This window comes from Manis javanica, chromosome 4 (genome assembly GCF_040802235.1).
Source record: "Manis javanica isolate MJ-LG chromosome 4, MJ_LKY, whole genome shotgun sequence".
Lineage (NCBI taxonomy): Eukaryota > Metazoa > Chordata > Mammalia > Pholidota > Manidae > Manis > Manis javanica.
The window spans coordinates 162,649,176-162,721,264 of NC_133159.1; the positions used below are offsets into that span (position 1 = coordinate 162,649,176).

At 44.2% G+C, this 72,089-nt stretch overlaps 1 protein-coding gene, 1 long non-coding RNA gene and 1 other non-coding gene across 3 annotated transcripts; 2 read left to right on the forward strand and 1 right to left on the reverse strand.

Annotated features, from left to right (window-relative positions):
• Nucleotides 1-30,583: 30,583 nt before the first annotated feature.
• Nucleotides 30,584-30,774, reverse strand: LOC118968198 (U2 spliceosomal RNA). Its single transcript, XR_005055727.1, has one exon. It is a non-coding gene; the product is annotated as a U2 spliceosomal RNA (small nuclear RNA).
• On the forward strand, nt 30,611-34,350 carry LOC118968099 (uncharacterized). Its single transcript, XR_005055449.2, has 5 exons — nt 30,611-30,725; nt 31,419-31,594; nt 32,022-32,143; nt 32,826-32,983; nt 34,057-34,350. It is a non-coding gene; the product is annotated as an uncharacterized lncRNA (long non-coding RNA).
• A 1,308-nt stretch (nt 34,351-35,658) lies between these two features.
• ARL4D (ARF like GTPase 4D) lies at nt 35,659-37,612 on the forward strand. The gene is made up of 2 exons (XM_017645437.3): nt 35,659-35,795; nt 36,359-37,612. Exon 2 carries the CDS (start codon nt 36,446-36,448, stop codon nt 37,049-37,051), a length of 606 nt encoding a protein of 201 aa, XP_017500926.1. The 5' UTR covers nt 35,659-35,795; nt 36,359-36,445; the 3' UTR covers nt 37,052-37,612.
• Nucleotides 37,613-72,089: the final 34,477 nt, after the last annotated feature.

The window sequence follows — 72,089 nt, forward strand, 5'->3', positions numbered from 1 at the left end:
AATTCTTTTTCTGAATGCTGCAAGCTTGTCAGGGATTTTTTTTTTTTTTTTGGTCCATTCAATTGTGCCTTCTTTGTGGTATGGTGAGATTGAGGTGCTTCAGGAGATCCCAAGTTTTGTGGAAATTACATTGTCAAACTTGTAAGCCTCCAAAGGGGAAGACAAAAAGGGTGAGAGGGGCCCCTGAAAGTTCATATGACGGGTATGTTCAGTAGCAGAGTGAGGAGATGAAGCCTATGTATATCCTGACGTTTTGTTGCTTATGCTGTGATACGTCATCCTAGCTGAGCTAAGCTCTGTTAACTTCCAAGACCCCAAACAGTACTTTTACTTTGTTTATACAAAAACAAAGACATGTAGCCAATACAAATCAAAGGCCAGAGGTATTTGAATGATGCCGTATTTACAGACCACCATCTCCTGGAATTCTCATCACACTACTTAGACATAAATCGATTACCCCCTTTTGGTTTATGGGGTTTCCTGTTTACAAGTAGAATAGCCCGTTATTTAAGTGCTTAGTTGCCGAGTGAGCCAGGAGTCACTGAGCCTGTGACTTTACCAGGGCTGACTAACCCTCAGCACCACTGTAGGTTTTGCTGCATGTGCAGGTCCTCTTCCTTTTTTTTTTTTTTTTTTTTCTGTTGTTGATTGCTGTTTTTGTTGCTGCAATACTTTACAAACTTGTAGTTTCTTGAGACTTAGTGATTGCTTGGCATCATGTTAACATCACACGACAGAAAATACCACTTGCAGAAGTCTAAAGCCTCGGTGCTAACGTACTACTGAAAAGGAACCAGCAAGTTTGGCAAATAAAAAAAAAAACACTACAGTGAGTTATGGTGGTCAGGAAATCTCTTGACGAAAGCTAACTTCTTTTTTCCAGAGAGGGGTGTGTTTTGTTTTATTTTGTTTTCTTTTGTAATGAAGGATCCACCTGATGCTGACAGTCAGATGTGACTTGGGGGCCCACCGCCAGTGTGGAGACTGAGCTGCAGGTGGGTGGGGAGCCATGAATATGACTTGAAGGGAAAAAATGTCCTTCCCCGTGAGCGCTCCAAGTTCCTTTAGGTTGCTGTCCTGCCCTCTCCCCAGTTGTCTTGAAGAACCAGGAGCCCTGCTGCTGACAGACTCCTGCTTTTCACAGAGGGCTCCAAGGTAGCATTCTCCACGGCCTCTCAGTGATGCTCTCCGCCTAGACCAGACCAATCACCATTGAAATCTTGGTTTTCTCAACCAATTTAAGTCTTCTCCAGGTACGTCAGCCCAGTCTGCCTGAATCCACCCCTTTAGGACTTTCTAGCATCCATTTAATGGGAACTGGGAGAAAAATTAATATTTCAGTGTAAATATTGTTAAAACCAAGATTGCAGTGGAATTCACACACAGTCATAGGCAGTGTTTCATGTAGCGCTCTGGTCCGTCGTCCTCCTGGCCACGGTTGAGATCACCAGTTTTTAGGTGGACATAACATGTACTTGATTCTGCTGAAAGGGACTTAATTATTTCAATAGCTCTTCTGCATTCAAATATTGTACAGTATCTCAGACAAATTGAGATATCTACATGTTTAGAGGAAAGTGATAGGACCAACCTTTAGAATTTATAAAATGTCCAAAAATATAATGGAATTTGATACCTTTTAAAAAATTCTTACTAGATCTGGCTCCTTTACTGAAGCAGATCAGTTTTGCATATAAAACTCTAAAATCGAAATGGACTTAAATTAATCAAACTGAATTACTGAGTTCATGCAGACTACATGTACTTGTAAAATCGTGATTGAACACTGACTCCAAATGTCTGTCCACTAGGGCTTCGTTTTTGCCACAGGACCCGAGCCAGTTTTACATCACTATACTTGAATTATTCCATTAAGTTAATTTGAATTAAAATATATATGGTTTGAAAAAAAATAAAATGAATAAAATATATATAGTTTGCAAAAAGATTCAAATTAATTCAGATTAATCATTCAGATTGGTTTGTGTGTGTTTGTAAGATTAACTTCTGAGGAATCTCAATCATGGTAGGAATCATCAAAGAGTAAAAGCAGGAAAATCTGAAGGATTTTGAAAGATCCTAAAGAAAGAAGCAGGCACTTTCTCAATCAGTGTACAAATGTCAACCTTCGATTAAACTAATACTACCTCCTCCCCAGTGCTGGTGTTCACTTAATATGTATGTGTTTAAGAAAATAAAAAATATGGGAAATTTGTCCAGCATATCAGAAATTTGTAAATGCTATATCTGGTATCCAGAACTTGGCAGTAAAAAGTTTCCTGTGTTCACTATCTCTCCCTTCTTTTAAGTTAACATTTTGAAAATGTAAAACCTCATACCTTGAGATAATCCTTAATTGGGTTCCCTTCCTTTCATACATATTTTTTTCTGTTTATTAAAATCAGCTGTATCCCCAAATTACAGTATCTACAGGTATTTTCACTGATATATAAGGTTAGCTGGAAAATGTATTTATACTATTTTTATTCAGAACTGCCATTCTTTTCAGTGATCTCTATACCTGGAGATGACTAGTCCTGCATTTAAAGCCACACCCACAGGTATAATACGCTTAGTTCTCTAAGCCAAGGATTTACCAGTAAATTGAACTTTTTAGCATAACCATCATGATGTTCAGCTGCCTAGACATCAGATAAACACCACTCAGCAAACTAAGAAACTGTCCTTGACACTCCTTCCCACTCCCGCCTCTTTCCTCACCCCCTTTTCAAAAACCAAAACCTCTGTTATGAGTGTCTTTTTCAGACCATAAGGCAGACTTTAGTAACTTTCTACTTTAAGTACTAAATATCTGGCATTTTAAACTTTCATAGAGTACATTGTGTTGGACACTGGAATAATACTCTTCATTTTCACCTGTGAAATATGACTTTATTGTACTTGAAACACCTCTTTTGCATTTCTCCATTTGTGCCATTCACTAGTGGAGATGAATTGTATTATACCATGATCTACTGGCTTTTTAAAAAGCTGTTAAGTATGCACATTTTTGGTATAGCTATTATCATTTGTATGTATATATTGTATATACACATGAGTGCCCATATGTGTGTATAGATAGGTGGATGTATCTCATACTGTACATTTCCATCAGGGCACTTAAGGTTCTGTTACTTGGTTATTTCAGTCCTCAGTTAAGGCAAGAATGCATGTGTTTCTTAAGAGTGAGTACTCTGGGTTGATATTTATGAAAAGATGGTCATTAGATGCTATCTTTTCTTTTTTAATACCCTCTTAGCACTTGTGTGGGTGGGAAGAAAACTGGGTAAAATGTGGATCCATAAGATGCAATGCAGTAAAAAGTACTGGGGATGGAGCCACTTAGTGTTTCCATGGGTCTGTGTCGTGATACAGTAAAAAATAAGTGATGCGGAGAGAAACGAACCATGGAGATTGAAAAACACTGGTGGTGATTCCTCTGCAAAGATGATAGCCAATCACATAATCTTCATGTGCGCTATCTCTACATTTTTCTTAGTGATGCCGTTGATCCTTGTACTTTCTGTACTCCATTAATACTAATAACTATTAATTTTGCTAAGGACCAAAATAGCCAAGAAAGGAGTTGCGGTTATGGCATCTAAGGTTCTCCTAAACTAAAGTCAACAGGCCATGGCCACTGGGGGAGGGATATGGGGTTGGCAGGGGGCTTTCTCTCTCCAGCTGCCTCTTCCTGCTTGCTAATAGTTCTTCCCGCACCTTCTGCCCCTTCTGAGCCACTACTATATAAGCACAGATTTGGCCCAACACAGCAGCCCTTTCCGACGAATTTTATATGGTCCTGCATATTTTTGTCCCATTCTCCCACTGTAAAGTGTCTAGTGTGTATTCAATTCAGGAAATAATATGTTTAAGTATATAAGTATGAATCGCTATTAGTGATATAAGGAGGTTTCTGTTTTTTAGATAAACTTCTTCCTCTAAGGGGAAAAGTCACATCTTGGGCTGCCATCTTGGAGCTGCTTACCAAAATACAGATCATTATTAAAGAAAAACAAATTCGCTATTCTGTTTTTCCTCATCTAACGTGATAGGGCTCCCACCAGTTTGTAGCATTGCCTTTGAAAAGGCCCTCTAAGTTGGTAAGAACTGGAAGTTTCCCATGCTCAGATTCCTTAAAAGGATGAAGAGTGTGCTGTACATGTAGCAGACTTGCCTCTAGTGCACAAGGACTCTGACTGAAGTGTATTTTGCTGTGTCTCTGGTTATGTTGTCTGAACTTTTATGAAATCATTACAATAGGTCTGCATTGGAAATGCTTCTTTGTGAAAAACTAATTTTATTGAACACTGTCTAGAAAAAGAAATTGAAGCTGTGAACTCTTCCTTTATTGTGCATTTATAATTTCTACTGAATTCTGGTAGCCCTCTTTATAGTCACATGGACTAATTTTTCCCTCATTTATATTCAAATTTACAAAATCTCACTCATACAAGGGAAGACAAACCATTTGGCCTAATGGTAGTCTTCAGATCACAAGTTACCAAGAAGGGACTAACAGTTACCAAAGGGAAAGGGAGTGGGGAGGATGGGTGGAAAGGGAGGGATAGGGGGGAAAAGGAGCATTATGATTACCACACATAATGTGGTGGGTGGGGGCCACGGGGAAGGCAGTATAGCAACTGCAATGTTGTTCATTGTAAGTGTATATTAATGATACCAAAAAATAATAAAAATAAAATAGAAAAAAAAATGATAAATGTGCCAGGTGGGGAACTGAAACTCATTACATTGCTGATGGGAGTGTAAAATGGTGCAACTATTTTGGAAAACTCTTTAACAGATGCTTATCAAGTTAAATAAACATTTACTAGGATAGAGTAAGTCCTTAACTAGTTATCATTTACTCAAAAGAAATTATAACACTGGCACACAGGAACTAGTACACAGCAGCTTTATTCATAATGACCAAAAACTGCAAATAATACAAATATCTATCAATAAATTAATGTATTATAGAATTATGGTATATTCACACAATGAAATACTATGCATCATAATAACAAGGAGTAGAGTACTGATACGTGGCAGTAACACAGGTGACTATGGAAAGCATTATGTTCGGCCAAATCCAGAAACAAAATAGCACATACTATACAATTTCCCTAAATTCTCTAACAGGCAAAATTTGTCTAAAGTAATAGATCTACAGTTGTCTGCGGTTGTCTGGGGCTAGTAGGGGGCAGAAAAGGGGATGTGAGAAGTGCAAACTTATGAACAACGTATGGAAGGATCTGTATGAAATGCTAATATTTCTCTCTTAAAGTAAGTAGGGCTGTGAAGAGCATTGCCTGTTAGCCTAGACATCTGTATTACCTAAATTTTTGTAGCAATCGCTCATAATTTTAAGAAATTTTGTTCTAAATTTGAGAAAAATAAAACAATATTTTAAAAACCACAACACATACTCTAATTAGGGAGACTACCCAAATGGCTATTAGCAAATTTTTTAATCCACAAAAGACTAACGCATTTTTAAAAATTACTTATGTGACAATTCCAACATTGATGTCAAAACATTTGAATCGAACACAAGAACAGAAACATCCAGATTAAGGGTTAATGTTCCTTAAATATATACATATCATTCAAATCACTCAGAAAGTACCTAATCTGCCAATATATAAATGGCCAAAGGATTTCAACATTCCATAAACAGGTAATAGAGATAATTGGGAGAAGTCAAAACCTGAAGCATAATGGGTGTAGTCATGAGTTTTCTGATTCCGTTTTCCTCTATCTCCTGGCTTTGACCTAAGAGTTGCCTGAGTAACTATTTTGATAGTGGTGATGACAAGAAAACCCTTAAAAGGAGTCCCCTTCTTCTATCCCCAAGGGGACCCTGTGACCTGGAGATGGTGAGGAAATATGCTGGGGTTTTTTCCTACTCTTTTTCCTCTTCGCCCTAGACTTGCAGTGCCAGAGGAACAGAAAAACCCTGTGAGAAAAACCTTTCTCTCAGGCCAGAAAAGCTAGAAACAGGGCCTCTGTTGCCCAAACAGTATGAGGAGAATTGCCATTATGTTTTTTTTCCTTTTCTCTCCTTTCTGCACTGTATGCAAGGACAGCCCCAGTTACGGGGAACTGTACAATGCAGAAGTCTAAGGGCGTCTGTGTCTTTCTGACCAAAGTAACTGGGAAAAGGCCACTGGAAACTGAAGAGAATGGGGGAAATCATGGAGAGGAAACAACTGGAAAAGACATGCCTATCCTGGGTATAAAGTAATACAAGTAACTTGTGTTTGTATAAAATAGACTCAGAAAGTATAGCAAAGGCTATGAGAAAGAGAACTAATAATGTATGATATATACTATTGCCTAAGTCCTAGACTATCACTGAGAGACATAGCACAGGCCAAATGTAAAGAGCACAGGGAAAGTTTTGAAAGTAGAACTGGTATTAGAACCGCCACCCACAGAAAGTGAGACAGAACGTGTCATCTACACTGGTTGCTGTCTGCTAAAACAAACAAATCAACCTCCAGAAGATGCAAACATGACTCAGAAATGACAATATCATATTCAAAATGACCAGAATAAAATCCAAAATTTACTGCACATGCTAAAACAAACAACACACACACACACCACTGGAGAATGTGACAAATTATCAAGGGAAAGAAAGGACAGATGCCTATTTTGAGAAGCCTAATGTTGGAATTGTCACATAAGACTTTAAAGCAGCTATTATAACCATAGTAAATGCAGTAATGGTTAACACTCTCAAAATAGTTGGAAAGACTGAAGTTCTTAGCAGAAAAATAAGAACTATAAAAGAAGATCCACATCGAGAAATTTAGAACTGAAAAATATAATTACCAGAAATTACAAAAGAAATTGCATGGGCTCAACCGCTGAACAGAGATGATAGAAGGGTCTGTAAACTTGAAGATAACAGAGCAGCAGAAATTATCTACACTGAAGAAAGACAGGAAAAAACACTGGAAAAAATGAATACATCCTTAGAAACTTGTGGGACAGTATCAAACTGTCTAAACTTCACATTATAGGTGTTATATAAAGGAAAAGAGAATTTTATTTTTTTAGAGAAAATAATTCTTACTCAAAGCAGGAAAGAGCCCAGATTTGACAAAAACATAAATTTAGAGATTCAAGATGCTCAGCAAGCCCCAAACAGAGCAAATTCAAAAGAGTTTAGGCCTGATAAGGCCTAAAATTAAAATCAGTAACAAACAGGCCTGATAAGGCCTAGACATGTCATAATGCTAAAAAGCAAAGATAAACTAAAATTTGAATGATCACAGATTTCTCATAAAATACAGTGGAGGCCACAGAATGTCGAATGATTAAGGTGAGGAAAGGAAAGAACTGCCAACCCAGAAGAGAATCCTTTATCTAAGCAAAAGTCTTGTAGAATGAATGCAAAAAGCAGAGAGAGAGAGAGAGAGAAAGACTTAGATGAAGGAAAGCTAAGAGAATCTGACCTCCATTAAGGGAAATGTAAAATATCAAACAAAAGACAGCTGAAGGCTGTATTAATACTACATGAAATATTCAGAGCTTCAGAGCTAGGAAAATTACAAGGAGTAGAGAGAGACATTACATAATGTCATGATTCCATTCATCAAATTATTTAGGCCTGCTCTAATCTTTTTTATGTCCCTCCTACTGACTTTGGGCATCATTTGTTCTACTTTCTCTAGTTTTGTTAATTGTGAGTTTAGACTGTTCATATTGGATTTTTCTTCTTTCCTGAGGCAGGCCCGTATCGCAATATACTTCCCTCTTAGCACGGCCTTCGCTGCATCCCACAGATTTTGCAGTGTTGAATTAGTGTTGTCATTTGTCTCCATATATTGCTTGATCTGTTTTTATTTGGTCTTTGATCCATTGATTATTTAGGAGCATGTTGTTAAGCCTCCATGGGTTTGTAGGCTTTTTCATTTTCTTTGAGTAATTTATTTCTAGTTTCATACTATGGTGGTCTGAGAAGGTGGTTCAATTTCAATATTTTTGAATTTACTGAGGCTCTTTTTTGTGGCCTAGTATATGGTCTATTCTTGAAAACGTTCCCTGTGCACCTGAGAAGAATGTGTATCCTGTGGCTTTTGGGTGGAGTGTTCTGTAGATATCTGTTAGGTCCATCTGTTCTAATGTGTTGTTCAGTACCTCTGTCTCCTTACTTATTTTCTGTCTGGTTGATCTGTACTTTGGAGTGAGCGGTGTGTTGAAGTCTCCTAAAATGAATGCATTGCTTTCTATTTCCTCTTTTAATTCTGTTAGTATTTGTTTCACATATGTAGGTGCTCCTGTGTTGGGTACATAGATATTTATAATGGTTATATCCTCTTGTTGGACTGATCCCTTTATCATTATGTAATGTCCTTCTTTGTTTCTTGTGACTTTCTTTGTTTTGAAGTCTACTTTGTCTGATACAAGTACTGCAATTCCTGCTTTTTTCTCCCTATTAGATGCATGAAATATCGTTTTCCACCCCTTTACTTTCAGTCTGTGTATGTCTTTGGGTTTGAAGTGAGTCTCTTGTAGGCAGCATATAGACAGGTCTTGTTTTGTTATCCATTCGGTGACTCTATGTCCTTGGATTAGTATATTCAAACCATTTACATTTAGGGTGATTATCGATAAGTATGTACTTATTGCCATTGCAGGCTTTAGATTCATGGTTACCAAAGGTTCAAGGGTAACTTCCTTACTATCTAAGAGTCTAACTAAACTCAGTTAGTATGCTATTACAAACACAATCTTAAGGTTGTTATTTTTTTCTCTTTGCCTTTTTTCCTCCTCCATTCTTTATATATTAGGTATCATATTCTGTACTCTTTTTCTATCCCTTAACCTACATTGGGGTAGTTCATTTAATTTTACATTTGCTTAGTAATTAATTATTCTGCTTTCTTTACTGTGGTTTTATCACCTCTGGTGACAGTTATTTAGCTTTAGGAACACTTCCATCTATAGGAGTCCCTCCAAAATACACTGCAGAGACAGTTTGTGGGAGGTAAATTCTCTCAGCTTTTGCTGATCTGGAAATTATTTGATCTCTACTTCAACATTAAATGATTATCTTGCTGGGTAGAGTATCTTGGTTCCAGGCCCTTCTGCTTCATTGCATTAAATACATCATGCCACTTCCTTCTGGCCTGTAAGGTTTCTGCTGAGAAGTCTGATGATAGCCTGATGGGTTTTCCTTGTATGTGATCTTTTTTCTGTCTCTGGCTTCTTTTAATACTCTGTCCTTACCCTTGATCTTTGCCATTTTAATTATTATATGTTTTGGTGTTGTCTGTCTTGGCTCCCTTCTGTTGAGAGATTTGTGCACCTCCACGGCCTGAGAGACTATCTCCTTCTGCAGATTGGGGAAGTTTTCAGCAATTACCCCCTCAAAGACACTTTGCCTTTTTCTCTCTCTTCTTCTGGTACCCCTCTAATATGAATATTGTTCCATTTGGATTGGTCACACAGTTCTCTCAATATTCTTTCATTCCTAAAGATCCTTTTTTCTGTGCCTCAGCTTCTTTGTTTCCTCTTCTCCACTTTCTTTTTCATTTATCCTCTCCCCCACCATATCTAATCCACTTTTAAATACCCCTTTTGTACTCTGTAATGAATGGATCTCTGTGATGATTTATTTCCTGAGTTCTTGAATGTTTTTCTGTACCTCCATGGTCATGTTTATGATCTTTTTGGAATATATTTCAGGAAGGTTGATGAGTTCATTTCATTTTCACTTGACCCTTTTTAATGTGTTTTGGGGATTTTGGTTTGAACCAGGCTCCTTTGACATTTCATATTTGTATGTGGCACCCTCTAGTACCCAGACATTTGTTCTCTGAGCTGAGTTTCCTGCTCATGTTCTGGCATTTGGCTTGTAACCTACAACACTGGAGAGGAAAGAATGAAACAAAGCAAAACCTTTTTCTTTCAAAACCATCTTAGACCAGTCTACTATCAACTAAGTAGGTAATTCATGTAGGAGATCCCAGTCAACAGCTTCTAATAAAATTTCATCTGAAAAAGCATACAAGCTAGATGGTTCTAAAATTTAAATGGGAATGTAAAGGACCTAGAATAGCCAAAATTTTGAAGGGGCATAAAAAGTTGGTAAATGTCCATCAGCATAGCAAAATGATGTAGAATCACTACTTGTCCTCTCTGTTGTACAGCCCTCCCTCCCCTTTCTCCCTCCCCCCATGCATGCTAATCTTAATACCCCCTTTCTTCTTCCCCCGCCCTCCTTATCCCTCCCTGCACACCCATCCTCCCCAGTTCCTTTCCCTTTGGTACCTGTTAGTCCATTTTTGGATTCTGTAATTCTGCTGCTGCTTTGTTCCTTCAGTTTTTCCTTTGTTCTTATACTCCTCAGATGAATGAAATCATTTGGTATTTCTCTTTCTCCACTTGGCTTATTTCACTGAGCATAATACTCTCCAGCTCCATCCATGTTGCTGCACACGGTAGGATTTTCCCTCTTCTTATGGCTGAGTACTATTCCATTGTGTATATGTACCACATCTTCTTTATCCATTTATCTACCGATGGACATTTAGGTTCCTTCCAATTTTTGGCTATTGTAAATAGTGCTGTGATAAACATGGGGTGCATCTGTCTTTCTCAAACTTGATTGCTGTGTTCTTAGGGTAAATTCCTAGGAGTGGAATTCCTGGGTCAAATGGTAGGTCTGTTTTGAGCATTTTGAGGAACCTCCATACTGCTTTCCACAATGATTGAACTAATTTACATTCCCACCAGCAGTGTAGGAGGGTTCCTAGGAAAGGAAAGTTTTTAACAAATTCTGCTGTAACAACTGGTTCTCTGTATTCAAAGTAAATAAATGCTTAATCATGCTATATATAGAAATTAATTTGAAAAGTCACTTGACCTAAACCTAAAATCCAGAGTCATACAGCAGAATAAAACACAGAATATTGTCATGACCTTGGGGTCAGCAAATATTTCTTGGTAGGACACAAAAACACTGACTATAATGAAAAAAATGTACAAACTGGATTGTTAGAGACAAAATTCACATAATGTATGATTAATCATTTAAAGTAAACAATTCAGTAGTGTTTAGTATATTCATGATGTTTTGCAAGACTGCCCGTATCTAGTTACAAAACATATATAATATTTCAGAAGAAAACCCTGTGTGTTTTAAGCAGTTGCTCCCCCATCTCTCCTTCTGGTAACCACCAAAATATTTTCTGTCTATGGCTTATGTATTTTGAATGTTTCATATAATATGTGACCTGTTGTATCTGGCTTCTTTCACCTAGCATGCTTCCAAGATTCATCCATATTGTATAGGATGTATCAGTACTAAATTCCTTTTTATGGCTGAATAATATTCCACTGTATGCTCATACTCTCATTTGTTTATCCATTTATTTGTTGCTGGACCTCTGTGTTGTTTCCACCTTTTGGCTATTGTGAAACTGCTGTTACTTTATAGATCCTGAAAAAGGAGCCAGGTGTTGAGACTTTGATTATTGCTTTTTCTCTCCCCATACATTTACCTCTCCATGTGATTTTCTCCTATACTTTCTTCTGCGAATTCCCCACTCCAACTATGTGGACATTTTGCCACCATACCCCTCCCTTTTTTTTTTTTTTTTTTTTTTTGAGAGGGCATCTCTCATATTTATTGATCAAATGGTTAACAACAATAAAATTCAGTATAGGGGGGTCAACGCTCAATGTACAATCATTAATCCATCTCAAGCCTAATTCTCGTCAGTCTCCAATCTTCTGAAGCATAACGAACAAGTTCTTACATGGTGAGTGAATTCTTACATAGTGAATAAATTCTTACATGGTGAACAGTACAAGGGCAGTCATCACAGAAACTTTCGGTTTTGATCATGCAATATGACCTATAAACCATCAGGTCAAATATGAATATTCGTTTGATTTTTGTACTTGATTTATATGTTGATCCCACATTTCTCCTATTATTAATATTATTTTTATTTTTAATAAAATGCTGAAGTGGTAGGTAGATGCAAGATAAAGGTAGAAAACATAGTTTAGTGCTGTAAGAAGGCAAATGTAGATGATCAGATGATCAGGTGTGTGCCTATGGACTAAGTATTAATCCAGGCTAGACGAGGGCAGCAAGACATCCACGGATGCAGAAGATTTCTCTCACAGCAGGGGGGGTGAGGTTCTGAGCCTCACCTCTGTTGATCCCCAAATTCTCACCTGATGGCCCCCCTGCGACTGTGACTGTCTTAGGTTGTTCCTCCCTTGAGGAATCTTACCCGTCTCTGGCTAACCAGTCATCTTCCGGGGCCATACAGGGAGATGTAAAGTTGCATGCCCCTCCCTTTTTATATGCCTAAGAAAAGTTAGTACACACACACAAAATTATAAACCAATCTCTTTGGAGAGCAAGAGTTAGATGAAATAATAACAGCTCCAATCAGTCAATATATAATAAGAATAACATAAATTATGAAGAAGGATGATTAGAAAACTGGTTAATATTAATGAAGTATATTTCATGGATCAGAGGAGAAAAATAGGACCATCCTAGTTTTTAAGGTCTTAGTAAACTAAATCTTGAGGAGTACTTCCTTTGCATGATAAAAATTTATATTTAATTAACACTTATTGAGAAACAGCATATGCAAGGCATCGTGTTATGTTTTAGTGATTCAAACATTAAATAAAGCAAATTCCTGCTCTGAAGAACCTAAAACATGTGATATTACTCACAAAACATTAACAGTCTTTTCTGCAGCAGACTATCTCACACCTGGGAGTTAATCCGAAGGAAGTAATTCAAATTAAGATACTTTCATAATGTACATTGCAGTGTTATTTTTAGGAGCAAAATCTCTTAACCTTAATGTCCCACAATAGGGGAATACTTGTGGAAATTTCTTCACATTAACTCAATGGACTATGATGCATCCATTATTAAGTTTCCCTCAGTAACCACAATGTGCCAACAAGCTAGCACATAGACTAAATTAGTTCAAAGACCCTGCAGTAATATTGAACTCTATATGTGAAGTAAAATAAGTTGCAAAAAGTATAACAGAGTTTTTCAACTGCTGCCATCACTGACATTTTGGATCAGGCAATGCTTCCATGGGGGCCAGGGGTTTGTCCTACACACTGCAGGATATTTCACAGCCTCCTTGACCTTCACCAGTGGGCCAGCACACCCTCCTGCTTGGTTTTGGTAACTGAAACCATCCCCACATGTTGCCACATGTCCCCTGCGGGGCAGGCTTGCTTTGGTCAAGTATATTGTGTATTTGACATATAACACAATATTCTATATATAGTTTGACTACAATTATGTAAAAACCAATATTGAAAAGAATAAAAATGGGGAGAAACAATGAGGAAGTATTACTTGCTATAATTATTTGAGGTAGGGCAGGGAAGTGGCACAAGCATCATGATTAACTTTCCTAAAAATGTTGAGATAGAAATAGTATAGTAAGAACAGGAGGAACTGTGTGTTAAGGCTAAGATCCCATTTTTTTTTTAACGTGGGAGTTAGGAGGTGAGATTTCTAACATTTTATGGTAATCAGCCAATAACCGACCCTATCTTAAGGCAGGGCAAGTAGTCCTAAATGATGTGTCCCCATTGCTTGAGGGTAACCACTACCTTGGAGAAGAACAGGATTAAGAAATTCCCTGTGTTAAGTTTATCTTACAGAATATCGAGAAGATAGACTATAGATGAGGATACTCACCAGAGATAGACATCATGAGACCACATGTCAAGCCTGCACCACCTCCCCCCACCTCCCTTTGCCCCCGTCTTGAAAGCCTTAAAAGACAGAATCCTAAGCCTTTAAGTCTGCCTCCTCTCTCAGGTTGCCCACACTCTCCTTTCTTCAAGTGTGTACTTTTTGCCTTAAATAAAGACATCTCACTGCTCAACTTACTGTGTCTTGTCTTCATGCTCTTCCAGTAGTAAGTGTTTTTGTTACTTGGCTATTTCATTCTATTTTCCAGACTGAAGTACATGTCTTCATTCTGTCTCTGTTCTACTCCAGACAAGAAAGGAAAGGCTACTGAGATTTCTGATTTGGGCTTACAAGTTACCATCACCTGGGTGACCGGGACAGGACTGCAGCTGTATGATCATGCTCTTGAGTAGCCTGCCTGAAAATCTTTGACTTTTGGAAGCTCTTAGAACATAATCTCAGTCCATCCAATGCTCTGTGGCTCCCCCAAAACCTGGGGTGGTAGGGCCTTTGTTCCCACACTGTGCAGATTCAAGTAGACACTGGACGCCAGGAGAGTCTGGCTTCACGAGTTAGCAAGGGAATTTCCTTATGCCGAGCAGGAGTTCAGTGAGTATCCCTTTCCTCCCTCTGCTCTTCCTTGATCTCTGTTGCCTGCAGGGCGGCTGCATTCACTATTACTCTCACTTTAATGAGTTCTTTCCTTACCTACACTCCTTCGACCTCTTTGAGAATTCTTTCTTGTTCAGAGTCAAGAGCCCTCCCCACCCAACACCCCTAACCTCCTTTCCCTCCAAAACCCCCCTGTCCAGGTTGAGGTTTCACCTAGTACTCAGGGAGAAACCTCACCAGAAGCAGCTTCCAGACACCATATTAATAGAATTCTGATTACAATTCCTTTTCTCAATTTTCTCATCATTTTATCAGTAAACACAGTGCATTTTTAAGATGTGCATTCTAAACAGTCCAGTTTAGGAAGAGCTCTCAGCCCAAGGATACTAGCAATATTCTCTGGCAGTACCACTTCTCCCTGGTGGGCTGATGTGTGGTTCTTCATTTCCTTTATACCTTCCCTGAGTTCTAGCACTCTGCAGGGGCCTTGGCTAGCTGCACATCTCCCTGGGTGTGTGTATCAAGATCATCCACTTCTGCTTATAGCCGTTTCCAAATGACTGTAATTTCTGCTGCACCTTTGATATCGACCGTGATGATTAATTCTATGTGCCAACTTGACTGTGCAATGGAGAGCCCAAATGTTTGGGCAAACCTTATTCTGGGTGTTTCTCTGAGGGTGTTTGGGGATGAAATTAACATTTACATCAGTAGATTGAATAAAGCAGACTGTGTAATGTGTGTGAGCCTCAAACAATCAGTTGAAGGTCTACTTAGAACAAAAAGTCTGACCGCCACCTGAGTAAGAGAGGATTTTCCTGTTTGACAATCTTGAACTAGGACATCAGTGCTGTTTCTGTCTTGGACTCAAACAGAAACATTGGCTTTTCCTAGGTTTCAGGTATTTGAACTCAGACTGAAAACTAAACCATCAGCTTTTCTGGATCCCCAGCCTGCAAAATCACTCTGCAGATCTCGGGGCTTGTCAGTCTCTGTAACTGCATGAGCAAATTCCTCATAAGAACTTATATATATGTTTGTTCTTCTCTGCAGAACACTAGCTTATACACCAATAAAGGTTTACCTCCAGGCCCAAGGACTGGGCCTTTCCAGAAAAACTCCATGAGAAGATGTCACCAGCCTTGTAAATTCATCAGAATCAAACACAAGACTCACTACTCTGGTTTCCACATCTAGTTCTCAAAAGGCTTTGACCCTGGGCTGGCTACCATGTTGCTTAGCCCTACTCAGATCTGACCTTTCTCAGTGGGCAAACCCACAGTGACCTTCCCCTTTGATTCTTCTTTTACTCTAAAGACATGGTTTTGGCAAACTCTCCATATATACCCTAGAAACAACTACAACTTGCCTGTGTACTGTTTTCACTTCACCTTCAGCGCTGGAAGCTGATAGAGATTGACAATGCCCTTGTCCTGCTATGTGACTGAGAGAGGACAACTCTGTCTAGCTCATTGAGCATTTTTGGAAATGCAGCAAAAATGTATTCTGACTGATGCCTTTGCTCAAAACGTGGCCCCTGTGACTAGATGTTGCTTTACCACCCGGTGATGGAGAAGGCATTAGACAGGGCACAGCGTATACCAACACAGCCAATCACCCAGGGGCACTGGAGCCTCAGGGTGCCCAGGAGCTTTGGGGGGCAGGAGAACTTGCTTCAAGGTTCCAAATATCCAAGTGTTCCTGGAATATGTTACCTTGTGACATGGACCAGGAAGGAGTCTGGATTTAAATGATGAAATTATGGGATCATGGGACTGAAGATATTGCTCTTAGCAGAACCAAAAGAACTCTGACCAGGGTCATGTTGCTGAAACAGACAGACTGAGTAATGAAGGAAAACTAACTTAGTCAGTCATGCACAGTTTTCTCCTTGTCTCACCTATTCAAACTATTTTGTAGGGTGTTTGTAAGAATCAAATGAAATAATAACTAATAGAAAATACTTACATAGAACTTAATACATGCTAGGCATTGTTTTAAGCACTTTACATGCATAAACTTGTAACAGTGGTAAAACATTAAAACTTATAAAAAACATTCTGTGAAGGTAATATGCGATTATTAGAAATAAAATTACTAATTATTGTTCTCATGCCCTTTTGCATGGGAAATTATATCCAGAGCAGGTTCTTGCTATAACAAGATATTGCAGTGACCACTGAGGTAGTAATGGTGACCAGGAAACAAATGATCTAGCCAGGCAGATGGGACAAGCTGTACTAACTCTAGGAAGCCTCGTGGCCTTCCCCACATGATAGAATCTGCCTTCCCCAGCAGAAGCACACGACACTGACAAGCTGCTTAATGCACAGCTGTCAGACCTTAAATTGCCCAGGTTGTCATTTCTGACTATTCTCATCAGCCCATTACTCTCTGTCCTACGGAAGCCACATGGCTTTATCTTTCCTTCCTTTATTCTTGATTGCATCTCCCAAGTACTGACCATATTTCCCAAGCTTTGGTCTCCAAACTGATCAGACACAGTGGCACCAAACAAAAGAGAACTGGCTCCTCATTACTTGACTCAATCAAGTCTGTTTATTGAACTGCATGGCTCAAGACTGAAAAGTCACTCACTTTCAAAAGGAGAGCTGAAGATTTATGTCTGTTGCCAAAGAAAAGAGATGAGCAGAGCAGGGTGCAGACTCGCCTGTCCCCCAGGCTTCTGCCCTGTGATTAAGGTGATTATTCATCAGTCCTGGGGTCCAGTTATTGTCTCAAGATAATTATCCACAGAGCATTTCCCACTCTCCAAAGTGTTGTGGTTTGGGTGATAAATCATGTGGTCAGTCCATTTATGATCCTCTCTGGGATGCTGCATCTGGGGGTGGTGCAGACACACTGAGAGTGGGGGCTGGAGGAGCAGGGCACTAAACCCGGTTCCACCACTGGCTCCAGGGGCTTAGGCAACTCCTTTCCCCTCTTGGATCCTCAGCTTTCCTGTCTGCAAAATGGACACGTTTCCTGCTGATGTCTTCACAGATTTGTGGTGAGAAATAAGTGGCATATTGGTGTGAAAGCACTTGATCAGCTTTGGACCACTAAATTTAGATGAAAGATCTTTTTAGGATGACACTATAGATCGGGAGCCCATAATTTCGTTCTATTATCCAATAATTTACTTGGAGGTTTTTCTGTTATGCAGTTGAGAAGAATCCATTTTAGAACACAGACTACCATTGGGAACAAATGACTTGTCTACACCTGACATTGTGCAGATCTCATACTGTAAGGTTTCCCACCTTTTGCAAATTCTGTCTCCTTCCCATTCCCACCCTAATAAAGGGTCACCATGGAATTCATCCCAAAACAACATGGCTGATATTTTTGCATACTATCAAAGAACTTGATGGTCCAAATGCTTTGTGAAGATGTACATTCTTGGTCACTGAGCCTGAAGTTTTCTAGGACCTTTATTCTTCTGTGGCTAAGAAAAGTCTGAACATTGGTTGCTAAAACTCAGGGATCTGACTGCACAAATTTCCTAATAGAATTGTCTTCTAATGCCAAATCCTGTGTTCACCTTTTCACCATATAGGAAAGGAGTTCTGACTTCCTGTAATGATGTGATGTGCTTCTCTGGGCAGGTCTGCAAAGATCTAGTACCCATTAGGTTCCACTACTGAGAAGGGGTCAGCATCCATGGCAAAAATTCGTAGGTTTGTTTGCCAGAAACAGGCAAGGACCCAGAGCATTGGCTCTATTTTATCTGGGCATTTTCTGAAGAATTAGTGGCTCAGTGTCTTGAGAGATGTCATTTGCCACCCTACAAACTTTGCAGAGGAAGTAAACTTGGAGTGCAGAACAACGAGGAATAAGTCAGAGATGAGCCTGTCCTTAGACCTTTCAGGATGTGATTCTAAGGAACCAGTTTTTGGGAATTCCTCTGCTAGCAGGGGAAATCCAGTGAATGAGCGCACAAGCTTTAAAGATAGCCTCTCCAATTAAATTACTTCTTGCTCTCCTTCTTCTGACGTGGAAGAGAATGAAGAAAAAAGAAAACTCATTCATTGATTCAATACATATTTATTGAGCTGCCGGGTACTGTTGTAGAGACTGAAACACAGCAGTAATTAAATAGATAAAGAACGTCATGGAGTTGACAATCTGGTCACAGAAGAAAACAATAAACAAAGAAACAAAGACATATAAAATGGAATGTCAGGTAATCATATGAGACTAGGTGGCCAGAGAAGGGATGAGGGGGTAATAGTACCTCCCCTCCGCCCCTAGGGTCACTTTTTAAATCTAAAACTCTTCACTTTCAGACAGAGGGCTTCATCTTTCTGGAACTCCCATAACAAGAACTCTAAACACCAAACGAGGCCATCGATATGATAAGAAAATAAATTTAAATAATTGTTTCTCAGGACAAGAGCCTGGCGAAGAATGTCAGCATTGTCTTGCAGCAAAACCTTATTTTTGAATGACAAAAGCTAAATATCACCCTAGTCTGTCACTTTGCAGTCCTTCAGTAAGGAGTCTTGATATCCCCCCAAGGAGATGACTGGCTCTTGTGAACTGAGCCAAAAGGTAAAATGCCTAAGCACATGAATTGTTTTAAAGATATCACACCTCACAATTACTAAGCTTCTTTTGAGTGCCAGACGCTGTGATGGTTCCTGGCAGAACAAAGTTGAATATGTGGCACCTTCCCTGAAAGGCAAGTCTAATGGGGTCATCTGTAAGATGAAGAGTCGGGACCAGATCGGTGTTTCTCCAGAAAACGCTGTTTGCATTTGGGGCAGGACAATTTTTTAGTCTGCAGAATTGCTACCCTGTATTTTGCAGGGCATTTAGCATTCCTGTTCCTTGATATCTTTGTTCATTTGCTAAGGCTGTTCTACAGATTCATTAATTTCCACACAAACCCCTGCCTGCCTGCCAATTTTGGCCATTATTTTCTGATGACAGGTGTGATGATTCTCTGAGAAAAGTGCTTCCTTTACTGACTTCAGTGGAAATCCAATGCATTACTTGTCCCATTAGGTAAAGCTGATAATATCATCTCTCTTTCAGAGTTTGCTTGCCCTAAAGCAATATACTGTGAAACTCAGGCCGACAGACTTAAAAATATTATTTATACAATTGCCTACCTAGATTGAATACCTTTTTTGACAACTGAATATCATAAAAATCAATAACATTTTGTGCTGAGATCTAAACTAAAAAATATTGAATGAGAAATTTAGAGTCTTGGGGAAGAGGAGTCTGGGGGAACTAAAGGTGTGTTCTGGATAGAAGTAAAGTATGACTCTCCAGCCAAGCTGCCATTATGATATGGAACACGTTATTAACCAGGAAGTATTTTGCATGTAATTTCCTTGTTAATACTAGTCCATGTTACTACCAAGCACAGTCATATGAATATTCCATATATGCTATAATTTAATTGAATATTGTTCAAAGGCAATTAAAATATCAGTATATTTCTGCAGCTCTTCATCTTCACGCAGACACGTACCTCTTGAGCCAACCTGGAGACAGAGATCCACCTAAATGAGAAATGCTCGTGGACTAACCTAGGAGCGTGACAGTGGGAGTGAGGAGTAATGGACATATTCGAGACTTATTTAGGAGGTGGGTCAAAATTTGGTGACTGGTTGGTTACGGGGTAAGGGAATAGTCAAAGATGGTGTCCAGGGTGTGACTTGGGTAACTTGTCCCCTGGGCTGGCATCCACTGCAGTAGGAAATACAGGAGAAGGAATGGGTTCATGAATTCAAAAGAGAGCTACAGGGCATGAAAAGATTTTATTGAGGGCCTTCAATCCCTCTACCTCCTAGAGGCTTTGTAATTATCCTCAAATTCTTTGTGTCCTCAAAATGTGAGATTAGAATACTAAGCCCTGTATCATATAGGGGTTTGTGGGGATGAGGTGAATATATTTGACAGTGTCTGGGCCCAGGAAGGCCTCACCAGATACTATTCTTCTTCACCTACTTTCCTGCTTCCAACTCCGGGCCTATGATTCCACAGATGCAGTTCAACCTGGCCCTTGAGAATACCACTATCTACAGGGATGGGTTAAGAGACAAAGGATAAAATGCAGGCGCTGAATGAGGGAACAATTGGTAGGTGCCCACTAATGGTAGATCAATTTGAAACTAGAGGGCAGGGGCAGAGTTGGAGGTAGGGGGTTGGTAAGAGAAAGCAGGTGAAATTGTCTTGGAGAAATTTTGCTGTTTTCACAGTTTTGACCGGTAACTACTCTGCTTCCCAGCATTTGGTGTATTTAGAAAGGAATCGAGCCCTTGGGCCATGCTTTGTAACATGGACTCTAATTTCCAAATGGTGCCTTGTGTTACAGGTTCCTGCATAATTTGAGTCCAGTTTTGTAGGTTTCTACAGCTCTGTGGCTGCAAGAGCTAGAACTGGCCCTGAGAACTGGACTTCTCCATAGTCAGGAATGAGGCCTGCCAATCTTGATCTTTAGTCTTCTGGAGGAAGATTGGTTTACATAGGGTGGGGGCCAAGATGAGCAGATATGAAGACAACTAATCTTAAAGAAAATATGTGGCCAAGGAGGAGGCGTGACCCTTAAGATTCTGGAGAGTGGTACCTGGCTGTTTCCCTCCTCCGATAGTTAATTCCAAATGGTTCACATTGAGAGTATCAGTGCTCATAATCCCGTTACATCCAGGTTCATACTTGTTCAGTCTAATTGGTACAAATATCACTCTATGTTTGCCTAAAGAGTGTTTGAGTTTATAGAAGGTTGGGTTGCTGAGAAGCATAATGTACCTTTTGCAGCAGTCTCACCAAACGGCTGTCTCTGGAGCCACCTGTGACACAGTTTAGAATCTTGAGCATCTAATATGACAAAAAAAGAGCCATCCAAGCTGGTATGAGATGGGCACAATCTAGATTCTGCTTTGCTGATCTCTTTGATTTGCTGTAGTCCCAGAATCAAATGATCCTGGACATTTATTTTCCCTCTGACCTCTACGCCTGCTTCCCCTGGCCACCTTCAAAAAAGATGGTGCAATCTCCTTGGTATCAATTTTGATACAGGTGATCCTTTGCACTGGGGCATCTATGGTTCTTGGGTTTCTGATATCTTTGCTGCCCTGAGCCAGCCTATATGCCCTCCCTAAGCCAAGTCTCTACTCTGACTCCACCCTGGAGGTGCCGAGTCAGTCAAACAGGAATTTGGAGCAGTGATTGTTTTAGTAACAATTCTTTGTGTGTAGTCCCAGGCCAAATAATGCAGGGAGAATTGGCAGGGGGATGATGAAGAAAAGGAGCCAGGGATCTGCTGAAAGCATCAGAAAGCCCACCACTCAAAGTGATCAAAATAATCCTCAGAGTTCTGGGAGATGGGCATCACTCCTGAGGCCCACATTCCTGAGGCTTGGAGAAATGCCTGCCACTTTAATCACCTTTGTTGCAAAACACAAGCATCCCTGCAAAGGATAAAACCTGACAACTGACAACCAAGTGCAAGGTGTTCTGATCATGTCATCAGACCAGAACTCTATTAGTAAACTTGAGTAGCAAAATACCATATCAAAATACTATGGACTTGTGGGTGGCTTAAACAACAGAAATTAATTTTCTCACAGTTCTGGAGTCTGCATGTCTGAAATGAGGGTGACAGCACTGCTGGCTTCTGGTGAGAAGCTCTCTTCCTGGCTTGCAGACAGCTGCCTTCTGACCTGAGTCACCACATGGGAGAGAAAGAGAGGGAGTGAGCAAGCGAGCCAAGTCCTCGGTGGCTCTTCCTATTAAGGGCACTAATCCCATCATGGAGCCACACCTTCATGACTTTGTATAAACCTCATTATTTTCCAAGGGCCTCACCTCCAAATTCCATCACATTGGAGATAGGACTTTAACATATGAACAGGAAGGGGAGTAGGGGGGAGCAGGGGTGCACACAATTCAGTCCATAGCAAGTACTATTGCTGGGGTAGGTCGGTTCAGAGACCCACTATCTCTGAGACCCAGAATTCCTGGGCTGCTCAGTCCACCGTCCCAGGACTGCTTGCCTTAGACATTTCTTAAGTCAATAGTAAGTCCTTATGGTTTAAAGCACCGTATGTCAGGTCTTCTGTAATGTGAAGCTAAAAACACTCGCGGAGGATCCCACATGCAGACAGTTTCTGCTGTTTCTCTCATTGGCACTGATGTCTGGAAGCAGTCATGGCTGGAGAAAGGCAGAAGCTCAGTCTATCAGTACCCTGTACCAGCTAGCCAGGGGCCAGGCCGATCTATCTGTAACTCAGGGGGAAAATTCCGGGGCAAAATACCCTTGAAACCAAAATCAGTCATAAGGAGAAATAAAGTGGGAGAAACGCATTTATTGCTTACAAGCAGTCGTCCACTTCTGCTTTCCCCTGTCTCTCCCAACTGGCTGCCTGGCTGCCAGAGAGGGGGCCTGGGGGCACACCCAATCTCTCTGGTCCAGAGATGCTCTCTGCTGACCCTTGTAGTTACCATTGATATGGAGATGGACTACTTCTCTCCGCCCCTTGGAAATGCTATTGATATGGAGATGCACTAAGGCCAGGCAAGAGATTCTGGAAATACTGCAATTTTACCCACACCATCCAAACTCCTGCTCAGGTTGACCTGTTCAGGAAGTCAATAGCAGGTGACACTAAATGTTTTTGAATAAGTGAGTGAAAGAACAAAGGAGACAAGGAAATAAAAGGAAAAATAATAGTAGTACTTGGTAAATTTTCCAAGCTGCACGATTGAATATGTCCCCAAAGCATACTAGATCTTTTATCCTAGGAGTTTATTTAACTATGCAATATTCACTGTGTAAGTAAAATTGTAATATTTCCAGAAGATGTGACGTGGCCTTAGTGCATCTGCTTATCAATAGGCATTCCTCAGGGGAGGAGAGTGGTTCATCTCCATATCCATGGGTAATTACCTGGACAACTGGAGGGCTTATCTGAACCTGAGAGGTGAGGGGGAGGGCTGGTTTTGCTAGTAATAAATTGGACAACTTAGAAGAAATGGACAGCTTCCAAGAAAATGTAACCTTCCAAGACTAATACAGGAAGAAACAGAAAATCTGAACAGACTCATTACCAGCAATGAAATCGAATTGGTAATCAAAAATCTTTCCCCCAAAACAAAACTCCAAGTTCATATGGCTTCCCACCTGAATTCAACCAAACATGAAGAAGAGCCAATAGGATCCTTCTTAAAGTATTCCACAAAGTAGAGGAGGGAACACTTCTAAACTCACCTTATGAGGCCAGCATCACTCAAATTGGAGTCCACATTGGTTTCAAGTACACAACATAGTGATTTGACAGTTATTTTATTAAATGGTCACCCCAACCAGTGTAGTTACTGTCAACATAGAAAGATGTTACAGAGCTATTAACTGTATTCTCTATGCTGTACTTTCATCCCTGTGACTAATTTATATTATGATTGAATATGATTACATAAATGATTCGATATCTTTAATAGATATAGGCATAATTAGATAATGTATTCTTGTGTGAGTTTTGGAATATTGTGTCTTTCAAAGAATCTTTTGTAAGGGAGGAAAGTTTTCCTCCACCTTCTTAGGGTCCCAGGCTGGGCCTGTAGTTAGACTAGGGAAGAGTAACAAAGGAAAGTCACACAAATTTAATAGAAAATTTCACAGCACAGGAGGCTTCATCAGGAAACGAAAACCTGAGAAAAAGTGAAACCTGAGTATTTTATGCTAAGTGTGATGACCATGGATAGTCGTATAGCAAGGATAGGTCATAGAGTGTGAGGTAAGGGCAGTAAATTGGAGGACACAGCAAGGCCTGCCTGTTAGGGTGCTTCTCAGCGTTCTTTCATAAGGACAGTCCTTTCCTCAAGGTGGAGGGAGGGCGCCTGTCATGAGGGTTTTATGACCGGTTTCGGGAGAGGAAGGTTAGATGGACCTTCCTCGCTGTTTTCTCAAACCCCTTCAGCTTGAAATAGTCAGTGTGGCCAGGTGCTCTCTTTTGAGATCAGATGTCCTGAGCCTCGTAAGTTTTATCTAGGCCAGGTTATTAAATTTGTGAGCAGAATTATTCATTCTATTGCTTTATTATACTTCTAATATCCATGGGATCAGTAGCGATGGCCTCCCTTTTATTTCTTACATTATTTTATCTTCTTTTTTTCCTCAGCCTGGCTAGAGATTTATCAATTTTATTGATCTTTTCAAAGAACCAACTTTTGGTTTTATTTTTCCCCCCTATTGTTTTCCTGTGTTTAATTTCATAGGTTACTGCTCTAATATTTATTGTTATTTTTGCCCTGCTTGAAGGGCCTCCACCAGTAAGATTGCAAACTTCCAGCTTCTCTTCGGGGGTCCTCGGTTCCCGCCGGCGCCACGGCGCCACCTGAAGCCCAATCACCTCTCGCCCCCCTCCCAATCCCAGCACCTAGCCAACAGCCAACAGCCCCATAGAAGTAACACCACAATCACCCCCTCTCCAACAGCCATAAATGAGGTGACTCCTTTGTGGATGAGAACGCTCCCTTTTCCCACCCTCCTCCTTCTGCTCCGTCCGCCGAAAATGCCTAGTGCTAGGTACCTCGTGACTCTGGCACTCTGCCTTCTTAGGGAAGTCTGGGTGACGACCCACACTTCCTAAGAAATTCCGACTCATATATGAGTTTCTGCAGACCACCAAAGATCATCGGGGACGCCCTTTGTCTCCTTGCGGTCTGCTTCCAGTCCGAGGATCTCCGTTCGTCTTCCCCTGTTTGTCTCCTTCTCTGTCCTTTAGCCATGGGAGTCTCCTCATCCCATGAAAGTTCACCTCTTGAATGCCTGCTTAAGCATCTGGCTACCCTCTCCCTGACGCCTGATATAAAACCAAAACTTCTCCGTAAATATTGCTCCCAAGATTGGCCAACATACCCCCTAGACAATAACAACCAATGGCCTGCAGGGGGAACTCTTGATCCTAACATCACTCGGGATCTCTTTAACTACTGCCAGTGCCTGAAAAAATGGAAGGAGATTCCCTATATCAAAGCTTTCCGCCTCCTCCTCCCCCACCCCGCCCCCTCCCAAGTTTGAGACATTACAAGCCCCTCTGTGGCCCTATGTCCCCCTGCCTCTATCAAATTATGTGACCCCTCTCAGTATATCTGTCAGGCCCAATACTCCCTAACCACTTCAGCCCTCATAGGCCTCCAACCCATCATTCAAGATCTCTTAAACAAAAATTACCTCAGACCCACTCACTCCCCGTTTAATACCCCCATATTAGCTGTTAAAAAAACCAACAGATCTTTCCGCCTTGTCCAAGACCTTTGCCTCATCAACATGGCCGTTGTCCCTATCCATCCCTTAGTTCCAAGTCCATACACCCTTTAATTGCAGATCCCTGCCTCGGCCTCCCACTTATCAGTCCTAGATCTCAAAGATGCATTTTTCCTATCCCTCTGGACCCCTCCTCCCAAGATTTTTTTGCCTTCACCTGGATGGACCCATACACAAGACATTCTGAACAACTCACTTGGACAGTTTTGCCACAAAGCTTCCGAGATAGTCCCCATATTTTTAGACAGGTCCTAGCTCAGGACCTCAAACAGTTTCATCATGATCCCTCCAAGTCCACCTTATTACAATACATGGACGATCTTCTACTCTGCAGTCCCTCATGGGAATAGTCTCAACTTGACACTGCCTCCCTACTTAACCTTCTAGCTTCCAGAGGTTACCGAGTATCCCCCGTCAAAGCTCAAATCTCTTCCCCTCCTGTCACTTACCTCAGATTCCTTCTATCTCAACAAAGAAAGTCCATTACCTTAGACAGAAAACGGCTCCTCTCTGACCTGCCCGTTCCCAAAACCAAGACAGAAATCCTTTCCTTTCTAGGCTTGGCTAGATATTTTAGAGCGTAGACCCCTAACTTCTCCCTGTTGGCAAAACCCCTATACGACCTCAGCAAGGGCCCCCCTGAAGAACCATTATCCTCCTCACCCCGACACTCCTTCATTAAGCTCCGTCAAGCCCTTGTGGAAGCCCCAGCTCTCCATCTTCCTGATTTGTCGAAGCCCTTCTCATTATACATTCATGAGAGGTCCAGTCAAGCTCTAGGAGTCCTAGGCCAATATTATGGCCCATCCTTTGCCCCAGTAGCTTATCTCTCCAAGCAATTAGACCCCACAGTTCGGGGATGGGCCCCCTGCCTACGAGCATTAGCCACTAGACAGCTCTTGCAGAAGGCAGCTCATAAACTGACATTCAGGGCGCCCCTTACCATTCTGTCCCCACATTACCTAAAAGATCTCTTAACCTACAAAAGTTTACAGACTCTCCCTCCCTCCAGACTCCTGACCTTACTGTCCTCTTTCCTCCAAAATCCCGTTCACCCCCTTTGCCATCCATACCCGAATCATGACTTTTTCCTCCTTTACTGCTCTCTTGCTTTTTTCCCCCATTCCTATTGTCTTCCCCGCCACCCCAGCCTCCTGTGTATGGCGATTCAAAGTCAGACAGACTTACACACAGCATCAAACAAAAGTTACCGCCCTCATTGCCACACCAGACTGCCCTCTGAAAAGCTGCTCTGAGCCTTTATACCTCCACTTTCCTCCCTCCACCCAAGTGTTCACTAGCAGCTACCCTTATTCTCCCTACCTCTGCTTCCTCTATGACCAAAAACAAGCCTATTGCAGGCGATGGCCAGACACCTACAGGAGATGTCCCTACTGGTCTTGCGCCATTCACTACATGAGTAACTTCCAGTACCCACAGTATTACTCCTCCAACCGTTTCATGAAATATCCCAACAGCTTATTCTCCTTATCAATCCCAGATCCCTGGGACTCTCGATGGGCTGCCGGAGTCACAGCCTCAGTTTACTACGGGGGGTCCTCAACCCCCCACGGTACCCTTCATATCTCTCAAGAGTATGTTCCCTCTCACTCCCAGATCTCTCAAGTTGCATCAGATATCAGACATTCCAAAAAAGTCATTATCCAAACTCTTGACAGCGCCTCTTATCTTCTTATCCCCGCCCCTCTTCCCATTTCTCCTACTCTTCGGTACAGCTCATTCAGGGCACCACCATCTTTCTCAACCACACCCTTAACACCGCCAATTGTTTCTTGTGCACATCACTACAGCGCCCACTGCTGGCCGCCGTGCCCCTTAATATTTCCAACTACTCCTTCCATGCAGAAAGACAACCCCTCTGGCAGACACACCCCTATGGGAACCAGAATACGCAGATAATCTCACCATCCACCATCTGTGTAGGCCCGACTCCACCCACATCCAGTGCACTTCACTGCCTCCCAATTCCAGCACACCCTGCATTCTCGTCACCCTAATCCCACAGTTTACACTTTACAGCATGGCAGAATTCCTTGAGCTCCAACCTCCCTTGCCCTCGTGCACAAAAAGGGCTGCTTTCCTTCCCATCATGGTCGGTATCTCTTTGACCACCTCAGCCATTGGAGCAGGGTTTTCGGGAAGAGCCTTGAGTCACTCTCTATGGGCAGTTAGAGATCTCAATGCCAAACTTGAGGGAGCCCTGACATCCACTGCCGATTCCCTAGCCTCTCTCCAAAGACAGGTCACTTCGCTAGCTAAAGTCACCCTTCAAAACCGGCGGGCCCTAGATCTGCTTACAGCCGAGAAAGGCGGCACCTGCGTCTTCCTCCGGGAAGAGTGCTGCTATTACATCAACGAATCCAGCATTGTAGAAACTGACATTACCAAACTCACTGACCTTGCCTCCAGCCTCCACTCTGCTTCCAATTCCAACCCATTCTCTTCAATACTAACAAACCCCCTCCTTACCTGGGTCTGGCCCATTGCAGGCCCCATAATAATCATTCTTCTCACCTGTCTCTTCTTACCCTGTATAATAAAGTTCATCAAATCCCAAGTCAGAAAAATCTCTAATCAAGCTTTCAGCCAGCTTTTACTCAGGAACTACCAGCTTCTGGCCACAGAAGATCCCTCACCCTCACAGTAACCTCCTCACCACACGCTGAGATGGACCCCTCTCCCCCCTGGAAACTGTTCCTGGAAACAATGGCCGCAGATGCGTAGCTCCTGACACCCATATCCTCTTGGCACCATTGGAATCAACAGGTCCTCGACCTATAGTTACAGGGAACCTTCATTGATTTCCAACCTGAAGAAGTCCACATCTACTTGTCCTTACTGTGGGGAGTCCTATCAACCCTTTCCTCCCGATCCTCAAGCCCTCACTCCCTTCTCCACCCCCGTTCAGCAGGAAGCAGTCAGAGAGAAAGCAATGTCCACAACCCCATAGAGGAGAAAGGGGGGAATGAAGGGCCCCCACCAGTAAGATGGCAAACTTCCGGCTTCTCTTCGGGGTCCTCGGTTCCCACCGGCACCACCTGAAGCCCAATCACCTCTCGCCCCCCTCCCAATCCCAGCACCTAGCCAACAGCCACCAGCTCCATAGAAGTAACACCACAATCATCCCATGCCCCTTCCCATATAACCCAGCACCTTTCCCTAATAAAGCAGAAATCTCTGGTGATTTGCTGCTGTGTGTCGCTCCTTTCCTTTCACTGCTTACTTTGGACTTTTCTTGTAATAGCTTCCTAAAATGGAATCTTAGATTATTGACTTTAAATCTTTCTTTTCTAATAAATACACAATTCAAATCTATCGGTTTCTCTCTAAGCACTGCTCTCATTGCATCTCACACATGTTGATAACTGCCTTTTCATTGTCAGTTAATTTGAAATATTTTAAAGTTTATCTTCAGATCTTCTTTGGGCCATGTGTTATTTAGAAGTTGTATTTAATCTTCAAGTGTTTGGTGATTTTTCAGCTGTCTTTCTTTTATTGACTTCTAGCTTAATTCCACTGTGATCTGAGAGTATATGTTACATGACTTTTAGTGCTTTAACTTTGTTAATGTGTTTCATGGCCCATAATGTAGTCTGTTTTGGTGAATGTTCCATGTGAGCTTGCTTCAGAAGGATGTGTATTCTATTGTCAGATGAATTGTTCTTCACATGTTTCTTCACATGTTAATTAAATCCAGTGGATTGATGATGCGGTTGAGTTTTGCTATGTTCTTAACTGATTTTCTACCTGTTGGATTTGTCCTGAAGGGAAGCAGATTACACGCACACAAATATGTCACTTTGGCAGGTGAATTACTTTGAGCTTGAAGGCAACCAAAACACAGCACACTCAAGACAAACTTTCACCTCCCCCTTAGCTACCTAAACTATGTACCCCCTTTATCTGATACCCATCTGTGTCCCTTATAATAAACTGGTAAATGTAAGTAAATGTTTCTCCGAGTTCTGTGAACTACTCTAGCAAAAGTAATCTGAGAGTCCATAGGAACCTGGTTTCCAGGCAGTCAGGAGCACAGGTAAACTGGACTTGTAATTGTTGTCAAAGTGGCAGTCTTGTAGGAGATAGTGTCAGAATCCAGTTCAATTTGTAAGACACCCAGTGTCCACGGAGAACTGGAGAATCACTCGGTGGTGTTGGAGAACACAGCAAACACTATTACAATCTCTATTTTGATACATTTAGGCCAGGCCATTTATGTTTCTAGTGCTTGATATTGATATAGTTGGACTGACACCTACCATATTTCTTAGTTTTCTACTCACCATCCTTGCTCAATACATCTACATTTTCCTGCCTCCTGTAGTTTTAAACGAGCAATTGCATTTCATATTTTCTCATTTAAAAATAAACGAACGGAACTTTTTAGTGGTTGCCATGGTGCTTGCAGCTGAAAACGGACCCAGTGTTTTAAAACTATACAGCTTCACAGCAGTACAAAGTGCTTCCTTGCCATCTGCCAAGCCCTCAAACAGCCCAAAGCAAGCTCCTCAACACACTGGCCAAAAAAACAAACAAACAAAAAACCCCTCCGTTTCACAGTCACCAAAGACTATTTACTATTTCAAGGCAGCAAAAAAATAACGATTCAGACAAGACAATCACATGTCCCACAAGAACCCGCGGGGAGTCGCCCCACCCTGTTAGTAACAAAGCCTGCTGCCCCCCAAGCCCCTGCTTGTTTACAAAGTGTCCCCGATGTCCGATCGCCGATGCCCGATCCCCGATCACCATCCCCTGTGCATAGATAGGCCTGCTTTTATGCTTCCCTAGGAGTATATATGCATAATGCTGCACTGACGTAGTCCAGGGCGTTCGCAACTCTACTGAGAGCTCGCGCTCAAGACCTGACAGGAAAAGAATTAGAACCCCAGTCTCCTCAGCCACTAGCATTTTAAACGGATGTTTAACAACCGTTTATTTCTCCGGGGAGGGGGTGCATCGTTCCCAGAAGTGCTGCAATAGCAGGGCAAGGCGTGGAGTGAACAACGTAAATTATTGTTTTATTTCCCTGCCCCAAAAGTAGGCTCAATGGATTGCCTTCGGATAGAGAACGCACCATACATTAAACTGGTAAGAACAGTTACTGCACTCAATTTTGACCAAAAGATGGAAAAAAAAAGTTGTCTCTGTTCCTTCCCCGTGACACCCTGTCTCTCACACTTCTTCAGCTCACGGTGAGAAACCTCACCCTCAGCCAAAGGCCCACCCTCTTCCCTAGACTTGACAGCCTATTACAGCCCCACAACCTGTAGGACCGTTTCACTTATTTGGGGCTTTTACGCTTTTGGGTTTTTTTTTGCTCCCATAGCTCCCAGACGAACTAGCCATTTCAAGTTTGCATGCCCCACCCTTCCCGCCTTCGGTGCTCGCCCACTCGCCTGGAAACAGAAACGCGCGTACCCACAAAGGTCCTTCAGCCTCGTTTCCCTGCAGGAGTCCTGGAGCGGGAATAGACACAAACAGCTTTATGGGACTTTTCTTTCAAATGTACAGCTACGTTGAAACAGTTTTAGGGTGAACGCTCACCACCTAACATCATTTGACCGCCGTGTATTGTATATATGTACACATACACAGGCGCAGATACAAATACGTCCGTCCCTCTATGCTTTTACCAACCTGCCTTGCCTTGGAAGTGTTTTTAAAGAGATGAGTTCAGCAACCTTTTCCTTTCTTCTCCCTAAGTTTTTTTTTTTCTTCCTTTTTTTTGAGCGGTTCTATCTGTAAATACGGGCATTTCATGACTTAAATTCTCTTTTACAGGTCTTCCAACGAAAAAAGAGAGGACTTTGTTTAACTTTTTAAACAGAATAAAACTCATTCTATCTCTCAGATACTCTCGAGTCCGAACAGTAGACCCTCTTGAGAACCTGACACCGAAGGCCTCCAGGAAGAAGGTCGCAAGGCAGGCTGGTGCCAAACAGATGGAAAACTAGTGGGTAAGAAAGGGCTAGACCCTCCCGCCTGGCGGCGCCTCTCCTCCCCTTTTTCCAATCCTCTTGAAATGTAACTTTTAAAAAGGTTAATATTAAATTACATAATAAATGCAGATTCTGCAGAACCAGCCTCCTTCTGCCTCAGCCTTCCCTGTCTATTAAGGCCCTCGGTAAAAGTACGGGAAATGTAACTGAAATTAGATTTTCGGCTCAAATAATGTTCATTGAAATCTGGTCTAACTTCCACAAAAAAAAACCTTGAAAGGGTGGAGTTTTCATTCTCAATCCCAAACTATAGGAAAAGCCCCGTCTGAAAGGAAGACACCAGAAGGAGCCAAGGAACCTGTATAACAAGCCCCTATCCATTTTTCTGCAAGAGCCAGGCAGTGACAAACATATCCACCAGGGGGCCGCATCTGCTCTTTTCCAGAACCTCGGCTGCGGTCTGGGACTTCGTTTTGGGAGACTTGTCTGTAAAGGGCTTCTGGTAGGGTAAAAGTGCACCTACGGGACCTTTACATACATTTGTTGCCCCCACAGTCATTTGAAAAGGTAGGTTGTGTTTTCTCCATTTTGTTCTTGAAGATACAAAGCTGGGATTTGAAAAATGAGTCTGCGATTCCCAAGCTGACAGGGTCTCTTGGCATCCACTCTCCCATCCCGTCTCTGCTACTGCAGGCTCCTCCCTAAGTTTGTGCGCTTAGACAGGTACTGGGCTAGGATGCATGTCCTCAGCCACTTCCTAAGTAACCTCTGCTCCCTACCCTCTGCTGTTCCACAGTGTGGACTGTCACTGGGGAAGGAATCATCTAAGCCCCCTGTTACATGCTGAGGAAACTGAGGCTCCCAGGGTGAAGTTACTTTTTCCAAGCCAGTCTGTTGGTGAGGGAGATGTCTCATCAGGATTCTCAGCACAGGTTTCAGCCCAGGAATTGAGGGGAGCCCCCTCTCTCCAGTCATCCCCACCCCAGCCTCCGTTTTTTTCCTTCAAGAATTCCCTCCTCCCAAGTCCTGAGAGTTCAGCACTACTCAGATCTTACCTAGAAATGCAGGGTTGTAAAGGCATTCCTGGCTAACCCAGTATGAGTAGAATCCACAAAGGTTCAAGGACTCCAAACTAGGGTACTCCCAGGCTAAGGGTGGATGTTTGGTTCCACATTCAGAGAACCCTCTTGAATATTTAATCCTTCCATCATGCATTCATGAATTAACGCACGATTTCCTGCCTGCCTAGGGATGTGACAGGCATGGTGCTGAGCAATGCAGAGCTACAGATGAGAAGAATCAGCTTCTGGGCTCAGGGCTTAGTCTGAGGGGGGACAGCTCTGAGGAAGAATGGTGATACAGCAGCTGGAATCTGATCCAGGTGGGGGAGCCAGTAGGAGGAAGCCGGTAGGTTACACTAGTATGGCCTTCCCTCTGGAATGCTTATGTGACTCCTTATCACTTAACCCTTGTCACCAACTGGAGCAGCCTTCCTGAGCAACGCCCTTCCAATCTAAAGTAGGTCCCTGTCCTCAGTTCCTCCTCAGCACGTCTGTTTTGTTTTCCTCAATGGCATGTATCTGAAGTTAGCTTCTCTATTCATTCCCTGTCTCTCCCCACTCGCTTCTCTAAAGTACACTCAACAAGGGTAGGTGCTTATCCATCTCACTCAGGGCTGTATGCTCAGCACCTAGCAAGCATTCCATATTTGTATGAATGTTGGAAAGCTCTCGTGAAGTCATCCCCCAATGCGCTAGACCCCAGGCTGTGATCTTGTGGAGAAAAAGAGCTTCAGAGGTGAGGCTGCCAGGAAAGATAAAGGTCATTAACAGATAAAGTCTCCCTGTGGCTAGGGTGAGGGGTGGGGGCAGGAACTGGAGTCCTCACTTAAGGGAGACAAATTGGGGTAGGCCCATGGCCAGGTGCTGCCCTGATAAGCTGGGCCCCCTCCTTGACCCCTCCCTGCCCCACCTCCTTTCCATTTGTTCATCAACACCTTCCCTGGCAAATACAAAGATGGAAGGGTGGGGTGGGATTGCGAGTTTCATCTCCTTTATCACATAATCAAGTGACAATTTCTGTCTTGGGTGTGAGGCCCAGGAGATATACGAGAAATGTTAAAGAAGTTTCAAAGATTATGGAAGAAACCTAAGACAATCTGTGTGTTTTCGGTTTCTGTGGGTTCTGTTTCTGTGTTTTGGTTTCACAGCCATTGTAACATTTGTTCAAAGCCAAATTTGGTCCATTTCTAGCTGGATGACCTTGGACAAATTATGGAAACTTTCAATGCTTCTGTTTTTGTCTTTTGAGGATAACTATACTTCTTGGGTTGAGTTGTACATAATAAAAAGAAAACACATGCAAAGTTCCTAGACCAGAGCCTACTCAATAAGGTAGTGGTTCCCAGCCTCTTGGCCTGCTGTCTTCCCCTCTCCCTCCTAACTCACCATGTTCAGCTCTACCTTTGTGCTTTATTTTAGCTCTTGCTGTAATCTGCCACCTCCCAACATGGGGGTGTAATAAACTAATTTCCTGAGGCCTTGATGTCTTCAGGAATTCAGAGAGACTCCCTGCATCACTTGAGGAAACAACTGGCTGGTTTTGTAGCAGGGAGGAGAAGAAGGCTGTGGCAAGACAGGCTGGTGCCAAACAGATGGGAAACTAGTGAGCGAGAAAGGGCTAGACCCTCCTGCCTGCCGATGTCGCCCCTCCCCTTTTTCCAGTCCTCTTGATATGTAACTTTTAAAAAGGTTAATATTGAATTACATAATAAATGCAAGAATCCAGCCTCCTCATAAAAATGGAATTTTTGAAAGTACATTTCATTCTCCTTTAATCCCCTCTTCAAGTTTACCTACCTCTTTGCAGGTAATCACTGCATCTCCTCCTCTTTAGGGCTGCTCAGACTGCATCAGGCTGCAATGGCTGGGAAGATAACACCCAGTCCTGTCCCCCTCCTAACCAGTCCTACACAGGACTACTTAACTTCTAGAAACCTTTCCAGCAGCTTCCAGCTCACACTTTCCCTCCCTTGAAGTCCAAGTGCTTATCTCACTAAGTACCCAGTGTTCCCTGTCAATAACCAGTCTTGCTTCTCTCTCACTATAGTATATAAGCCCTCTGAGGCTAGGCCCTCCTCTAGAGCTCCATAGTTTCTTTAGCTCATGCAGAGCACACCGTATGAATGCCCTGTGGAGTGAAGGATTTGGCCTTTGTTTGGACACGGGAGGCCCTTGGTGTGTCTTGGGGTTAATCAGGATGAAAGGCCTGGAGAGGTAAAAAAAACACTAATGGCAACGTTTGACTAAGATGGAGAGCTGAAGAGCTTAATATTCTCATTTCCACTGCATCCCTCTCCCCGAGACAGAGATATTCACCCCAACTGCACCAGAGTCTACTTGAGAGATGCTGATAAGTCATACTTTAACTTCCCTAATTCAGTGTTCAAGACTGTGTGAACCTGGAACCAGCATTTGAGGGATTTCTGCTAGGGATGCCTAGGTGAGAGGATGGTTAGCTAAGCAGCCAGGGGCCAGACACTGGACTCAGATCCTGGCTCAGCCACTTCTAGCTATGTGACCTTAGATAAGCCACTGAACCCTTCAGAACCTTCTACGCCTATAAAATGCAGACCATACCTCATGGGCTGTTGTGAGGATTGCTATGGGTAGTGGGCTCAGGCTATTTTACGGGTTCCAGGTTCACACAGTCTTGAACACTGAATTAGGGAAGTTAAAGTATGACTTATCAGCATCCCTCAAGTAGACTCTGGTGCAGTTGGGGTGAATATCTCTGTCTCGGGGAGAGGGATGCAGTGGAAATGAGAATATTAAGCTCTTCAGCTCTCCATCTTAGTCAAACGTTGCCATTAGTGTTTTTTTTACCTCTCCCCGCCTTTCATCCTGATTAACCCCAAGTTTAATTCCAAATATTAAAATATGGCAGAAAAGATAAAATGAGACGGTCGCAGATTGGGCCCACGTTCACCACAGCACGACCTGGGTTGACGCGCACTCCACGCCCTGCCCCGCCCCTCTCCGCTACCACGGGGCTGCTGATTGGTCCACGCAGAGTGAGGTCACGCAGGGCTTTTAAGGCCGATCGCCAGAGCCGCTTTGCAGTGGCAGCGGTGGCGGCTCCCTGGAGGGACTAGAGGAGGCTTGTGTGGCGGTTTGTTTGGCTGGTCGGAGGCGCGAGGTGGGAACGCTGCTGACGGGAGGTAAGCGGGCAGTTCGTGCGTGCTGAGAGCCCAGGCGCGGGGTTTGAGCAGCCGGAGTTGGCTGTCAGAGGAAGGCGGCGGGGGAAGTGCCAGCGGGCGGAGAGGGTCGCGGTGTTAGGAGGGGAATGTCAACCGTGTGGGGAGGTGAGGGCGAGTGGAGCGGGCCTCCCTCTACGTTCTCTGCGCCCGCGCCCAACTCCTAACTCGGGGGGCGCTACAGACCTGCCCCTCCTGCGAGGATTCTCGCCTGGGCCGAGCTGAGTCGGCTACCGTAGCGCCACAAGCTGGGAGTTGGGAACGACTGTCCGCCGGATCCGGATTGAGGTCTCACGCCTCACTGAGTGTCACAGGACCTGGGGGGGTTCTCTAGGCTTCATTGCCCTTGTAAGGGCCCCCAGAGAGTGCGGAGAAGCCTCTGTTACACTTGTATCTGCTTAAAATAAAATGAATTTTTAAAAAGACGGAAAGAAAGTGTCTGATTTAAGAAAGTATCAGGAAGTTGCACATTTCATTTTTAGTATTAAACATCTTTTTTTTCTCTCCCGTGACCTTTCCCTGTTTAGGTAACTCAGCTGTTGTCCCCAGAGCCTGCAGTTACAAGGCCTTCTTCCTGCCTCTGCCGTGAGCCCTAAGACCTGCCAGAGCTCACCATGGGGAACCACTTGACAGAGATGGCCCCCACAGCCCCCTCCTTCTTGCCCCACTTCCAGGCTCTGCATATCGTGGTCATTGGGCTGGACTCAGCTGGAAAGACCTCCCTCCTCTACCGCCTCAAGTTCAAGGAGTTTGTCCAGAGTGTCCCCACCAAAGGCTTCAACACAGAGAAGATCCGGGTGCCCCTCGGAGGGTCCCGTGGTATCACCTTCCAAGTGTGGGATGTTGGGGGGCAGGAGAAGCTGAGACCACTATGGCGCTCCTACACACGCCGGACAGATGGGTTGGTGTTTGTGGTGGATGCTGCTGAGACTGAGCGCCTGGAGGAGGCCAAGGTGGAGCTACACCGAATCAGTCGTGCCTCGGACAACCAGGGTGTGCCTGTGCTGGTGCTGGCCAACAAGCAGGATCAGCCTGGGGCACTGAGCACTGCTGAGGTGGAGAAGAGGCTGGCAGTCCGAGAGCTGGCAGCTGCCACTCTCACCCACGTGCAGGGCTGCAGTGCTGTGGATGGGCTGGGCCTGCAGCCAGGTCTTGAGCGCCTATATGAGATGATCCTCAAGAGGAAGAAGGTGGCCCGGGCAGGCAAGAAGAGACGGTGACCCACAGTCACCCCCTCCTCCCCTGTAGGGGTCTGTGCACTTGGACAGCCAGGCAGAGCTGGCTGCCCACTCAGCTCCGGGTGCAGGACCTGTCCACCTCAAAGAAGGATGGAGGGTCCTGTTTTGGTGCAGTGTTGGAGAAGGGGTGGGAGATGGGATGTCTTCTCACACCTTTCCCTCGTCCTCACTTCTGGAGAAGGTGGGGACTGCAGGACTGTTGAAGGCTTAAATGTAGACTGTGACTACCTCGACCCTGTTTTTTGTTTTTCTTTGGCTTTTTGATTAGGTGTGTTTTGGGGCAAAGGAAAGTTGCTTGGAGAATGCATGTGGGATGAACAAGAACTATCTGCCCCCAGCCCCAACCTGGGGAGCCTCCCTGGACTGCTTCTCTAGGGATGCCAGTCACAATTGCCTTTATTTGTGTCTGTCTGAAAGTGCCAAGAGCCCCCCTCACATTTGTTGATCTACAATTGTTTTTATAAGCCATGTTTGTCCTCTATTGTTAAATATTTTTTAGCATTTGCCTGTAAGGTATTAAAGACTGGCGATACTGTAGCTCTACCCTTGGTCTGGCGTTTTCTCTCTCCTTGCCTAGCTCCAGTGATGTCCAAGATTTGTATGTGGGCAGGTGGGAGGGGGGACTTATCTTGAGGCTGAATTTACAAAGCAAGGACACTTATAAAAATCAGGTAATGCGTTCACAGAATGGCTGGTGGAAATTGTAGAGGGAGTTGAAACCCACCCCCAAGCTGTTTTTCCTGATCTCTGCAGGTTTATTTTGGGGATGGGGGGCTTTCTTTCTCCTTTCCTCCCCTCACACAGTGGCACTTACCTGTGCCTGTTATCACTGGTCCTTTCAGATTTAGCTTCAGATTTGCTGATCTGAGCTGGTCTTGGGTCCTTGCCCTTGAGGAAACCTCCTAGGTCTATATAGGTAAGTCCTCAAAGAACCATTCAGTCCCCATCCTCCCCTTCTCCCCAGCACTCAGGTTGATCTGATTTTTTTTCCACCTGGGGAGATTCCGTGAGAATGGAAAGTAATTTCTTTCTGTCCTTAAGCCACCTCCCTGCTCAATCCTGCTGACTGCAATTCACTGGAAGCAACAGCGGCAGGTGCTGGGGAAGCCTGGGCTGGATTGAGCCAGCCTGGCCTTGGTGACTAAGCCCTGAGTAGCCCTCTCCGGAGCAGTTAGCAGTACCTGTGCCTGGTGGGAGTGTGGACGTCCACCCCGACGCTGTGTGAGAGAGAGAGGGAAGGTGTAGGCCACCCATGTTAGTACTGATAAGAATAAAATGGAAATGTGAGGGCCTGCCTTCCCCTGTCTGGGTTTTCAGGGCTACCCCCTCTTCACCAACACCAGGGCCAGCTATGTCTGAGATAAAGTACAATCAGATCCTCCTAATTTGGCTGGGAGTAGTGAGCAAAAACCAAGCACAATTCTTTCCAGCCCCCAGCCCCATAGTCCCATCCCCACCCCTTGTGCAAATAATGGGATCCTCAGCAGAGCAGTCCAGAGTCTCTGCTCCAGTATATCAGACGAAAGGATCTGCAATGGGGAGAAGGTGCTGGCAACGCTCTCCTGGGGGAGCCTTCCTAAGGAACATGCTTCTTCCCAGCCCGGGGGCTGCCAGAAGCTGAGTCTTGCTGAGCCTGGGCCAATTCAGATTTGCACACACACACACACACTCCCCCCCAACTGTGGCTGGAAGGACGGGGAGGGGATGTAGGGAAGGTGCATTGATCCGGAAGGGTGCCCAAGTGTGCGTCAATGTTGGGGCCTGCTTGACAGAGCTGCTGGGCTGGTTCTGCTGGGGACACGTGCTACCTTGCCCCTTCTACACACACCTTGACTCATCTCTCCCAGTCCTCAGGGCAGAGTCCTCCTCTGCAGCCCAGGAGTAGGCTGAGGAAGACCTGGCTGTAACGACCCCCTGTCCTGCTGGGAGTTCTTCCCTCCCCACTCCACCCCAGTTCTGCTCTTTTGTCTCAAAATCTCCAAGGGTATATTTTTTCTATTTCTGGTCACCTGGGAGACTGAGGTCTCTGGATTTGGAAGGACTTATACAGAGGCAGTGCCCCCACCCCGTCTGTAACAGAGGGACCTCCATGGTGCCAGCACCTGGTTCTGGCTCTGCCAACCACCCTGCCCTCCTTATCTGGTTCCCTGCTCTCCCAGGCTCCAGCCCTGAGCAGGAGCCATGGTCCACAGGAGACTTGCAAAAGTCCCAGCTCTTCCTTCATCCCTCTGGCCTGACTAGATGGTGGGGATGGAGGAAGTGGGGGATGGTGGCATGTGAGAGTTAGATGGAGAAGCCGGTTGCTTTGGTGAGGTTGTGGGGAGAGGGGCGCACAGGGAACTTGTGAGTAGAAAGCTATGTTCTGGCTGGGCTGGGGTCCAGAGCCTTGGAATGATCCTCCCACCTTGGTGCGTCCTGCCCCAGGGATTCTGCGGATTGAGCTCTGGGTCACTGGCTTAGAATGGGGATGGGATCAGGGTTGGGGATAAGTTGTAGTTTCCTTGTCCCTAGTAGAATTTCTTTGAAACCCTGAGATGGATGCAGCAGAGACACTGCCCGAGGGCAGAGGGTCTCAGGGGGCCAGGAATGGTGGTTGGGGCCTGGTTGCCTGTGAGGTGAAGTTGAAGGAAACCAGTGGGCCCAGAGTGGGGGCTTTTTTCTGAGAGGCCCTTCCCCTGTAAACCACCTCTGCTCCTTGTGCAGTTCAGATTGTAAAATCCAGATGAAGGGCACTTTCCCAGGTGCTCTGCCCTTCCCCCCAAGCCCCTCCTCATGACGGCAGAGATGGCAGTGGACCCTCACCTTCCCACGCCCTTCCAGTCCTCCTATGCTGCCTGTGCTCAAAGGAAAGAAAGAACAGGAAGGAAAGAAGTCCTCAGGCCTGGAAGGGGCAGCCACTTGCCCAAGGACAGACAGCTATTCGTAGTGCATCCAGATCCTTCCTCCCAGGCTGGATCTTTGTACTTCCAGGCAACAGGAGACAGGAGTTGGGCACCAAGTCCATCATCTCAGAGCTCTGGCCTCCCCCTGATTCGATTAAGAATAGCTTTCTGCTCTCCATCCCCCCACTCCCCTTCCTGAGGGGTAGGAGCTTTATTTGTAGAACTGGCTGCAAATCTGGTGAGAAGCCCCCACCTTCCTTTCACGCTGATCATGTGTTATTCCAAGTCTTTCTTGAGATGAGCACTTCCACGAGGACATGGGAAGCACTGAATTCCACTGAAGCTCTTGGAGGGTACAGGACAGCCTGGTCTCCCACACAGACATTTTTGAATGGAGACCAGTGGAAAGGGAGGGAGTGAAGACAGTAGGGGAGGCCCAGGCCAGTGCTGGGCTGTATGGGGTGGGCAGTCTGTAGCCACATGTAATTTCCAAGGCCATCTGCAGGACCATGGTGGGGAGTTCGTGGGTGGATGTCATGGGACCTCCTCTTCTGGCTAGTCCAGAGGAGGGTATTTGTTCTTCTTTCCTTTAGCTTTTTTTTAACTCTTCCCCCACTCCCCTGCCTTATTACAAAAGTAACAGATCTTTGTGGTGAAAGAAACTTAGAAACTTTGAAAATGGACACCCCCATAATCTACTCTTGAGAACTAGCTAAGCACTGTGAACAGGTTTTTATATGTAATCTTCCAGATATTTTTTCTCTGCATATACTAAAAAGGTATGTATATGTAACAGACATGGGGATTATATAATTGCTGTCCAGTTTTGCTTTTCTCATTTATATCTTGGGCATTATCCAGTATCAGGAATGACATAGGGATTTTTCTCATTCTTTTTGATGGCTACATGAGATTCCATTGTATGAATGTGCCATCATTTATTAATTAAATCCTCTATTAAATCCACAGTGTGTCCACAGCAATGAACCTCCTTGGACGTACCTCTTGGCACACTGGGGAGAGATTTCCTCTAAAATAAATTCCTAGAAGTGTAATTGTATGTCAAAGGGTATATGTACTGCAAGTTTTCAGAGACATTGCCAAAATGTATATTTGTATAGAGAGGGTTTGATGGGAAGGAAACTTAGTTCAGCCTCCTCACCCTCCATCCTGTTGCCAAGGCCTCTCCAAGCTGAGGGGGGGGGGGGTGTAGGTGGACAGACACTGTAGTGCCCTTGCTTTTGGGGAGGTAACAAAATTACCAGCAACTTGGCAGGGGATTTGCAGGCATGGGGAATGAGCTGTGGTTCACTTTCTGGGCCTGGGGATCGGGCCCTGCTGGGTTCTGCCTGGCTGATGGCGGAGGTGGGCAGATGGTGAGGACTCCCTAAGCATGAGCTTCTCATAGACGTCAGGCAGAGTGGGCGAAACAGCTCCCGAAATAAATCCCCAAGACTTGGCTCAGGGAGGGAGTGAGGCTGAGACAAGATGTGCATGCTCTGAAGGGAACATGGAGAAGAGAGCTCAGCCCAAAAGAGGGCAGCCAAGGCCCTGGACCTCCCCCAGGGTGAACCCCAACTCTTCAAGTGGGGAGCCTCCACCAGCTGCTATAGCTCATAGGCTCCTGAAACAGGAAGCATAAGCCTGAAGTATCTCATACCTTGGCCACTCTGGGCTGTCCAGGGCACCATTGCTCTGTTTAGCTCATTTCTGGCCCTGGATCTATGCGCCTCCTACATGGAGTGTGGTAGTGGGGAGGAGGAAAGCAGGAGGACTTAATCTTTTTAGCATTTCTCACCCCTTCCTATTCAATCTGGTAAAAAGTTTGGTGCAGGAGGGCAGGTATGACAGCTGGGTTTTAAAGATTGCTGAAAGTGAGGTTTTGTGCTTTGGATTGTGTTTGTTTTCACAAGATTATCCATTGCTTCCATTCCAGATGCTGACTTATGCTTAGGAAGAGAGAAGGCAGAACTGCTTACTCGTTCTCTGAAACTCTCCAGTCTGACTGGGAAGGAATAGAGCCATCAGCCTGACCAGGCAGCACCTCAGAAAGTGGCCCATAAAGCAAGGTTGGCGAGTTTATCTGGGAAGCCTTCCTGGAGGAGGTAAAGAGAAGAAGCAGATTTAGAACACATATTGAGTGTTCTGATTAACAGCGGACTTGCAGGACCTTGGGCTTGGGAGCACTTTTTTGGCCCTACCTCCTGCTCAGGAAGAAAGACCTGAGTCTGAGGTTTAATAGACCCAGTTTCGTTCCTCCCTTCCCGGTAATTAATGACCTGCTTAGGACACTCCCTAAAGTCTGTTCACCACTCCCCTAACCCAGCCCCTCCCAAGGTCACCCCAGGAGAATCAAGCTAGATTCCCACTCTCCTATTTCAGAGGAACTGAGTGTGGCAGGTGTCAGGGAAGGGATCCCCCAAGGGACTCTAGACCTGTGCTGTCCAATAGGACAACCACCAGACACATGGTGACTGAGCATGGGAAAAATAGCTGAACTGAACTGAGGTAGGCTGTAAGTGTGAAAACATAACAGATTTGAAAGATAGCTTATAAAAAAGAATGTAAATTATTTCATTAATACTTTTTATATAGGGTATATGGTGAAATGATAATTTTTTGGATATATTGTGTTAAGTAAAATGCATCATCAAAATTAGTTTCACCTGCTTTTCACCTATAAAAAAAGTAGCTATCAGAAATTCTAAAATTACATACATGCTCTGCATTCTATTTCTATTGACAGTGCAGGTCCAAGTACTTGTGGGAAGGACCATGATAGGTAAAAGAATAGGAGATTCATTGTTCTTCCTTTCTTCTGAAATTGGAAGTGAGACAGACAAAACTGCAGCAGTCTGGAAAGGGGGTAGACTGCAATAATGCCTTCTTGACAGGGACAGCTGAGAAACCTGAACGATGAAAATACTCTTTCCTGGAAAGCTTTGTGAAGACTTTGCACATCTTGAATTATCTTAAAACATTATATCAAACTATCATTCTCCCCTAATCCAAACCGGATTACTTAGCAGGCAATTTCCCCTAGCTTCATTCAGGGTACTTTTCCTCAAATGTCTATTTGAGGTTCACCTCAGATACCTGGAATCCATCAAAAATTGCTAACGTGATTTTACTCAATAGTTTCTGATCTCCCGTCAGTCTGCTGTGCTGGCAGCTGCAGCGTCAGTGGACTGGTCTTTCATCCTCTTGGCCTCTTCTGCTGTCATCATCTGTCTAACCCTCCCCTACCACCTGACATGCTGGAGCAGAGAGAGGATCCAGGCAGGTTGTACTGAGGGGGAAAATGCCAGCTGGGGTCTGGATAATCCACAAACTGGATTATCTGCCCTTGAGTTTGTACATATAGAAGTAAGTGGCTTATATGCAGACAGGATGTACTAGGATGAGCCAAGGGGATCAGGTTAACACTGTGTGTGTGTGTGTGTGTGTGTGTGTGTGTGTGTGTGTGTGTGTGTGTGTGTGTGTGTGTGTAAGTGGGGAAGGACAGTCCTATAATAAACTCCCTACTTGCTTACTATGTCCCATCCTGAACATTCATTCATTCAATCACTCATTCTTTCAATCAACCACATATTACCATATTTAGCATTATTGTGCACTGACACACAAGCGTAGGCACTGGAGTTAAGGGGCAATCTGTACACAAAGAAGGTGTCCTGGATCCAGCTTCCTCCATGGAGAGCCTGAGACAGGCGTAGATTCAGGGGGCACATGGTTTATTGAGGGCAAACTTTCCGTGGAAGGGAAGTGAGGGGAGCGGGATGGAGCAGGGGAGGGGCAAAGGAAGGATGAGCTCTCACAGCTGGACTCTGATTTCAGCTCCATCCTGTGGGGAAGTTCCTGATGGAGCGCTGCACCACAGAGAGATTCCCCCTGAAGTAGGGCAGCTGGTCTTTTATACCCTCTGCAGGCAGCTGATTGACTGCTGGTAGCTCAAGTCTCCAGCAAAGAGGCAGCCAGGAGCCACTGGGGCTGACACTCACAGCCAGTAGAGGGGATCTGGGTGGGCCATCAAGGGGCACCATGCAGGGTTTAGTGCCAGAAGATAAGAGCAAGCGACCCAGGCAAGCCGTAAGTGCTGATTGCTTCCCTTGTTTGTCAACCCAGTCCTCTTTCTACTCTCACTCTCGGCTTCAGCCTGAGCTCTTATCTGTCCCAGTCCGGCCTTGTTTCTCTCTCCATCTGTTTCTTTGTCCCTTCTCTCCTGACTCTGTCCTTGGATTCTGCCTCTGATCTTGCCCTCTCTTTTCTGGAGGTTTATCTGAAACTCAGAATGAAATGGTAAATTTCTTCAAGGGCCTCCAGGAAGCTGGGACTACTGCGTTTCCCCTGTTGACCTCTTCCCTGCCAACAGGTCAGCTGAGCCCCACTGCTCCCCTAAACAGGAAGCATTGGTGTTCCAGGGGACGTCTGAACCAAACCCCAACTCTTGGGTGCTCCCTTTACTGGGTGTATTCATTCTCACTTCCTCTTCTCGTGGAGAAAGGACAGTTCAGGAGAAATTTATTCTCAAGGCTTGACTCCTACTTAAACATCACAGGATATGTTCCCTGGAGGGGAAGGGTGGGATCTGGGCTGGCTTCCTGAGAAATATCAGAACAGAAAGGACGCCTCCTTTCCCTGCACACTCCCAAATTCAAACAGGGACTGGGAGAGAGGAAGAGATGATTGTTTCTGCCCGAAGGCAGGGGGATAGATGGACTGACCTCTGAAACTTCCTGGCACAACGCTGTTTGTAGAGGTGCCCGAATTCTGAGGCAAAAGCAAGAGAGAAAAAGAGCATCTCTGAGGGCATTTGGCTGGTCTTTTAGACCCCAGATCACGCTGAGAGGGTCCAGTGTTGTCATGTCCTCCACATCTCCCTGTCCCTAGCTGTGGACTTCTGGTGGTATGTCTCTCTCTCTTTCTCTCTCTCTCTCACACACACACCCCTTTACATTGTTGAAACCAGAGGTGCTGGCTCCAGGGAGGGGAGTAAGGAAGAGCTGTGGACAGGTGTGGGTGGCCACACGCCTCTCCTTCTGGGAGGCGGCACTTCCACTACACCTCCACAGGTTTCATCTGAACCTCACCCTAGCCTTGGCCCTCTGTTTTCAAGGTGGGCAGGAGGCGTGGAGGAGCTGAGCTGAGCTGGCCCAATGCCAACAAGGAAAGCATTTGTAACAGCCCCTTGAACTGTCAGCAAATCAATCCTCCCAAGAACCAAATCTAAAGGAAATTCAGCTTAAAGTACAGTGGTAGGAATTGAGCCACTATGGTTGGATGCTGGTCTGTGATAGTTGAGAGAAGCCCTAGAGATGTTTAGAGGAGAACCGATCCACCCTGATGTGTGGGCCAAAGCAGACACAAGGACCAGACAGCTTCCAAAACCAATTGGAAATCATTTAAACGGAGCATTTTTGGATTATCTGTGCAATGCTTTTCTCTATAGGAAGTTACGGTTTAACTACACAACTACACCCATCCTCCTCTGAAGGCAGGTGTGGGCTAGGATAAAGTTTGGGGTTTAAACAGGGAAAAGCTCCCCTGGCAGCCCAGAGCATTTAGCATCTCTAATCAGGGGAAGGGACTGCCTGACTGGACGTGTCACCCCATTAGGCTGGGGCTGGGGCTGTAATTGTTGAAATTTGTTGATGAATGCAGTTTCCAGCTGGCTTCTCTCCCCGTGACAGGCCTCAATTACAGCTGCCAGGGGGATCTGTGTGGGAGGGGGAGTTGGACGTTGTTTCCAACTGCTTCTCCAGGCCCCTTATTAGCCCCCAAAACAAGAGGGGCTCTTTAGGCCAATAAAGTATCCCCAGGTCCAGACTTACCCCCAGCAATATAGCTTCAGAACAAACGGTACTGGAGTAGAGAGGGAGAAAGGTACAAAAGGAAGGAGGCCTTCCTGCGGGTTGGTCTGTGTTGTTATGGGTTTTACAACTCAGCCAGGTTTAATTTAGTTTAGTACTTTCTCCTTTATTCTAGAGCTTCTAAAAATTCCGTGAGAAGGAAGACTTTTGAGCTAAAATGTTTATTTCTATCTTACAGTCCCCACTCCATCTCACACAGGACAAAAGACAAAACACGAGTCAGAATGATGGAGAGGGGAGAGAAAAGTGGTTCACCTAATATGTCATTTTTTTTTTGAGAGGGCTTCTCTCATATTTATTGATCAAATGGTTGTTAACAACAATAAAATTCTGTATAGGGGGGTCAATGCTCAATGCACAATCATTAATCCACCCCAAGCCTAGTTCTCGTCAGTCCCAATCTTCTGAAGCATAACAAACAAGTTCTTACATGGTGAATAAGTTCTTACATGGTGAACAGTGCAAGGGCAGTCATCACAGAAACTTTCGGTTCTGATCACGCATTATGAACTATAAACAATCAGGTCCAATATGAATATTCGCTTGATTTTTATACTTGATTTATATGTGGATCCCACATTTCTCCCTTTATTATTATTATTATCAAATTCTTTTTTTAAAAAGGAATGAGAATGTTTCTTCAAATGAAATCTAACGTAGAAGCTCAGTGTGTAAAACAAGTCATGGCCGATCCAGTCCAAGTGGAAGTGGGGGCTCTGGGCCCCCTGGGCGCTCCTCCTCCCTGGGTCCTGCCTCCCTACCTTCCACCTCCATGGCCTCCCTATGGCATCTGCAAGGCTCCGTCAGGGTGACCAACTCATCCCGGTTTGCACTGTTTTAGCCACAAAATCTTGAATCCCAAGTTCCTCAAACCTGGACAAAAGGACAATTGGTTACCCTACATTCAAAGGAGCAGAGTTAGAAAGACACTGATACAATCCCTTTGATCTATTGAAGAGACTGAGGCCAAGAGAGGTGATAGGCTTTGAAGTCTCGTAGATGATCCTCCATGCCCAGGAGTGGCCACACTGGGGGTGTGGGGAAGGTAAATTCTACGTCTTTGTCCTTTATTCCTGTGACAGGTAAGATTGTCCACCTCCAAATCTCTTTCCTCCTTTAAGATCCTTTCTTAGAAGCCTTCCTGGATTCCTCTAGAAAGTGTTATGTCCTATCTTTCAATTCTTTTAGAGCACTTAAAAGGTAGAGTCAGTTTTTATCTTGGGTCTTTCTCCCACTTGCACTGGAAGATTCCTCATTTCCTGTCTCATTTATTTGCATATCCTCAACACCTAGTGCAGTGTCTGGAATAGAGCAGACATTCAAGAGATGCTTTTAGATAGACAGATTGATCTAAAAGATAGACAGATGCTTTTAGATAGGACAGGTAGATGGGTGGATGCCTGGATGAATGGATGAATTGGAACACAGACAAATGGAATAGATGGGTGGATAGAAAAATGGAAGGATAGAAAGTTAGGTGCTGTGTTGAAGGCGTTGGGATAGAACAATTGGGCAATTTCTAGGCAATTTCCTCTGCCTTCCATTCCCCCAAAATGACCATTTTTCTTGGATTTGATTTTTGGAATATCTAACATACCTATATTCAGATGCAAGGGCCAAAACAGCTTCCCAAATAAATTAGAAGTCATTTAAACTGACCATTTCAGAATTATTTGTGCCATTGCTTTCCTCTACAGAAAGTTATGGTTTAACGACACAAACACAATATTTGATGACAATATCTCAAATAGGCAGCTGATGGCAGTGACGAATACTGTCTGAAAATAAAGCAGTTTAAAAATATCAGACAAGGGAGAGTGTAGGAGGCAGGGATAGAGGGTGAGCAGTTGATGAATATAAGTGAGCAGGATGATCAGGTGTCAGGGACTGGAAAGGCTGGACTCCTGATAGGAGGAATTGGAGCTACACATTAGAAGGTTCCAATGATCAGGATCAAGAAATAAGAGCATAAGAAGTTCTGAAAGAAAGAGGGGAATGATGTTGGTTGTGTTTGGAAACAAAACATTAGACTAAATGACTATTTGTGATTCTTTCTTGACCTACTGTTCATTCAGTTGCAGTTCATTGGGCATCCGTTCTGACCCACAGTCAGGCTAAGCACTTTCGCTTATATTATCTCAGCCCGTCATGCCTGGGGGCAGGAAGACGAATCTACACACTCTCAGATGTACACATTCTTCTTGGGTGATCACATCCACGCCCATGGTTTGAACTACAGCAGCTATGCTGATTCCCAAGCGTTCACTCATTTCTGGTCCAAGTCCCACACCTTACCTCCGCCTCACTGAGGAGTATCTCTCCCTGATGTCTGCAGGTGCCTTCAAACCAAGACATCCTACACTGAACTCAACTGTTTCCTGTCTAAACTTGTTCCTCTGCCCAGATTCCCCATCTCTGTTCATGGCACCCTCATCTGACCCACTCAACCCCTGAGTCAGACCCTGGGCACGTCCCTCTTCTCCCTGCCTGTCCCCAGGCTGCTCACCATGTCCAGTGATTCTACTTCTTAATCATCTCGCAGATCTGTGACTTGCTCTTCCTCCCCACGGGAATGGCCCTAAGGTAAGGTCCTCACCATTTGTCACTGGATTACTGCCCTCGCTTCCTCCATGCTCTCCTGCTCTCTCATCTTGGGCCCTGGGAATCCATTCTCCACTTGGTTTTCCAAAACGCAAATCTAAGCAGTCACCTCCTTTTAAAGCCTTTTGATGAAAGGCCAACTGTCTTTAAAGTAGGATCCAAGCTCCTTAGCATGTGTGACAAGGGCTTCATACTCTGATCACTCCTGCTTTCTCCCTCACTTGGCTGCACTAAACCACGGTCCATGCCGAGTGTTCTGTGTGTGTCCGCTGCACGCTTTGCACCAGCTATTCATGCTGCCTCAGAGAGCCTCTCCTTCCATTTTCACTGATTTAATTCCTCCCCATTCTTCATGACTCAGTGTGTTGCCTGTCACCTTCTCCAGGCAGACTCTGATTTCCCCTTTGCTCTTGAGTCTGGGTGAGGTGCCTCTCCGCTGACCTCTTGTCTCTCCCTTAACTGTGACTGCATTGCAGTACATTTGCCTGTTTACTTGTCTGTCTCTCCCACTCCAGTGTGAGATTTCCCAGGACAGGTGTGCTGGCCTTCACGTTTGCACTCCTTGTGCTGAGTGTGTTGCGTGGCATGTGGTCATGTGCCCAGTAAATGTTTGTTGAATGAATATATCACCTTCTGTAGTTCTCTATCACCTATGGGCTTTTGACCTCCTCCTTCCTCTTGGGGAGGCTAATTCCGTACAGTCTAAGATAGGACTCAGGATGTGCTCTAGAAATCAGTACATTTTTCTCCCTCCCCCTCCCCTGTCTCTCGCAGATTTTGCCTGTGGCCACGCCCTTGGCACAGACACAGGCAGCTTGGTCTGCAGAACGTCAGCTGGCAGCAAACAGCCTTTCCCTCCCTCCCCAGCTCTGTCTTTGCTCAGCACAATCGTTTTTCCTTTTTGGGTGTTCAGAGCTCTGCTAGCAGAGGGCCGGGTGGGAGGGTGGCAGCATTGGGCTGTCTGCATGGAGGTGGAGAAGAGTCGGGTGGGGGGACCAAGATGTGGGTGGGAGCATTGCTACGTGGGCCCTTTTGAAGGAGGAAGAAATTTTAGCTTTTTGGGGCTGCGTGAGGTGGAGCTGCTGGGATGTGCCTGTCCCCTTCCGCTCTCCAGGACCTGAGATTGCCCTGTGACATTCAGCCTCCTAAATATTGCTGGGCTTTCTGAGGGAGGGAGAGGGAAAGAGAGAGAGATTATGGATTTTCAGAACAGGTCCTATACATTCCCTTGCTGCCAAACCACTGGCCAGAATCTTGGGGGCCAGGAATGTGGTGTTTCCTTATTTTGGAAAACAAAGGAAAAGAGAATCTGCCACATACCTCACACATTCACTCACTCACTCACTCACTCACTCACTCACCCATTCATTCCCTGGGTGATGCCAGATGCTGGGGGCGCAGAGATGAATAAGGCTCAGTGCTCCTGGAGCTCACAGTCTAAGGGAAGACAAGTCCTGTAATAAGCAGGTGTGTTACAACACAGCAGCCCAGTGGGGTCTGCGATGGCTTTGAGGGCAAGGCTTGGTGGGTTTGGGAGGCAGGTCACTCTGGGCATGAAAAGGAATCAGATAAGAAAGTGACATTGGTCCTCCAAGGGGACTTTTCTGCACAGTCTTGTTCTCACAACTGCTTCCAACTTCAGATCCTCAGAGGGGATTTTGTTTAACTCCTCCTGAGGAGACTAGTATCATTTGTGGTAGAAAGAGGACTGAATTCGGAGAAGACAGCATAGTTATGGATCTTGGCTCACCAACTCACTCATTCATTCAACCCATAGATGCCCTTGATTCAGCTGTGAGAACTTAAAAAATTGACATTAATTCTCTGATCTGCAGATTCCTCATTTGTATAATTGTAATACTAGTGACACCCACCTCATCATTCTTTCAGGAGGATTACATGAGTTTATGTGCGTGACAACACTTTGTAAGCTGTAAAGTGCTTTGCAAATGTGATCTTTTATTTCTCCTTCCATATATGTACTCATTCTGCCAGCCAGTAACTATTGAGTGCCTTCTTCCAAGGTCTGACAAGCCCTTCTTCGAGGCAAGAGCCTGTTTCATGCCGATGGCTGTGTGTGTGTGCATGTGAGGGTCTGGGAGTGACTGTAACGTGCCTTCCCCAGCCCCCCGCCCTCCTCTCCCCGGGTGCAGGCAAGCAGGGACACGCTCTTCCTTTCTCCCCCGGGCTGGTGGATGCTGGTGCGTGGAGGAGGCTGGCAGGGTGTGTGACTCACCAGCCTTAGTCACCCTGCTTGCCGGAGTTCTCTTCCTACAGGATGCTGGCCCTATATAAAAACATGGCTGAAGAGTGAGGTGGTGTTCCAGGATGTGTCTCTGCAGGGCATCTGAGCCACAAGGAAGGGAGCCAACTTCATTATTTTTCATGTCCCCCGGCCTCATGCCATGCACATTAGAAGCGTGCTGGAGAACCACAGAGCTGAAAGGTGGCAGAGAAAGAGGCCCTGGCTCAGCAGGGGTGAGCTGGAGTCTAGTAGTCACTTTCCCACCACCATCGTTATCTCAGCAGATCCTGACCGGCCACATCATCAGCTCCAATGTGTGCACAGTGCTTTATAGTTTGTAAAGTGCCTTCATACAATTTCTCTCATTTGATTCTCACAAGACCCTTGTGAGGTCAGTCCTGGAGAGGCAGAATAGCATAGTGGTGGAGTGTGTGGCCTCTGGAGCGGACCAGCCTGCATTTGAATCCGTTTCTATTGCTTACCAGCTGTGGGATTGAGCAAATCCTTAACCTCTCGATGCCTCAGTTTACTCATTTAAAAAATGGAGATAATAATGGTGCCTACTCCAGTATCGAAAAGACTAAGAACAACAAATGCTGGCGAGGATGCGGAGAAAGGGGAACCCTCCTACACTGCTGGTGGGAATGTAAGCTAGTTCAACCACTGTGGAAACCAGTATGGAGGTTCCTCTAAAAACTAAAAATAGAAATACCATTTGACTGGGAATCCCACTCCTTGGAATTTACCCAAAGAATACAACTTCTCAGATTCAAAAAGACAGATGCACCCCTATGTTTATCGCAGCACTTTTTACAATAGCCAAGATATGGAAGCAACCTAAGTGTCCATCAGTAGATGAATGGATAAAGAGGTGGTACACATACACAATGGAATACTATTTAGCCATAAGAAAGAAACAAATCCTACCATTTGAAACAACATGGGTGGAGCTGGAGGACATTATGCTCAGTGAAATAAGCCAGGTGGAGAAAGACAAATGCCAAATGATTTCCCTCATTTGTGGAGTATAACAATGAAGCAAAACTGAAGGAACATAATGGCAGCAGACTCACAGACGCCAAGAATGAATTAGTGGTTACCAAAGGGAGGGGTGTGGGAGGGCAGGTAGGGAGGGAAGGAGAAGGGGGTTGAGGGGTATTATGTTTAGTACACACCGTGTGGGGGATCACGGGGAGAACAGTGTAGCACAGAGAAGGCAAATAGTGGATCTGTGGCATCTTACTACACTGATGGATGGTGACTGCATTGGGGTATGGGGGGGACTTGATAATATGGGTAAATGTAGTAACCACATTGTTTTTTCATGTGAAACCTTCATAAGAGTGTGTATCAATCATACCTTAATAAAAAGAAAAAACAAGTTCTCAGATTCAAAAAGAAAAAAAAAATAGTGCCTGCTCTGTACAGTTTTTGTCAGGACTGAGAGTTTGCTTGTTTATTGTCCGTCTCTCCAAATGAGACTGTAAACTATAGGAAGGAGGAGGGATATTTGTTTTTTAAAAATTAATTAATTAATCTTTTTTTAAAAAAGTATAGTTGGTTTACAATATTATATTGCTTTCAGGTGTACAATGTAGTGATTCAATGACTATCTACATTAGCAAATGCTCACCCCAGTAAGTGCAGTTACTATCTGTCGAGGGATCTTTGGTTTGCCGAGTTTTCAGAGTGTTTTGAACAGTGCCTGACACAGAGAAGTTTGCAAGAACTATTTATAATGAACGAAGAAGCACAATGTTCCAAGCACATAGCATGTACTATATGTGTCGGCTGTTTCTGTAGTCGGTTCAGGGTGCTGTAACAAAAAATACCACAGACTGGGTGACTTAAACAGAAATTTATTCTTCACAGTTCTGAAGACTGACAAGTCCAAGATTAAGGGTGCCCGATGATTCAATGCCTGTGGGATCCCTCCCCTCATCCTGGTTTGCAGAAGGAGGCCTTCTTGCTGTATCTTTACTTGGCAAAGAGAGAAACTGTGTGTCTTCCTTTTTATGAGGACATTAATCCAACCATGGGGGCTCCACCCTCCTGACCAAATCTAATTACCTTCTAAAGAATCCACTTCCAAATACCATCACATGGGGGGCTAGGGTTTCAGCATGTGAATTTTGGGGGGGACACAAATGTTCAGTCCATAGCAGCTATTATTACAGGATTTTTCCTATTTGGGGGCTGCAGAAACTGAAGTTTTGAGCATTTAAGTGAATTGGTTGAAGTCACAAAGCCAAGACAAAGGTGGAGCTTAAAATGGGGCTCTTACTGTAAATCAAGGACCCTTTCTCCTACACCATGACTACCCCAATTCCTCTTCCTATTTCCTCTCTTTAATGTCTCCCCCTACCCTCTCCAGGTGAACACTCATTACAATTGGTTTGGTTGCATTAATCCACTTCCTTTTCTGCAGCATAGAGAGCAGTAGGACTTTAACAAGTGTCACTTCTGTGCGAAGTTTCTTCCTCTCTGAAATGGACATCTTAATACAACCTACTTCATAGGTTCAACTTTTCTGATGATTAAATGAAAGATAATGCACGAAAATTGATAGACACACAGTAATAGCTCATACATACAAACTATTAATCATCATCTTCATTATCTTTTGGGGGCTACTGAGCACATTTCTTTTCATTTCCCTTCAGGTGACGGGAAGCCACTGCTGGTCCTAGACAGGCTCTGCTCATTGCTGCCACAGCCTCGGTTGCAACCATAGTGGATCTGGGGGCAGCTGAAAGCAGACTCCTTGAAGAAAGCATGACAGGGGTGCTACCTAAGGCTAAGAATGTAGATGAAGGTACCAGCAGGATCTGGGCTTGAATTCTGACTCCACCACTTACCTTTGCTGGGGAACTTGGACTAATCACTGTGAGCTGTAGTTTCCTCATTGATAAATCAGAGATGAGAGTGCTTACCTCACACTCTTGTGAGGATTAACTGAGTTTACACCCAGCACAGGGGCTGGCATGCAACTTGTGCCCAATGGTTGGTAGATTGGAGGCACACCAAATGGACATTTTGGACAAATGTCAAGTCACTATCTGGCTGGGGCTAAAGACATATATTGCCATTGAATGAGGAGTGTTTTCTGGTCAGAATATATTCTCTGTATCCCCTCATTCTTTCATTCATTTGTTTGTTAGTTTCCATGACCAACACTGATTGAGCCCTGCTCTATGCCCATCCCTGGTCTGGGGTGGTATGAGCAAGGCACATCTGGTCCTTGCCCTCAAGCAGCAGCCAGTCCATGGGACAGAGAGAGTCCTGGAGGATTCCAGTGCTGTGGGATTAGTGCCAGGATAGAGGGACACATGGGAGCTCTAAGATCACAGAATCCTCATTTCAATCCTTCCCAAATTATGGGGGAGAGGGGTGTCTGCCCAGCATGGATTCCCCAGCCCAACCTGAGATATCCCTTTGCTCTAACTCATGGGTCCAGAGTGGACAACAGATAGGGAAGCTCTAGGAAGTCCCCACAGGAGGAGCCCAGGCCTGACATATTCCTGCTGTAACCCTACACAACCAAACCCTTGTGTCTCCCTGTGAGACACCTGCAGAGCCAGCCATGCCATTTTAGCCTTCTCCAATGCAGCCTCGCAGGGGCGGGGAGACTTAGAGTGCAGCCTGGCCAAGGGGTTATTTATTCTGTCACTTGAATCATAATACATCTCCAAATTTCCCTTGATTTGGCTTATTCAAGAGATTAAGGCCCAGATGTGATGGGGGCAGGGTTGCCACTAAGTGTCAGAAACCCCTCATTTTGTACCAGCTGATGGGGGACCATAATTGCCCAGATGGCAGGAGAGCATGATTAGTCCTTCTTTTATTCAAGTCCTTTGAGAAAGAGAATTAATCATGGAGCCAGGGCGGGAGGGGCTCTTCTGTCTTCTCCTAGCTTTCTCTCAAGCTGGCAAGACGGTCTCTGATGAATATGCAGTAGAGGCATCTTGTCAGTCTCTCCGCTTAGCTTCAATCAGGACTAGCAATAGCTTAGGATTCTGGCTGACTGTGCACAAACACAGCTTTTCTCTCCAAGTCTTTGCCCTTTGCCTGCACACTTCACTTCCTCACCTCCCCCTCACCCCTTTCAATATGTTTTTTGTTCTTGGCAATACTCTTACCAAGGTCAAGAGTAACCTTACTCACAAAGGCTAATGGCCTCCAGGACTGTCCTCATCTATTTGACGTCCCTATACTGTTTGAAGCTGTCAGCCACTTCCTCCTGCTAGAAACTGTGTTTTCTTGACTTCTGGGACTCCCTTCTTCTGCTTCTCTGATCTTTTCTTCTCCATCTCTGCATTTCTCCCCATTCCTGACAATGTCGACAAGTTCCCAGTTCTCTGTCTTAGGATTTTATATGCTCTCTTGGCTCCTTTAGGAAGTGGTAGATGCTATTGGTCACCCCTTCAATAATCATTCTCTTTTTATTCTTGTTAAACCTCTTCTTTGTGCCAGGGGATGAATCATGATTGGTTCAAGAAATCACAGTAAATAATTTATCTTTGCCTGTGATTTGTTTAAGGATGGACATGTGACATAGCCCTCGCCAGTTGGGCACAAGTAGAAGTTGTGTGGGAGGGATTTTAGGGGGTGCGGAGAATCAGCTCTTTGTGTCTTTAAATAAGATGTGAGGATAGAGTGCATGAAGCTCAGTATTCATCTTGTGAGCCTGGGGACAAGATCAGGATCAATCATAGCAATGCTGCCCTGGAGCTTTGATGTTGTTAGGCTAATGAATGCATCAGTCCTCAACTGGCCCTGCTATTTCCATTGTAAAGCTTCTGGAAGCATCCCTGACCAATATACTGGGAAATACTAACATCTCCTATGGCTTTGACTACCAGGTCTCTGCTGATGTCTCCTAAGTTTATATGTTTAATTTGGACTTCTTGCCCACAGACATTTTCTCCTGGATATCCCTCAAGCCTAAGGTCTAAAACAAAACTCCATCTATATATCCTCTTTTTCTCAGACCAAGTCAACAGGCCTTCTGTATCTTGCAGTACTTAATTCATACCTCTGCTAGAGCACTTCTCCCCTGGGTTTGTTTTAACTGTTGGTCTTCCCTTCTAGAATTTAAACTCCCAAAGGCCTGGAAACTTATCCATCTTTAAATCCCTAGTATTAAGTAGGAGCTTAATAGGTTCTTCTTGAATGTTCTGATGTGCAAGTAATACAATACCTAAAGAATAGTAACAAATTGTAAAGGAGTTTTATTATCTCACAAAACATGAATTCTGGAGGTAAGTAGTTCCAGGATTAGTTAAGCACTCGGTGAGATCAGGGCACTGAGTCAGAGTCTCTAAGATTCCCTTGGTTCAGGATCTCTGAGAATCTCTGAGATTCTTCATAGTTACAAAGTAGCTGCCACAGCTCCAACATCACATCATCACTTGACAGCCTTACAAACAGGAAACAAGGATGGGTGGTCTTGGTGGGAGCAAAAGGGCTTCCACTTCACATACTTCTCTCTTTTCAGGGAGGGAAATCCTCTTGTAATTGGCAGCTAGAATTGTTATATGTTCCCCTGGACCATCAAAGGAAATAGCAATCACTAGGAATGGCTTAGACCAACCCCAAGCTCCAACCTTTCTCTGTGCACTTGCTGTCTACTCCCAGATTTATCTTCCCCAAGATCTTAAATAACTCACTTCCTTGCTCAAGATCTTCTGTGACTCTCTCTCAGGTATAAGTTAAACCCCTTACTTGGCATTCTGGGCCCCTTGAGATCTGGCCCCACCCTATGCTCCTAGCCTTATTTCTCATTATGAATCTTCTGCCTAAGCCAAATGTTTGCTTTTGCTGTTCTCCACCCTTAAATTCCTTTCTTCATTTCTGCTTATTCTTGGAGCCATGGCTGAGATCCCATCTCCTGCAGAAACATTCCTTGGCCACTCGAGCCAACCCTCTTATCATCTCTGAATTCCTTCAGTTCAGTGGTTTTCAACCTTGGCTGCATGTTGGGGTCACCCAGGGAGTTTTAGAAAATACCAATGCCTGGATCCACCCGCAGATGTTCTGATTTAATCATTGTTGGGGATGCTAGACTGGGCACTGAGATCATTAGACTCTCCAGGTGATTCTAATGTGCAGAGAGGTTCCAGAACCCCCTGCTGAAACCATTTGGACTTACTGCCTAGCACATAGGAGAGCTTGCTGGGGAAGCTTTAAAAATCAGATTCCCATGCTGCACCCCAGAGGTTCTGACCTCTGTATGTATTTTAAAGCTCCCAGGTGATTCTAATGGACAGTCGGCTTGAAGGCCACTGTGCTATGCTTACCTTCTTTACACTTCCCATGGGGCATGTTCAGAGGAGGTGTTTAATAATGTTTAATTGTGGATACATTCACTAAGGAGAAATAGAATGACATAAGCGTGTGAGATTCGATGCTTGTAATGTGCTGTGCAAGTATTAGAGTTTACTGTTAAGAGGTTGTTTTTACTATTTTAAAGTTCCAAGCTTGTCTTCATAGTTTTTGAGGTAGGGCTCTGTCCGGGACCAGTGAGTGTTGGGAACAGATCGTTGAGTGTGTACATGAAGGAAGTCCAATCGCAGCACTGAAATGCTGCGCAGCGCTCAGGTTTTCAGCCTTGGCCCGGGGGCTTACCTGTGTCCTGGACTGTGGGAACACTGAGTAAGTCTTGGGCTGGGGAACGGGGTAGGGACCTTCAATACCCGTGTTATTAAGGTTTGTCTTTTCAGTTCAAAGGCAAAGCGAATAAAACAAAACAAAACAAAACACAACACAATTCCCAGGCCCACTGCCCACTCCCTCAGCCCCATCTGCAGGTGCAGATGCTGATGTGGCCCCTGCCTGGAATAAAAGGAATCCTGCTTTTTCTTTCTGAGCAGGGATTTTGCAAAGCAACATTGGGGTGGGTGGCGGCAAGATGGTACTCTGGATGAAGATCGGGGTGGGGTTGGGGTTGGGATGGAGCTCAGGAGGGGAGACTGGAAACGGCAACGCATTCAGACCCATGGACGATGCAATCCCCAGTTGCTCTCGCTTCCCTCTTCTCTCTTGCTGGTTACTGAAGAATGTATGTTCAATGTGGACAACATGAAAAACATACAGACATAATTCCACCACCCAGAGAGAACTATTGTTATTTGAATATCTTTCAGTCCTATTTCTCTGTGTCAGAAAAATGGTGTTATGCAGTGCCCTGATCTTTTATTTTCACTTAACGATATAAACATTTTGTCAGCAAACAGTCTCGTAGAGCAGAGGTTAGCTAACTTTTTCTATAAAGGTCCAGATAGTAAATATTTCAGGCTTTGCAGGCCATAAGGTCTGTTGCAACTACCACTTTCACGCATTGTAGCATGAAAGCAGTCACACACGACATATAAACAAAGGAACATGGTTGTGTTCCAATAACACTCCATTAACAAAAGCAGGAGGCAGGTCTATTTGGCCCGTGGGTGTGGTTTGCCAACTCCTGTTCTATAGCATTATTTTGTGAGTGCTTATTAGGATCCCATTATATGCCCACTCTGCAATTTTTATTCTCTTAGCCTTGCACATTGTCATTTATATTTTTTAATATTACCAATATCACTGCAAATAATACCTGTGCACCTTTGATTTTTTTTTCCTTGGGATAAATTCCTGAAAGTGTGATTGCTGGTGGCACGGGATTTGCCTACTTTTTAGGGCTTGTACAACAAACTTCCCAGTTGCCCTCCAAGGAATTACCATAGAAGAGAGGACTGCCCATTTCTTTGCATCTTTGCCAACACTGGGTATTAAAATTCCTTTTAATATTTGTCAATTTGATAGTTCTTAAAGATTTTTTACTATGATTGTAATTCCATTGTGTCATCTCAAAACCTGTGTTTTCAGGTTCTCAAACACACTGGGTTTGACCAGTCTTTTATCTCCACGGTTGTTGGCTGCTGACATGCTGTGATCCTACAATAAGGAAAATTAGATACACAGATGACTTGGCTGAGACCCCAGATTCCTGTTCACAACTACGTATTTGATGGAGAATGAGGTAGGAAGATCACTAAAGTCTGAAGCTAATGTCCTCTCTCCCTGCCTCCAATAAAGGGATAAAGGGACATTTTGAAACTTATGTAGAAACACCTTGGTAATTTTGCCTAAGAAAACCTGAGTCTTTGTTTCAGGTTCAGGGGCTCCCAACGCCCCCTCCTGCTGCCCTGCCCCCCAAACCCTGCACGCCTGTGGGATGTCCTGTCCTGTCACACAGGAAGCGGTCCCTTTGTGTGGCTTCCATGCTTTTCTGAGTCTTCAGGAGTTTGATTTGGGAAAGGGGGGAAAAAAGGCGACTGAAGTTGCTGCCATCAGTTCCCAGGATGAATGGCTAAGTAATGATGCTGAAGAACAATTTGCATCTAAGAGGCGGCTTGGGAGTTCCGTGAATAGCCCGTGATTGCAGATAAACACCACCTGCCACGCTGTCCACTGCAGCCCTACTTCAGGTTGAGAGGGAGAGTTTTCCTTTGAGCAGAAAAGCTCTTCTTTTCTTTCACTCTCCAGTGCTTTTATGCTAACACTTTGGAGCTAGACGAGAAAACTGGATTTACAGTAAGTTAACCTGTTACCTCTGGAAAGAAGGAAGAAGAGTTTCCAATTGAGGTTCGTTTACATTTTGATTAAAGTAGAAAAGTGGTGGCTGCAGAAGTCCTTTCCTGGTCCTCAAAGGTACCCTTTGTGTGGTCTGCGGACATCGTGCTTGTCAGAATGCACATTTCAGGGCCCCACACCAGACCCAAGGTATAGGCCAGTGGAGAGACAATGAAAGTTCCTATGGCCAGGATACTCACCTGACCCTGGTCAGCTTGCTCACTATGCATGTGTGGGCAATGCACTGTTATTGACTCTATATGAAGAGCTTCACCCAGTGCTCTGGGCTGCACAGCTGCAGGAGAGTGGAGGCTGGAGTGGTGGCAGCGCTGAGGACAGAGACGAGACGGCTGTGGGGGTGGAGAGGCCCAGAGGCAGAGACCAGCTTGCTGCATGCAGACTTGCTCTGTGGTAGATGGGATTCTAGTGCTTGACTGGCCACCATGGGAATAAAGCTGGGTATAAACCCTTTTACCCAAGAACATTCCATTGTCATTATTCAGTCTCACCGAATCAAGAGTGAACTTGCCAGGGGTTGAAACCCACTGGCAAGACAGCCAGGAATCTGGATTTTCAACAAGTACCCCAGTGATCTTATGAGCCCAAAGGCAGTGGGTTCTACCTAGATGAGTCTCCTAATTACCTGGAGGGCTTAAAAACTATAGATTCTCAGGCCTCAATTCCTGGAGATTCTGATTTTGTAGGTGGGGACTCTGTGTGTGGGAAGTGGGAGGGGTTTTCAAAAGGGATTTTGGGAGGCAGCCAGGTCTGGGAATTACTACCCTAAGGAATTTATCAGTGGTGAAATACTGGGAGATCCTCTATTCATTCTGTAGGAACTTGTGGATAAAATGAGAGTTCCTGTGGCCAGGATTCTCACTTGGCTGTGGTTGACTAGCTCACTGCACACCTCTGGGCACTGCATGGCTGTTGACTCTATAAAAAGAGCTCTGCCCAGTGCTCTGGGCATGACACAGTGGCAGGGCTGCAAGGCTGCAGGAGAGCAGAGGCTGGAGTGGTGGCAGCGCCAAGGACTGAGGCCCAGAGGATGGCTGTGCGGGACAACTGTGCAGAGAGGCCCAGAGGACAGCTGTGCGGGATGACTGTGCAGAGAAGCCCAGAGGACAGTTGTGAGAACAGAGGGGCCCACAGGCAGAGACTGGCTTGCTACATACAGACTCACTCTGAGTGAATGGGATTCTAGTGACTGACCTGCCACATGGAAATAAAGTTGGTATAACCCTTTCACCCCAAAGAGCGTTCTGCTGTCAATTTTCCTTGGTCACATTGAATCCATAGCGAACTTGCCTGGGGCTGAAACCCATTGGCAAGACAGACCCGGAGCAGAAAAGGCAAGGAAGGAGGCAGAAGTGCCAGGATGCCTTCTGGGGGCCCCACTTGTGCATCTCTTAGACGGTGGCCAATTACCTGGAGCCAAATGGGCATTAACTCCTGAGCTCAGTGACCCTTTGAAACACCCCCTCATTTGCTCCTGGGTGGGAACTGCTTCCTACACGTTGATGTCAGCACTGAACAAATCTGAGCTGGCGCAGCCTATGAGTTTGGTAGAAAAGGTGCTGGACTAAGCAGGTTGAAAGTTTTCCCTCTAAGTTACCCAGCACCTTGAACTTGGGCAACTTAATCTCCCTGGTAGGGTTTTGATGTGTAAAATAAAGGTAATAATTGCCATTCTAGACCCTATGTACACTTTATTAATGTAAGGAGGTGACAAAAAACTCTAGAGACCTAGAGATCTCTGAAATAAAAGGGTTTATTGCACCTTTACAGATGCATTCAGATTCGGACTGAGTCAAGAGTCAGGATGTCTCTGCTTCACCAGCAGCAAGGCCAGTTAACCGAAAACAACTTGTCCACCAGACACAAGAAGCAGGGTACATTTATGAGGGGGCCTCAATGAAACAAATTTCATTAATTCACACTGGCTACGGATAAGGAAGGTGGGTTAATGCAAAGCTGGGAAAGTCCTGCGATAGGTGGTTAATCCGTAGAGAAGGCTCATAGATTGCTTGTTGATGATAATAAGACACTGATCATGCACAAGGGGGAATGCCTTGGTCCTGGAGACCTTCTAGATGCTTGTTGAAATGACTGCATCCAGGGATGTGGAGTTTCTGGTTAGCTGCAGCCTGTGGCTATTGACTGATGACCTTTCCTTGTCTCTCTGCCTCATTCTCTGGACCTTCTGTCATTTAATTGAGGACATTTCAGAATTTTTGCCTTGTCAGAGGAATACAAATAATAAACAGTACCAGGAAAATGCATGAGATCACAGAAATTTAAATTGAGCCAACTAGAAATACCATGGGTTTTTTTTTTTTTAGTTTTTAAATTTTTTTATTTTGGTATCATTAATATCCAATTACATGAGCAACATTGTGATTGTTACAAGTCCCCACCACATACCCCATTACAGTCACTGTCCATCAGAGGAAATACCACAATTTTTACATATGTGGATGGATTATTTTTTTTAATGAGAGTCCTTAATACTGGTGAAATTGTGAAATTCATACTCATAGACCACCAGGAAATGTTGTAAATTGGTACGTACCTCTTGGAGAGTGATACAGAACTTCATACCAAGAACCTTAAAGATATTCATGTCCATAGACCCTATAGTCCCATATCTGGAAATCATGCAAATAATTAAAACAGAAGCAGTGTTATATGGATTATAAATTATAAGTATCAAAATATGGATTATAGCATTGCTGATAAAGCAAAAAACTAAAAAAAGAATAAACCTGGAAATTAGCTGAACATTTAATACTTGGGAGATTGTTTAAAAGTAGACACTAGAACACTACACAGACATTAAAAGGTTCATTCATTACCAAGACCATGTAGCGACATGGGAAACATTCGCAAGTGTTAGGTGAATATCCCAGAACCCCAGATGGTGCACTTCGACTATAATTGCACACATGGGAGAGAGTGAGGACAGGGAATGGAGGGACCATGCCGAGTTGAGGGTAGTAATGCAGAGAAGAGTTTTTTCTTTCTTCTTTTCCAGAATTAAAGAATGAAGAAGTACTGTTGCATCTTTTCTCATAATAGAAACGACTAATTCCTAAATTGTGAAAACTATCGTATGTTTGTGAAAGCTTGTTGGAGGTGAATCTACTGTGTGTGATTCATATTTTCATCTCTGTCACCCCAGGTTGGTAAGACCTGGACACCCCCCTCATTCAGTGTCCTGTCAAGCCTGGGGAGGGGGCATGGGGATGAGGACTCTGAGCACCTGCAGATTCTAGGGACAATGTACCTTCTGTGATGCGGAGTGTGAGTCCATGCAGTTCCCTGGGCCAGTTGCTGCAGGAGGAGGAAAAGAAGGCACATGGCTGTTAGGTCTCAAGGGGCTCACAAAATAGAGAAGTAGGCACCTCAGGGTGTCTGCTTATCCCAGTGGCTTTCAGCAGAGGCTGATTTCCTAGGGGCCATTTTGATTGTCATAATTTTGGGAGGGTTTACTAGTGGCATTTATTAAATGGAGTTGAGATAGTCCTGTACAACAAATTATTTGGCCTCGCAATGCCCATAGTGCTTCTGCTGAGAGATACTGGTCTAGTCCATATCCCCTAGTCCATATCAGGGCCACCATATATGGGTGTACAGGTTGCCCACTGCACAACTCTTGAAGGCAGGATTCACACAGTGGTTATACATATGGATTCTAAGACCAAACTGAGTTCAAATGTCAGTTGTAAGACCTTGGACATATTGTTTATCTTTTGTGTATCTCAGTTTCCTCAACTTTGAAATGGAATAATAATAGTAATGTACCTCATGATAATAATAATAATGTAAGAATAACTTCATATGATTGTTCTTAGGGTTAAATGAGTTAGTGTATGAAGAATTTAGAAAAGTGCCTGACACACAGTAAATGTCCAGTTAATGCTAGATGATGATTATTCCCTGAGATCTGACTTCCCCATGCATTGGGGTGATCCCAATTTCTACTCTCTGATCTTGACCATATATTCCCAGATTCCTGCTTTTCCTGAGTCTTAACTTCTCCTGGTTCCACCTATAATCTCATTGTTCACTCTGTTATTGCTTTGGCTTGCTTGAGTTGGTTTTTGTAACCTTCAACCAAAACTCTTAATAACTAAGATAGGGAGAAAAGACTCACCTACATGAAACAACAGTGGATAATACAAAAGGGCTTTCAATTAAATGTGAGATGGCTTGGCCTCGAAAAACCATCAATACCACAGATAATACCTAATCATAACTGAATGAAATTTCTATTCAAACCACAAGTCATTAAGAGAATGGAATGCTGCTAGCTAGGATCTCATTCTCTGTTCTAAGAAACCAGACAGGCCAACAATCAGGACCAGTCCAGACATGTGCCTGAGAAGTCTGGAGAAAGAGACCCTCTCCCTTGAAATCACCCCTACCAGCATCTGTAATTCTATCCTTAACCATTCGTGCCTTTGTTTAACAGGGGGTCTTCTCTGAAAATATGAATGTCCCTGGAAAGGGTAACTTGAAAGCAGGCTACATCTTTCTGAGAATGTGTTTATTAAGTGGCTCCCTCCCACTTCCTCCACTTCCCCATCCCCAACTACCAATGAGGGCAGCGAGCGCCCAAGGAGGATGGAGGAGGCAGAGCGCTGCAGAATGCATCCTCCTTCAGTTGTTGATGTCTCATCAACCACAGGTTTCGGAAAGAGCAGTGACCCTTCAGGAACTGGAAAGGATGTTCTGATGTGTTTCTGTGCGGCATGGGGGACAGCTGGAGTGATTGTATTCATTGCCTTGCCAAGGATAAATCAGAGCTGAATGCTCTGAAGTCAAGTGGAGTAGGTGGCTGGCTTTGGTTCCCTGGAATGGTTGTTCACTAAACATTTGCTAAGCCTGTGGTTCTCAAATTCTGCTGCACATTAGAATCACCCTGGAAACTCTCAAAACTCAGTAGCCAGTTTGCATCCCCGATCAATGAAATCAGACTATCTGGGGGGTGGTTGCCAGGCATTAGTTTTTAAAGACCCCCTAGGGTAGTTCCCATGTGTAGTTGTCTGGGAACCACTGTCCTAAGCATTTAGTGTGTGTGGCACCTTAGGTGACATAAAGCAGGTGAGAACCTGGTTCCTGTCTTCCAGACACAGTTGGTACACAGTGCGATGAATTGCTTTTTTGTTGTTGATATAATTCATTTACCACAAAATTCACCCTTTTAAAATGCACAGTCCAGTGGCTTTTAGTATATTCACAAAGTTGTGCAACCACCATCCCTACCTAATTCTAGAACATTTTCATCATTCCCAAAAGAAACCTTGTACCCATTAGTAGTCATTCTTTGTTTATCCTTCTCCCCAGCCACTGGCAAACATGCACCTCTCTCTGTCTCTATGGAATTGCCTATTTTTGGCATTTCATATAAGTGGAATTACACAGTGAGTGGACTTTGGGGTTTATTCCACTTAGCATATTGTTTTCAAGGTTCGTCCATGTTGTAGCATGCATTAGTTCTTCATTCCTTTTTCTTCCTAATATTTCATCATATGGATTTTGTTTATCCATTCATCAGTTGACGGACACTTGGGTTGTTCCCATCTTTTGGCTGTTATGAATAATGCTGCTAAGAACATTCACGTACAAATTTTTGTGTGGACATATGTTTTCTTTCTCTTTGGCATATATCTAAGAGTGAATTTCCTGGATCATATGGTAACTCTATGTTCAACTTTTTGAGAAATTTCCAACTGTTTTCCAAAGTGGCTGCACCACTTTACATTTCCACCAGAAATGTACGAGGGTTCCAATTTCTCCACATCCTCACCAACACTTGTTATTATCTTTCTTTTTGATTATAGCCATCCTATACATCTGTAAGTCTGACACATGTATAGATTTATATAACTATCACCACAATCAGGATACAGAATTGTTCAAATACCTCCAAAAAATTGTCTTTTGCTATCCCTTTACCACCACCCCTTCCCCATCCTTGACTTGTGTCAACCACTAATGTGTTTTTCAATCCTTATAGATTTATCATTTGAGAAGGGCAGGTGAGAATGGCATCTTGCACATGTAAACTTTTGAGACTTGTTCTTGGCATAAATGCCTTTGAGATTCATCCAAGTTGTGTGTCCCAAAAGTTTGTTCCTTATTATTGCTGAGTAGTATTCTATTATATGGATGTGCTATAGTTTATTTATTAAAACAACCATTAAAAGACACTTGGGCTATTTATATTTTTGGGGCAATTTAAATAGAGATCTATAAGTACATGTGTATAGGTTTTGTGTGAACGTAAATATTCATTTCGCCAGGGTAAATGCCCAGGTGTGGGACTACTGGGCCATAGGGTAAATGTGTGTATGTTTATAAGAAGCTGCCAAACTATTTTCCAGAGTGGCTGTTCCATTTTGCTTTCTCACTAGCAATGGATGAGAGTTCCACGTCATGGCCAGAATTGCTATCAGCAGTACTTTTGAGTCGTTCTAATAAATGTGGAGTGATAGCTCATCATGGTTTTAATTTGCATTTCCCTAAAGACAAATGATATTGAAAATATTTTCACATGCTTATTTGCCATCCTTATACCCTCTTTGGTAAAGTACTTGTTCATGTCTTTTGCTTATTTTTTTAATTGAGCTGCCTGTTTTCCTATTTGTTCAGTTATCAGAGTTCATTATATATTCTGGATACAGTCCTGTGTTGGATATATGATTTGTAAATATTTTCTTCCAGTCTGTAGCTGAGATAATACTTATTTTTGCAGATCTTTAAAAATTGAAGTATTGTTTATATACAATCTCATATTGGTTTCAAATACACAGCACAGGGGTTCAACAGTTACCCACATTATCAGATCCTCATCCCAGACCAGTACAGTTACTATCTGTCAAAATAGAAAGATGTTACAGAATCACTGACTATATTCTCCATGCTGTACTACTATCCCTGTGACCAACTTTAATTATGATGGAGAATTTTCATGCCCTTTTAACCCCCTCACCCTCCCACCCATCCAGCCCAACTCCTTTCCTATGGTAACCACCAGTCACTTCTCAGTTGAGACAATACAAAATTATAAATGTGTCTAATGAGAGAAAGGAGCAGAATTAATATTTACTGAGCACCTACTATGCCCTAGGCATTGTACTGGGTTGCTGGAGGAATAAGGGTATGAGTAATACAGTCTCTGTGCTCAAGGAAGATCTCCAGGGTGCAGGTGGAGAGACAGATCATGGACACCACAGTCTAGACCACAAGCAGAAATGTCTGAGCCACTTGAGGGGCACATAGTGAGAGAGAAGAAGGAAGTGGTAGTGCTGAGGGTTCTAGAGTCAGGTTGGTTCCAGCTGCACCGCATGTCACCTGTGTGACATTGGGCAGGTTACTAAACCTCTCTGTACCTCAGTTTCTTATTTACAAAACTGGGGCAGTCATAATGTCCACGTCAAGGAGGAGGTGGACACTAAATGAGATGATGCAGGTAACACGTGGTAAACTCTCCACCGATGTGTCTATTGTTATTTTCTTTTGTAGCAACCAGTGAAAGCCCCGTAGAGGAAGTGTCCTTTGAACAAAGCCTCGAGGACCGGAAGGACTTCCAGAGGCTGAGATGGGGTCCGTGAAGAGGTAGACGCTGCTCTTGGGAGCCATATACTGTGTCCCATAGCTTGTATTTCTTCTCTCTTCCTCATTCCACCAGGTCCTCTTCATCCGGCACTCTCTTCTCCAGACTGTCTGTCTTTCCTTCCCTAGCACTCCCCCTTTTCCTTCTTACCTATGGAGGCCTCCGTGGGCCCCCGTGGTGCCGTCTGCCTTCCGAGGTCGCTGACCCCTGGGCCAGGGGCTGCCGCTCTGAGGCTGTGCGGCCACCTCTGGTGGGGACCCCGCACTCCACTCCGAAGGAAGCAGGACGCCGTCTGGAGGATTCGTCCCGCGTGGCCACGGGCTGCTGCTCAGGCAGAGATGGATTTACCTTATAGTACAAATTATTGAGCAGTTCTCTGTGTGGATGTCAGGCCGATGTTGGGACAACAGCTGTACCAGCTGGAGCTTGTTCGGTTAATAATTTACCGGCAGGGAAATGGGAGTTAAATGAGCCAGGAGGCATATTTTGTGTGAACTTTGTGATACTTCTGACAGCAATCTGTGTAATTTGTCCAGGGAGATACTAAAGCTGTCTGACTTCTAATGTCCTGCCTGCCACGCTGACCCCCTTTGGATCCATTTTATTAACATGGTTGGCTTTGATTTATGTTTATTTTATTGCTTTGGTTTCTCTTCTTAGCACACGACCAGAGCAGTAGAGATTGTAGAAAATGGCTCTGTGAGGAATTATGTTCCCTGGTGTTGAAGGAAACCTACCAGCTGCTGCCGGTTTTCTCTGCTTTGTGGGGCTGGATGTCTTTAAGCAAAACTGTCCCTTTCTGCCTGACTGGCCACCACGTGTGTGCAGGACTGGCTTCGTGGGTGTGTGACTTGTACAGTTGTATGATCCTGTATTTAGAAGGACCTTTGTTTGATTTAATGCTCTGCTGTTACCATTTTGAAATTCTTAGTAATTTATGAACAAGGGGTCAACTTTGCATATTGGGTCCAGAAAATTGTGTACCTGGTCCTGTATGTGTGCCAGGATCCTTGATGTTGAGCTCAAGTGACCCTCCAAGGTGATGCTGTCTTTTCTCCTGCCTCAGGGACCATCCTGAAATCCTGAGTGTCAAAGACCCTCCGGGAGGCTATGGCGCCTCCCCCAGGAATCATACAGTCCCACTAGCCAAGATACCTTAAAACACACACACAGATAGTTTGTTTAAGATAGGTGATGTGTGGATATATTTCAAAATTCAAAAGGTGCAGAGGGTGTATGTTGTGGCACTCGTTCTCTCCTAGTTTTCTTGTTTCCCTTCTGCAGAAGCAAGTACCTTCCAGAGAGTCTATGCTTTGATGAACATATCTCCATATTTCCTTTTCTTTATTACATAGTAGGTAACTTGTTCACTGTTTTGAACCTCCTCTTTTCAGTTATGTATCTTGTAAGTAATTCCAAATCATTGTATAGATCTACCCTATTATTTTTATGGTAACAATGTCCTATTGTTTGGATTTACCATCATTTACTTAAGTCCCCTACTGATGAATACTTAGGTTGTTTCTGAACTTTTGCTCCTATAAACAAAGTTCTTAGAATAGGATTGCCAGGGTCAGCTAGTGAAAATACAACCTTCCCAGTTAAATTTGAACTTCAGATGAACAATGAATAATTTAAAAATATATGTCCTATATTTATGGTCCAAGAGGGCAGGACATTTGGGACATATTTATGTGAAATTCAAATTGAACTTGGCAGCCTGTATTTTATCTGGCAATCCTATCCTAGAATAATGCCTGGCATATGCTAAGAGCTCAGTAAAGATTTCTTGGATGGATTAATAAATGTTTTCTCTCTAGAATTAAAGTTTATGAGGGCAGCTACTTTGGCATGTTTTCTGCTGTACCCACAGTGCTTAATAGATACTTATTCAATACATGGACAAATGCTACAATGAATGCTTCATGTGGCCCATGAGAGAATATATTTGTAAGATGAACATGTTTGCTTAAAAGTCTGATAGATTCTACCAAATTGCCCTCCACAGTCTTCTTACACTTCTTGGCAAAGTTGTCTAATTGTGTTCTTGCTCAGCATTCACAGTCATTTATTTAACCTTTGGGGAACTTCCCCCTTGAGGCTGCCCTAAGTGAGGGTCAGAAAGGAACGGAAAGGACCAACCGCATTATATCACCCCTTTATGCCTCCTCCATCAGTTCATGCCAAGAAATGAGGAATTTTAGATGCAAATGGCAGTAGATAACATGTGGCTCATCAGGGCCCCTGCTGTCTTGTCCCCAGAGGCATGGGGCCGTGCCTGCTCCTGGTGATGGATAGCTCACGTTGTTGGGCTGTCCCAGAGGTGCTCTCGGGTTCATAGTCCACCTGCCTCCCAATCTTCCAATCTGTCACCGACACAGGACGATTTAATCATCCTAATGAGGCTGTCACTGAGAGCGTGTGCTGTGGGGTTCCATGTCTTCCTGGCCAGCCTAAGCACGTGTGGTTTCCATTTACCCACCACTGAGATCTGGGTTGATCTGAAGTTACATGTAGCTGAGAGGACATGGTGTTAAGCCTTTTGAAGTAAGAATCTGAATGCCTGGTTCTGGGTCCCTGTCTCATCACTTCCTATATTAGGTGGGTAACATTGGCCAAATGACTTAATTAACCTCTCTCTGCATCAGTTTCCTTTGCAGTAAAAAGGGGCTAAAACTCCTACCTATTACCTGGTGTTATGAAATTCAAATCAATAATGTTTGGAGAAAGGAGAGGGTAAATTGTGAAGTATTCTATAAATATAAAATATTTTGAGGTTGAGAATGTGGAGAGCAGAGGGTCTTGAGTGGTTTCTGAATTGTTTTATTTATTTATTTTTTTACTAAGAGCTTCAAAAATTTCTATGTACGAGGGTCGACCACATGGAATGTGGGAGTGGGGGCTTGCCCTTTCGAAAAGACTGGGAAACAAGGAGTCAGTATCAATCAGTAAGCCCCATCAAAGCCAGGGAGCAAGGCTGGCTGATTACAGGGATGCGTGAAGCCCCTCTAAGCCACCCTTTGGTGACCTCACTGTCTCCTCCCAGGACTGAGAAGAGGGGTCTTTGCTTTCCTGGGTTCCCTGTTGCTCTATGTGGAAGACCCTGTCAAGTTTATTCATCAGAATTGGAAAATACTGACTCTACCAGCTTCTAGAAACCTGCCATTCCGAAGAGGCAACTGTCCAACCTAATTTAAGATTGGGCTCCTTCCAAGTTCTCACCTTGGCACCTATCAGTCTCTGGTGGGAACTCTTACAATTAAAGACAGAAGCCAATTTCTCAGCACTCTGGGGATAGGAGAGCCTTCCCAGAAGTAGTTGGGGAGCAGAGGAAGTGCTGAGCCTTGGGGCAAGGGAGGATTCATTCTTACAACTCTGTGAGTGTCAGGACTGCTGAAGCAAGGCCCTGACCCACCCCAGTCCTGCCTGCCAGCTCTGGGTTTGTGGTTCTGAAATCCTTTCTCTGAAGTAAAAGAGATGATGGCAAATCACAGTGTGTGTGTGTGTGTGTGTGTGTGTGTGTGTGTGTGTGTGTGTGTGTGTTGGGGAGAGAGAGAGAGAGAGAGAGATACAAAAGGCATTCCGGACCTGGCCCCTTATGTTAGGACTAGTAAGTCTTGCCATTGTGTGGAGTGCCAGTAAGCTGAAAATTAAGAATAATTTCCCACATCTACACCAGTGTAGATTACCCCCACAGCATTGTATTACACCTTTGCAAAGAGGCGGCCCACGTAGAGATCCCTTTCTATGACAATTGTTGGTCCTGACAGCCTAACACCCTGAGGTGGGAAATACACAAGAATGAAAGTGGGTTTGTCTAGGCTGCTTGAGGGTGGGGGAAATTCCCTAAGTGGAAAAAACAAACAGACCGAACCAAGACAGATCAAAACACAGCTTATCGCACATTTTCTGTGCTTGGGGGAAGAAATAAATTCTGATAAAGCAGAGATGTGAGAGGTAACTGGCCTTGGATTATGGAAAAATCTAGTATAACCATTATACAGCACATTGCTTGGGTGCGTCTACTCCCTCCCTCTAACAAGGGAGAGGTAATACATCTGGCAGGTGAAGCCTCCAGAGTTCAGAGAGGGGTGACTAGCTCTTGACTTGGTGGGCAGTGGCACACCAGTGTTTCCTCATCTGCACTCTCACTCTCCTGGGAGTTTTAGACTAGAAAGTTGGATGAGTCCCTTTCAGGGCTCTGTTCCAGGCACAGGAAAAATTGTCAAGTGGAAGAAGGAAGTGAAAACCTTCCCAGGCCCCATCTCTCCTCCCATGCCAGTGTCCCAGGACTCCCCTGCCCACCTAGAGTTCAGAGGTTTGGGAACTGGTGGATTTTTCCAGGAAGTGTCAGTTTCCTCCTGCTTTACTTCGGCTCCACTGGCCTCCTTTCTGTTCCTGGAAGCCACCTTCTCCCCTCAGGGCCTTTGCACCTGCTGTTTTTCTTAGACTTAGGTTCTTAGACTTCCCCTTTAGCTCAAAAGTCTCGTCCCCAAAGAGGCTTCCCCTAATCACTGCTTCTAAAAATAGGTTTACTTCTTCTGCCCTCATACTATCGCCTCTAGTAGCTGGAACAGAAGGTTCAATGGGCATGGATCTCTGTCAGGTTTTTCTCACTGACATTTTTCCAACACCTAGCACAGTGCCTGGTCCATTGCAGATGCTTGTACATCTTGTTTGAACATTGAGTGAATTAATCCCTCTGCTTTATGTTTCCCATAACCCTTATTGCTATCATCATGTTTACTTATTTATATTTATTTGCTTATTTGTTGTCTGTCTCTCTGACTAGATTCCATGGGGGCAGAGACCCTTTGCTCTTTTTCAATAGTGTCCATAGTTGGTGCTTGCAAAGGTGCCTAACACTTAAAGATTCTCAATAAGCATTTGTTTAATGAGTGAACAGGGGATCATGTTTTTCAAAGCAAATGTGTCCAGCTTAAAGAAAGCACCTTCTTTAGGAAAAAGGAGGAAAATTTGGATGTATAAATGCATAGGGATTATGGAAGAACTATTTTCATTAATCCAGAAACATTTCTTATACTGAAGACTGGTTTCTTTCACTAACATTAAGAATAATTAGCTTATATATCTATTGATCACCTATTGTGTGCCAGGCACTATGCTAGGAACTTTTACATATGTTGTATCTCAGTAGAGAAATTCTATCCAATAGATTAATATTGCT

What these genes read in the sequence shown, in the direction of transcription:
- ARL4D (XM_017645437.3), top strand. Translation starts at nt 36,446, where the DNA reads ATGGGGAACCACTTGACAGAGATGGCCCCCACAGCCCCCTCCTTCTTG.